The 60,948-nt window shown below is 33.1% G+C and overlaps 4 protein-coding genes and 1 pseudogene across 4 annotated transcripts; 2 read left to right on the top strand and 3 right to left on the bottom strand.

Moving 5' to 3' along the window:
- The first annotated feature begins 2,108 nt into the window (after positions 1-2,108).
- Positions 2,109-3,431, top strand: LOC132953591 (WAS/WASL-interacting protein family member 3-like). The gene has a single exon (XM_061025973.1). The coding sequence runs from the start codon at positions 2,109-2,111 to the stop codon at positions 3,429-3,431; it is 1,323 nt and encodes a 440-aa protein (XP_060881956.1).
- A 17,541-nt stretch (positions 3,432-20,972) lies between these two features.
- LOC132953590 (uncharacterized) lies at positions 20,973-24,858 on the bottom strand. The gene is made up of 4 exons (XM_061025972.1): positions 24,795-24,858; positions 21,718-21,909; positions 21,404-21,654; positions 20,973-21,338 (listed from the first exon to the last, which is right to left on the bottom strand). Exons 1-4 carry the CDS (start codon positions 24,856-24,858, stop codon positions 20,973-20,975), a joined length of 873 nt encoding a protein of 290 aa, XP_060881955.1.
- A 637-nt stretch (positions 24,859-25,495) lies between these two features.
- Positions 25,496-34,620, top strand: LOC132933969 (33 kDa inner dynein arm light chain, axonemal-like). The gene is made up of 5 exons (XM_061000243.1): positions 25,496-25,594; positions 26,341-26,620; positions 32,779-32,924; positions 33,794-33,991; positions 34,582-34,620. Exons 1-5 carry the CDS (start codon positions 25,496-25,498, stop codon positions 34,618-34,620), a joined length of 762 nt encoding a protein of 253 aa, XP_060856226.1.
- A 6,169-nt stretch (positions 34,621-40,789) lies between these two features.
- Positions 40,790-42,735, bottom strand: LOC132935773 (E3 ubiquitin-protein ligase RING1-like; annotated as a pseudogene).
- Positions 42,736-46,623: 3,888 nt separating this feature from the next.
- Positions 46,624-50,235, bottom strand: LOC132937013 (uncharacterized). The gene is made up of 3 exons (XM_061003838.1): positions 50,124-50,235; positions 49,641-49,854; positions 46,624-47,100 (listed from the first exon to the last, which is right to left on the bottom strand). Exons 1-3 carry the CDS (start codon positions 50,218-50,220, stop codon positions 46,776-46,778), a joined length of 636 nt encoding a protein of 211 aa, XP_060859821.1. The 5' UTR covers positions 50,221-50,235; the 3' UTR covers positions 46,624-46,775.
- Between the last annotated feature and the right edge of the window lie 10,713 nt (positions 50,236-60,948).

Here is a 60,948-nt window from a genome sequence, read left to right as displayed (position 1 = left end):
GTTTATTTATACAGTTTATTAATAATTATATAAGTTAAAACTATTACTAAATGTCTAAATAACAATGTGTTATGTTTAAAATTTTAAAATTAAAACAATTATGGTATAAACATGTACGATGTACCTATGTTTTTATTTTATTTTACGTCACATTAAAAAGGAACGAGGAAAGGAACTAGTTCCTTTCTTCAAGGCAGGGACGTTAAAGGATTTTGTTCCTTTTTAATAAGTGGAACGTAAACGTGAACTAGTTCCTTTTTTAAAGGAACTTTCCAACCACTATTCTTAACTTTTAAATCCATCTGATCCTGGCGTAAATATGTCTAAAATCATTTTTCTGGGGGGGGGGGGGAGGGCTAGATAAATAAATTGATATATAAAGGTGCGGTGGTATACCCCACGACCTACCATAAGTTAATCTTAGGTTTGGTTGGAAATTTTTTTTTGAGCTTATGTGCTAAGCTAGAAAAAAATTACCAATAGATCACTGCATACAATATAATATTATAGTATATTAGATTAATTGAAGAATTCTGTTCGAAAACATATTTTTGAGTTCGACCCAGCTCTATAATATATTACACATATTATAATATTATAATTTATAGTGCTGGTGCTAACTTGAAAAATCCAATAATTTTATTATAGTATACGATTTATCCTATGATATTATTTTTCAAATTATGTGGATATTTAATTTCTAAAAATCATGTTTGCTAAAAATACTTAAATATAATATCGAAATGAATACAATTATTTATGACAGAAGAATTACCAGTGACTGATCGTTATGTTCTGCTGTACTGCTACATATTATAGTGTTTATAGTTACCAGTATACAATGCCAGCTTATTTAGTTATATGCAATTATCAATAGGTTCGAAATGAATACCTCGCCATTTAAGTAATATTTATTTCAGAATGTTACTTTTATTCCATAACAAAGTTCTATACAAACTGAATGATAATGTGGTTTCGTGTTGTTTCGTATTTGCTGATTTTCAATGGACACAATATGCAAATGTGTTTTATGATAAGTACTGTAAACTCGAATACAAAGTTTAACTGCATGTGCACATTTGCAGTGGCGTAACTAGAACTTCGATTGCCCGTGGCAAAATAATCCAGTGGGCCCTTGGTCATACAATTTTGTAATATGAAGAGTACCTTTGCACTTACTCACACAATTTATATTTAGATACACCCCTGTTAAAATATTTAGTAAAAAATTAAAAACTTATTTATTAAACAATTATGAATAATATGGTCACTTTTTATGACACATTATAATATGTATCTCATTTTTTAAAAATAATATAGGTAAATAAGGTAATAGTAAAATATTTAAAATAGTTAATTTTATTTTCAAGAGGAACATCACTAAAAAAAACAACTTATTTTAGGCAGTTTTGATAGATTTACTTGTTCTTCTATTTTTTTACGCTTTTCATAGCTATACTATATAGGTACTTTTTTCGACATGATCACAATATTTATTTCGATCTGACAACAGAATATCTAATGACAAAATAACTACGGCTGTTTCAATAATGGTGATCTGTTTTTTTGATTCACCACATTTTTTGAAGGGCCCTCCCTCCCTCTGGGCCCGTGGCACTTGCCCACTATGCCACCCTATCGGTACGCCACTGCACATTTGGGATATGCATTCATGCAATTTATTATTTAAAGTGCACATTTAATCACGCTCAATGCATATTCGTGCATACCTGCTCTTTTTTTATATTAGTAAACAAATCGTTCAGAATATACAACACGCCCGCGGTCGTGACGGTGGTGTGGCGATGGACGGATGACGATGACAATGGTGGCAGCTGTGGTAGAAGTATAATAATATTATATACCTCTGGACAAACAGTGGCGTATATGTTTTGTAATTTTCCGTATACGGTTTATTTTTTTATTATTTCTTTTACGACATCTCCATGGAGACGTTAGACCAAAATCGGAAATCGTAAGCGTGCTGGCAAACGAAGGACGACCAAACAAATTAAAATACAAAACAGTTGTGGTTTTTTATTGTTTTAAATTTGAGGGTTCCCGAGTCTCAGTTTTTATCTTTTAAATGTACTTTGATGGTAATTCCAATGGGAGCTTCAGGGCCCCATACTACCAGTCGGCCGACTACCAGACTAGGTACCCCGGCGTACCTGAGGCCTGTTGCGGCGCCGCTTCCCGTCACGATCAATTCACATAACGCGTTATATCCGAAATGGTATGGTGTACGAAAAATGGCAACCAACGGGTACCGATCGGATGTGACAAAGCCCATTGGTTTCTCAGACTCCGTCGTTCTTAAACCCGAGGCTACGACTGCAGTGACTTCAAAAAAACGGAAATCCGCCAGGAAACAGCGGCGGCGATCTCGAAAGGTCACGGTGGCGGATGGCTTAGATCACGAGTCCCCTTCGCCCGTCGATGACCATCATTCGCTTCGAGATATTACACCTACATCACTTTATCTTGCTTCTTCTAGTCCTTCTGCTGAAAATCATTTGCTTCAAGATATTACACCTCCACCGCCTTCTCTTGCTTCTCATAGTCCTTCTGATGAAGATCATTCGCTTCAAGATATTACATCAACGCCGGTTTCTCTTGCTTCTCGTAGTCCTTCTGCTGATAATCATTCCCTTCGAGATATAACTACACCCCTTTCTCTTATACCTCATAGTCCTCCTGCTGAAGAATATAACGCGCACTCTTATCACACTCTTATGACGCACATATCTAATCCTCCTTCTATTTCTGAATCTCGTCCTTCTTCTCCTTCTCGTCTTCCTTCAACTCCTCCAACGGATCAAACTATTCACACTAATATGTCTCTCCAACGTCGTCGGGCTGGCGAAGAAGACTACCCACTTCAATATCTCAAGAATTCGTCGATTGTTCCTCCACCACCTCCACCACCACCTCCACCACCACCTCCAGCTGATGAAGAAGATTTCCCGCCCCGAGGTTTCACGCCTACGAACATTTATTTTCAAACACAACTACCTCCACCGCCGGCCGATGAAGAAGATAACGCGAGCATAAATATCAAACTGCCGTCGCCTCGTGCGTCCGGAGACAGTCCACTTCACCCGGTAGAACTGCTTAAACGGACGGCAAAGCGGTTTAAACTCGAGTGTGAACGTCGACGCAAAACAACAGTGATTCAGAACGAAAAGGCCCAGGCCCGAAATATCGCCGAACAGGCTAAACACGTTGTTATGGCGGCCAAACGTGGTTGGTCGTACGACGGAGACCATCCCAAAGGAGTTACGTGGACGGACGACGAAGAGCCATCCGCTATCATCCGGTTACCTGAGTACGCGGAACTTGAACGACTTGGCTTAGGCAAATACGACAGCGATGGCTGTTGGGTTCCCAGCTCGACTAGGCTCAAGAAAAGGTTTCTCAGTTTACGGTAAACGGACACTACGCTGTGGTCGTCATAAATTAATAAATGTATTTAAAATAAATTGCCTTATTGTATCAAAATTGAAATAAATCAAAATCAAAATAATTATCACTAAGGCCGTCGTTCATAATTAAACAAACTCGAGGTTAGGTACCTAAAGAATTGGATGGTCTGCCAATATTGTTCGCGTACATTTTTGATTTTAAGAGAACGCCACACCCACATGTGTCGTCTCCGTCTTACAAACGTATACAACATACCAATTTCACGATTAATATAACAGATTTTGTGTTATTAGCTTAAATAGTGAATTGAAAATTATTATTAAACTTGAAAGTAAGAACATTATAATTATGTTTTCTCTTGTGGGTTTTAGATAATGTGCTTATAAGGTATACCTTTACAAGCTTGATAATAGTTAAATTCACCTTAATATTTAGGCTCACAAAATTGGTCATGCTGAACTTAGATCTTAGACGGAGACACCACATGGTATGGTGTCCTCTTTACCTGAAATGTGTTTGAGCATATATTTTTAAAAAGCACTTGCAGTAAGTAAAGCAGAAACGACGAATTCTGATACGTAATTATTACAATAACTTATATAATTTATTACTTTTTATTAAAAAAAGTCATGAGTACATCTCGATTGGTTCTAGTACATTATAATATTATATTGGGTGCAATCCAATGGGTGGTATACGTCATATTCACAGTTATTTAAAGACTAAAACGTTCAGTATAGTCTGGTTGTGCTTTGTATGTCGACCTATTGAATTTTGGTTTCCGTCAAAATAATATTACCGCTACCGTTAACGCTAAAAATTAACAAGGCTCAATTCTCGTTCCCCCCAAAAAAAGTTTAGAAACCTTGAATTTTAATTTTAGATTCTGAGCGGAGCAAGAGATTTATTGGTTTTACAATGGCAATTTTATTTTATCCTGTATACAAAATTTTTACCAGAAGGAGTTCTTCGATTTTAACATAATATAGTATCATATATTTTAGGAAATTGGATCAAGATGGTACTTTAGAGTAAAACAGGAATAACCACCGATTAATTACAAAAAACCGTTAAAAATGGAATTTTTTAATTTCTATACTTTGTTTATCCCCATGGAAACGAATAATAATAAAAATAATGATTTTAGTTATTTTGTTGTAATTTATAATATTAATTCAACTTACAGGCTGTACTAAAATATAATAACAATATAAAATATCCAGACTGACAAACCGTCTCCGTTCAGAATCGATTTTCTTATACAATGATATGATATCACTGAATTCAAATTTAATACAATCCATTATACAGTGACTAACTTGTAACCTACTGCAGTGGCGGATATTCTTAAAAATATAGGTGTAGCGAAACATAAGAAGTAACCACCCTCAACAATAATCATCCATATAACATCCCATCTACTGAATAGTTTAAATAGTTTAATCAACATGTTAAAAAATAAAATTTTACTAAATAAATGCCCTAACATCATATTACCTCATGAATATGTTTGCATTAAGAACCTTGGAATTTTCAAATGTTGTATACATTAAAGACATGGCAATACTAAACATAGTTATCTTTAACCTAACCCAATACATAAAATTACATTCAACTATTCTGTAATAGAATTATATATAATTGTATAGTCTCTCTCTAATTACAAATATAACATTATAATATTTTAAAAAAAGGTGGACAAGTAGGTCTCGCTCTGATGTACAGTAGGTTACAGGTGGGTCACTGTAAATTTGAATTCAATGATATAATATCATTGTATAAGAAAGACGATTCTGAGCTAAGACGGTCAGTCAGCCTATGATATTATACTAAGTATATTTTGATGATATAATAGTGAATAATGTAATTTATATATATAGCCTATTTTCGTGGAACCCTGTTTTAAATTTTCAATCATTAGCTATAAAAGTTGAACATTTTATAAAGTTTTAATAATTATTAAATTTTGTCAAAATCCAAACTTTAAGTACTTATTCAAAATTTCATGAAATTTATTTTCTTGAAATATTTCATTTCCATAAAAATAAAATATAGTCGTCAACTTCCAAGTGAACATTTGTAAAAGTTGGTTTAGTGTACCTATGTAACAAAAAAATATTAACATATTCACTATAATTTATAAGTTGTTTAACAAATCTATAATATAACACATTTAAACATTGCCTTTTAACTCTTAAGTTACAAACTCATAAACCAACTCAACATCATAACATATTGTTTAGAGCCATGGCTCTGCGAATGCATATTATATTATACTATATTATAATTATAATATTATATCATATTCACAATATATAGACTTAAACCACTCTTAATAGTCGTAAATCGTGACCTTTTACAATTTACAAAATATGATCTAAGTAAAAGATAATAAAAGAGTACCTTCACACCACTCAGCCACATACACACACATTACACATATATGACTTTTGTACACTTTATAATTACTGAAAATACACTATTATTTCATTCACTGTTGAAATTGACATCAACTTAATGGTTTTAAATAATTCAAACCATTATCTTTTGGATCGCTGACGCATACAAAACTCATATAAAAAATGTTTTTACTCTCAAAATAATGCGAGGAATATTTTTCAGAACTACATAGAGAATATACAAATATGAAATAATAAATCAACAAAAATAATAATATGTTTTTCTTTACTTCTAAGTGTGTAATCAATATATTATTTCTAATCATCTATAACCAAACACGTTCAAAAGAAAAAAAAATATTTTTCATTATTTCATTGAAATATTTTAAGAAGAGTGGAATTTCAAATTCAGAACCCTATGTATAGAAAATGAAAATATAAACACATTTAGTGAAATTTTCATGTATGTTAATGTTTCGTTATTGAATTACAACATAATAAGAAAATCGTTCAATGAGAAATCGAGTGAATATGCAATGTTGTAAAAATATGAACATCAAACGCTGATAAAAATTTAATTTGCCCTTCTTGAAGACATTTTTTTTTTTTAATAAAGGTAGACCAACTTATGAGGAATCTTGTATTACATTTTCAAATCTTAAATAGAAATAGAAAATTTTTATCAATTTCTAGCTCAAAATATTTTCACATTTTCGTAATTTGTCAATATTTGAACTTTAAATCCTTATAAAAAAAAATTGTGACTAAATTTTTAATATTTTTCAAATTTCATTGTAACAATTTATTAGGATTCTTGTATTGAATTTTCAAGATTTTTTACACAACAAATAACATTTTATTGACATTCATAGAAATAAAAACTAAAACAATTGAAACTGAAAATGACTGTAAACAGGTCGAAACAAATCAATTTTTTTTTTAAATTTTACAATCCTAGGTACTATTTAATTATTGTACATTTATAAATTCATTTGACTTTTAATATTTTTATAAAACTCATTTAATATTAAAATTATATTATCGATTAGGGATTTTTTTTAAAACATTAATATTTAGGAAGGTATTTTAGTACTTGTATGACATATTTGTATGAAATGCAACTGTATACAGAAACATACTAATTACTATAATATTTAATATTTGTACCTACTCAGTGTGCATTGGATGTTTCAACACATCCCAATAACCAAAATTTTATGTTATACAATCAACGTTACTTTGTAATATAATAGTTTATACTCTAATAATTAACACTCAAACGTGATAAATTATTTTTTAAATCCATTCATTATTTATTATATAAAATAAATATATTTTTGTTCTGTTTATTCTGATATAATGTGATGTATAGTATAAGCATGACATATAATATATATTATATTATGCACCTATCAATCATAATATTATATTGTTCTTTGAATGAGGTATGTTCAAATTGATCTAATTTGCATTCATTTGTGCTACATTGAATACAATTTAATTTTAAATAAAGCTCATAAAGCTTTGTCAATATACCTACATTTAGGAGAATAGATTTTAGAGTAATTATAATTACGTCACTGCAAGTTGTTAAAAATATGGATATTGAATTGTCTTGTTCCTATCAGCCTGTCGATTATTTGCATAAATTAAAAGATAGTTAGATGGTCAGATGGTTTTATATTTTTTTATTTAACTGATTTTCTGTTTTTCTTATTGACTTTCAAAATAAAAATAACAATTTTGTAAAATTAAATTATGTTTAAATTGTCTTGAAACAATATTTGGAGAAATCGATATGTCATTCCCTCAAAAATATTATTCTCCATCCTTTTTGTGATTAGTGATTTTACTCTAAGATTACTTAAAAGCATAGTAAAAAACGATTCTGCGCAAATGCATTTTGTCTATGTTGCGCGTGGGCTAGAGAGAGAAAACAAATAGTGCGCTGACATCCTCTTAAGGTACGTTGATTTCATTTTTGTCGAAAACATTGCATTTATAAGTATTATTAATATTTAATGACTATGATAATGTGTATTATATATACCATATTATATTATTGTTATTAACTTTTAAGCCAATACCACCTTACCGTTAAACTGTGTGAATAAGTTCAAGGTATAAATAGGTAGGTAATATCTTAAAATTATTCTACTTATTTTGAAAATTTCATTGCGTATACTAAAATTCATTACACTACGTTAGGTTAGGTCCCCAAAAATAATGTTTTTAATTTAAACAAAAATAATGACCATCGTATTCATAGTTTGAATTAGTTTAAATTAGTTAAACAAACTCGTGGAATTCAAAAGGTTATAACTTATAAATCAAGTCCGGCTGATAAATTCTGATTGAAAAATACTCAAAGTTGCTGGGAGCTAAACTGCATTTATGCCACAAAATAGTAGTTATACCTTACATTTTAAGAAATAACTTTTTTTAGAGAAGGGGGGGGGCAAAATATGGTGTCTTGAAAACGGGAAAAGGACAAAGCTACAAAATTGAAGACAGCTCTCCGGCATTTTTATGGGGTAAAATATAGGCAATACCTATACAATACATTCCGGAGAAATACGGCTTTTAATTTTTGGATTCCGGCAATATTATAGTCTGGCTTTTATTTTTTGGATTCCGGTGATACACGGTCCGGATAAATACGTCCCGGAATTATATACGTTCCGGGAATATACTGTTTTCGAATTACGATCACCTAATACTGTTAGGATGATTACGGTTTTTTATTCCTAATATAAACGGTCCAAATAAATACGTTCGTAATTATACGGTCCAGGCATATACTTTCCGGATTATTATAGCCCTCCATTTCTACTAAATTCTACTATTACCAACCTGGCAACCGTTTATATTATTTATACCCGGTAAGTTCATCAATCGAGAACGGATGGCCGGGTTGTCTCATGTTTTCCTAAAAAATGTTTGTAATATACCGACTGAGAAAAGTTACGTAAAGAAAAATTGGAAATGTTTTCCGGAAAATTGGAGATTATGGGAAAAGATAAAAAGGCTTTTTTCCAATAGGATTTTTCTATAATACTACACAAATTCTACTTAACACAAATTCTTAAAGTTTTCAAAATTCAAACTTTTTTCATTTCAATTACCATTCTTACTTGATTAAAAATCAAGAAAGTAATTCATTGTTTGCACTATTATTATAAGTAGGTATTCTAAAATGCCTTAATATTCACATATCACATTTTATTATAAGGTTATAAAGAACATATTTATAATTATTATACATTTATGAGGTAAAGTAGGTAAGTACCTACTGAATACTGATTCAGATTAAAATCCTGTGAAATTTTAACATGCTTTCCAATATACTATCTAGTATCTACTGGAGTCCACAACCGCAGAGATCTAGCCTAAGAAAATATAGTATGTATACTCTGTCCCACGAGAGAACATGCCTATTCTGCGCATCCCCCTGCGTCATCCCCCTGCGTCATGATATTTAGTTTTCAAAACAAAATCTTTAGCTGGAGTATCACAGCAGAACACGTCTAGTACAATCTCCTTCTTAATTAATTTACCATTTGTAGTCTTTATAAATATACAATTTAAAATCAGTTGCTTCATTTCTTTAAAAAATTCTGCCAAGAATATATTGGAATCATGTGGTTTATTATTTCCCCAGAAAATACCGATAGGAAATACAATGTTGTTATTTGGACTTATGTAGCATAAAATTGGCCAAAATACACTATTCAAACTTTTAGTTAATTGTAAACCGTCAATACCAAAAACTAATTTTATGACCGGATCTGGATTGGAAGTGTTATAATAGTTCTTAATACCATTTTCAATATCAAAGTGGTAATAATGGCCAGGAGGAACACTATTAAATGAAAAAAGTGTATTTGAAATATTTGTTTTCATAAGAGTACGGACATCAATAGGCAATTCATTTTTAAAACATGAGTGTCCATTTAACATTTTAAGTAAATCTGAAATAGCATTTTGTGTTATATTATGTTTTACTGCCCACTGTGCTAGTTCATGTTTAATAGAATGGATATTCTTATCATTATTATCAACTAAATCCACATTTGAACTGGAATCTTGCTTTTCAAAATTATTTTCTGAGTCTGAAATAGAACTGTGCCAGTTTTCACTCATATCAGAGCACTCTGAACCACTTTCATCTCCGTCAGATATAATTTTGATGCCCAGAAAATGTTCTGCTATCTAAATAAAATGTTTAATTTAATTTTAAAACCAATAATTTATAAGTATACTTATTTCTTTATATGAAAAATGTAAATTTCAGGACATAATATTATAATGTATATTAATATATTAGATATCTTAAAGGTTAGGTTAGGTTAGGTTAGGTTAGGTTAGGTTAGGTTAGGTTAGGTTAGGTTAGGTTAGGTTAGGTTAGGTTAGGTTAGGTTAGGTCTCGCGGAAGTAATGCGAAAGCTGTCCCCGCGACGCCGTCGGTTCAAACAGGAAAAAAAAAAAAGGTTAGGTTAGGTTAGGTTAGGTTGGTCGGCAGAGTCCTACCCCCACCTCCACGTGGTGCCGACTGGAAACGGAATTCCAGTTCTGGCCAACGGGGGAGGCACAGAAGGCAAACTGTATAAAACCGAACACCGGCGGGTCAACACCAGCGACCAAAGAGGGCCAACATCGCCCTCCAACCACCGACAACAGACCGGAGGCTCGATGCGAAGACAACCGGGAAGGTTAGACGGGGACCCAGGGGCTAGTAAACTCAGCGCCCCAGTATCATCATCCGAAACTGCCCTGCAGCGCAGGCGTGCGCCGGGGCATTAGTAGGACGCCCGTAGCACGATTCGTCACCGTCCGGGCGATCGCGATTGATGAGAAAGGGCGCTAGTCAGAACGCCTCAAGAAACCACCGACCGGTCAGTCGACGCACCGAGCAGCACGCAGCAATACTAGACACGGAGGAAACAGAAGGAAAACTGTATAAAACCGAACACCGGCGGGTCAACACCAGCGACCAGAGAGGGCCAACATCGCCCTCCAACCACCAGGCCGAAGGCTCGAAGAACAGACGACCGGGAAGGTTAGACGGGGACCCAGTGGCTAGTAAACTCAGCGCCCCAGTATCATCATCCGAAACTGCCCTGCAGCGCAGGCGTGCGCCGGGGCATTAGTAGGACGCCCGTAGTATGATTCGTCACGGTCCGGGCGATCGCGATTGATGAGAAAGGGCGCTAGTCAGAACGCCTCAAGAAACCGCCGACCGGTCAGTCGACGCACCGAGCAGCACGCAGCAATACTAGACACGGAGGGAACAGAAGGAAAACTGTATAAACCCAAACACCGGCAGTCATCAACCGACCACACAGGGCCAACATCGCCACCGATAGAACACCAGCCGAAGACGGAACTCCGGGAGACTAGCAGCAAGCGGCACCACAATCGCGCGTGGTCTATTCCCAGCGCTACCGCCGGTTGATTGGACAAAGATCGCACTCGTAGTAGGTGAATCCTCAGAGCTTGTTCCGTTGGAGGACGAGGCAGTCCCGCCGTTCACAAGGGAAGAGCTGAAACTAGCAGCTGGGAAACTTCCTTCGGGGAAGGCACCCGGACCTGATCAGGTCCAAAATGAGTTAATTAAGATGGCAGCACTTGGACAACTGGAACTATTCCTCAGCGCCTATAACGCGTGCATCCGGTCGGGTGTCTTCCCGGATCGTTGGAAGCGCGCCTCGCTAGTCCTTCTCCACAAGGGCCAATCCAAGCCCCCCAACCAGCCGTCGAGCTACAGGCCCATAAGTCTCCTTGACGGTGCAGGAAAACTATTGGAGAGACTTCTCCTCGGAAGGCTTGAGAAGCACATCGACACAGTCAGCGGACTCAGCGATTCCCAGTTCGGCTTCAGGAAATCCAGATCAACGACAGACGCTATCGCTAGAGTCCTGGAGATGGCTAGGGCAGCCGGCTCCGGGGCAGTTCAGGACAGGGATCTATGTGCTGTCGTCACCTTAGACGTCAGAAATGCATTCAATTCGGCACCCTGGAAGTTGATAGACGCTGCGCTGCAGAGGTGCAACACTCCAGAGTACCTGATTAACGTCATCCGATCGTACATGTCAAACCGTTCAGTCCTCATTGGCAGTGACCCCAACACGGACGTAGCGCACCTGCCTGTGACGTGTGGCGTTCCACAAGGGTCAGTCTTGGGCCCCACCCTTTGGAACATCTTCTATGATGGGATCCTAAGACTTGGGGCTCCTAGCCCATCCAAGCTCATCGCGTTCGCCGACGATGTGGCTGTTGTTGCAGTGGGCCACAATGCGGAGCTATTGGAGCAGGCCATGAACCTAACACTCTCGGCCGTCAGCACCTGGCTGTCCGATAATGGACTATCTCTAGCCCTGGAGAAGTCGGAGAGCATCGTCCTGACGAAAAAGCACGCGTATCGCCCACCAGTGTTTGTTGTGAACGACTGCCCGGTCCCTGTTAAGCGGTCAATCCGTTACCTTGGTGTCCACCTCGACACCAGACTATCCTTCGTGGAGCATTCGCGCATTGTAGCAGCTGGAGCTAAGAAAGCAGCAACGGCCCTAGGTAGACTGATGCCTAACGTCGGAGGTCCGACCCAGTCAAAGCGCCAACTACTGATGAGCGTTGTACATAGCAGGTTGCTGTACGGGGCCCAGGTCTGGGCGGACGACGTTTCTGGTACCGAGAAGGCCAAAAGTCTAATGACCCAAGCGCAGAGGTGTGCTGCCTTGAGAGTAGCTCGTTGTTACCGCACGGTCCCGGACATGGCAGCATTGGTATTGGCCCGAATGCCTCCAGCCCCACATTTGGCACACGAACGCAAGAGTTTTGCGGAGTTGAGGAGAGCAGGATTTCCCAGCGTCAAACCTGAGCTGCGCAAGGAGGTCATCCGTCAGTGGCAGTCCACGTGGGACGCCACAACCAAGGGCTCTTGGACCAAAAGACTGATCCCGGATTTAGCCAGATGGTGGTACCACGGACCCAAGACAGTCACATACCATATGTCCCAGGCCTTGTCAGGTCACGGCTGCTTCCAGGCATACTTAACGGAGAGGTCTAGGGCACACAGCCCTGCTTGCGTGCACTGTACTGCACCCCACGACGATGCCGAACACACAATTTTCTCCTGCCCCTTCTGGGATGATGCCCGAGGGGATCTCACGCGGTCTCTCGGCAGACCGCCTCAGCCCGAGGATGTCGCCGACCTGCTGTGCAATCCTGGGTTGGACGATGTTCCAACGGAGAAACAACTGCGGGCCAGAGTGATAGCTGCAGCAATGAGAAACTCCATCCTCTTCAACGAGATGGTAGAGGCAATCCTGGGCCAAAAGGAGATCCTGGAGAAGACCCGTCAGAAAGCTGTGGTTGCAGTTCCCGATGCTTGAAGCAAAATCATACCTAGTTAAGATTTACTCCATTGTAGGCCGAAGGCCCCACACAGGGTGGTTAGAGGCCCCCGTAATTTTGATTGTTTAAACATTTTAATGTAATTATAATGTAATAATATTTTATTTTCTTCAATAAACGATGTGACTAGGGAGGCTGCAATGGGAGAATCATATTTCCCTCCCTGGCCACGATTCCAAACAGAAAAAAAAAAAAAAAAGGTTAGGTTAGGTTAGGTTAGGTTAGGTTCGAACGCCTCAAGTCTCCGCCGAACGGGGACTCAACGCACCGAGCAGCACGCAGCAAGAGACACGGAGGAAACAGAAGGAAAACTGTATAAAACCGAACACCGGCGGGCCAACACTAGCGACCAGAGAGGGCCAACATCGCCCTCCAACCACCGACAACAACACAGGCTGAAGGCTCGAAGCACAGACGACCGGGGAGGTTAGACGGGGACCCAGGGGCTAGTAAACTCAGCGCCCCAGTACCATCATCCGAAACTGCCCCGCAGCGGCAAGCGTGCCCCGGGGCATTAGTAGGACACCCACGGCACGGCTTGGTTACCGTCCGGGTGATCGCGATTGATGTGGAAGGGCGCTCGGGCCGAACGCCTCAAGAAACCGCTGACCGGTCACTCGACGCACTGAGCAGAACAAACGAACAAACGAACGGAGGAAACAGAAGGAAAACTGGCAAACCAACACCGGGGAGACGCGAACTCCAGCACAACGGAAGGAGAATTGCGAGGCACGAGACTCGAGGCCGACTGGCTAACAAGCCGGGCCGGGAAGACCACGAACGTGACTTCAAGACTGGCGGGCAGCAAAGCTTGGTCGAGAAGTCAACAAACGCTACCAGCGGGCCTAAAGCCAACAATGTCATTTCTTAATAAAATGTAAAAATTAACTTCAATGTGCGCCCACTAAGGGACAAAACAAAACAAAAGGTGTAAATATTAAATTTATAAAATGTTACATTTATCTAATTCAAGAAACGATGGCGGTGTCGCGGAAGTAATGCGAAAGCAGTTCCCGCGGCGCCGTCGGTTAAACCTGAAAAAAAAAAAAAGGTTAGGTTAGGTTAGGTTAGGTTCTCCCCCAACGGAACCCACCTTGTCGTGGTGGGGGGGGGGGCTCACAGGCCTACGGCCCGTGCTAAGAGGTTACACCCGAGCGCCGGCCCTGACGTTCTGTTTGGGTCGGCAGGTCTGGTCCACCTGCTAGCAGCAGCAAACGGACCCAGAAGGAAACTGTAAACCAGAGCCAGCCCAGACCCAACACGTTGGGGCTGGCAGGACTGGTCCCCCTGCTACCTACAGCAAACGGACCCAGATGGTAACTGTAAATCCCCCAGAAGGCAACTGTAAATTCCCCTCCTGGCTGCAGGGCTAAAACGCAGGCTAGAATTTGCCTAAAAAAATCAAACATGGATAAAGATACCGGAATTTTACCCTCGACCAAGGGCCCCACGGATTTGAGGGGGGGCCCGTCCATAACTGGAAAAAACAATGGAAACCTGGAAACTGGAAATAATGATAAAGAAGGACACGGAACCACAGAATTGCCAACCTGTCAATTGGCGAGCGGGAGTCAACAGCCCGTGAATGTTGACAACACACTGAATTTTAAGAATTCCATTAAACAACTGGGGACACAGCTTATAAATCAAGAGGGAGGTTTTAAACTCCTGGCCGAGCGCGCTGACCATCTTCAAGTGGCTTCAAAGAAGACCCACAGCCCAACAGTTAGCACGGCCATCGAAGATCTACTGGCCGTCGTCAAGGGCCTTCAGGCTAGCAGGAGGGAGGTGACTTCGGCGTTCAACATGGTGATGCAGCTGACAAGGACGCTGTCAAAAGGCGGTACAGTTACACCGCCAAAGGCAGAAGTCACTAGTAAGTACATGCAGACTGACGCTGAGTCGGCAGTGTCTTCCAGTGAAGCAGGGACGGATACGCCGTGCTGGTGGGAAGCCCCGCCCCCTCGACGACAGCCACCGGAGAAGCAGTCTCGCAGCGAGCAGTCAGTGCTACATGTGCCGAGCGAACAGTGGAAGCCGGCTGCAAGAAGAAGAAAGAAAAAGGGAGTGAAAGAAGAACCCCCGACCAAGAACTTGGAGGTTAGCAGACAGCAGGTTGTTGTCAAGCTAAGACGGCCTCCAAGCACTCAGGAAGTAGTATTGGAAAAACCATCAAACACCTCATACGCTGATTTCGTCAAGGAGGTGAAACAAGTCGCTAAGGACGCATCACTGACGTTCGACATCACGACCAGAAGGGCTAAGTCAGGCAACCTGGTCCTGGTGACAAGGGACAAGGAACAAGCCGATAACCTCGCCGCGACCCTTAGGAGCCGCTTTGCGGAAACAAGGGGAATCAGGCACCCATCACCCAGCATTGCACTGTTGCTTATCGGCATCGAAGACTCGATAGACGAAAGCGAGCTCAATGACATCCTCGTGGCACACGACGCCGCGGCCGGCCTGAAGCCTATGAACAACGTCAAGATCAGGGAAGGCACCAACGGAAATAGGACAGCTATCATTAGGGTTCCCCTCACGCCGGGTCTTAAGCTAGCCCGTCTCAAGAAGCTCAAGATCGGATGGGCCTTCTGCCGCATCAAAGAATTGGTCTCCAAAAGCCAAGGCTGTTCGAAGTGCCTCGCCGCCGGGCACACCACCGCCGACTGCACCGGCCAAGAGAAGAGGAAGTGCTTCAGATGTAGGGAAGTCGGGCATCTCGTAGCTTCCTGCCAAGTACCCCCCGTCAACGCCAACGCTAACCTCGGAGGTGGAAAGAGGCTAGCAATCGTTGCCCAGGCGACCAACCCCTCCACGTCAAAATGATTAAGGTTATTCAAATGAACCTTAACCACTGCTGGACTGCCCAGCAGTTACTCATGCAAACCATCTCGGAGCGCGGCATCGATGTCACCATCATTAGCGACTACTACAAGGAAGTTGGGGACGACCAACAATGGGCGTCTAGCGCAGACAGCAAATGTGCCATATACATCCCAACCAGATCAGCAGCGTCGATATCCGACCGCGGCTCCGGGAACGGCTTCGCCTGGACCAAAGTCGTAGGGATCCTGTACTACAGCTGCTACATTACTCCGAACTGTACGCTTCAAGAATTTGATTAGTTCCTTGTCGGACTTGAAGCCTCGATCCGCGGTCAATCCGGCCCAGAAGCGGACCTCATCGTGGCAGGGGACTTCAACAGTCACTCGGCCGAGTGGGGCTCCACCACTGATGATGCGCGAGGATCGCTACTCTCCGACTTCGCATCGGCGCTGGGCCTCGATGTGTGCAACGAGGGACTCACGCCCACCTACAGGAGAGTCAACGCCGCCTCGGTAATAGATGTGACCTTTGCACGTCCCCTGCAAGGGAGACGCCATCTGGTTCACAACTGGTCAGTCTTTGCCGATCAGCACACAGCAAGTGATCACGATTACATCGAATTCACTGTAACTCAATCGGGCACACCACGACCCCGCACTTCTACTCGCTCAACGCAGAGTCACGGCTGGTCAGTGAAGAAACTTTCGATAGAAAAGATCCAAGAACATTGGAATCAAGCCAGCCTCCCGCGCTTCCACGACAATGCGACGGCAAAGGAACATGCGGAACGGCTCACCGGCTACCTGGAAACGGCCTGTAACGCAGCCATGCCCCGCAGAACCAAATTTGACAACAAGAAGTCAGTGCACTGGTGGAGCGAAGAAATCGCTGCCCTGCGGAGAAGCGCCATAGCTGCCCGTAGGCGTTACCAGCGAGCAGGCCGAAGAGCGGGCATGGAGGGCAGAGGCGATGCCTTCGAGGAATACAACAACGCGAGGGAGAGGTTGAGACTCACTATCCGTCGAGAACAAGAGACCAGCTGGCGAGAGTTGTGCAAGTCCGTCGACGACGATCCCTGGGGTGTACCCTACAAGCTGGTCACGAAGAGGCTAGGACGCCGGACACCAGCCATGGATGAGCACGAGGAGACAGAGATCGCTCGCAGCCTATTCCCAGCACTGCCGCCCGTCAACTGGGACGAAGTCGCCTTAGGGAAGATCGTTCCATTCCTGGACACATTTAACGCCTGCCTCACCAGCAGCGAATTTCCGTCCAGCTGGAAACGCGCAAAATTAGTTTTGCTGCACAAGAGCCAAGGCAAACCACCAGGCCAACCCTCCAGCTATAGGCCCATCAGCTTGCTAGACGGTGCCGGCAAAGTCCTCGAGAGACTTATCCTCAATCGTCTGGACCAGCACATCGCAGCAGCCGAAGCCCTCAGCGACCTTCAGTTCGGTTTCAGGCGCTCCAGGTCCACCATCGATGCCATGGAAGAAGTCCTGAAGGTGGCACGTGCAGCAGGTAGCGGGCCGGTACAGAACAGGCACCTCTGCATAGTCGTGACTCTTGATGTCAAGAATGCGTTCAACACAGCCCCGTGGATGCTTATCGACGCAGCACTACAAAGATCTGCGGTTCCAGGATACCTGATCCGGATCATGCGGTCATACATGACGGACCGCAAGCTGCTGATTGGGAACGAACGCATCCCGGACGGAGCAGGTCTATCAGTGACCTGCGGCGTGCCGCAGGGGTCAGTCCTGGGACCCACCCTGTGGAACCTCTTCTATGACGGCATCCTGCGCATTCCAATCCACCAGGACGCAAAACTCATAGCCTTTGCAGATGACGTGGCGCTGGTAGCTGTGGCCCACAACGCTGAACTAATCGAACACATAGTGAATCCGATTCTCTCCGACATAGCGGATTGGATGACGGCTAACGGTCTGGCCCTGGCCCCGCACAAGTCTGAATGCGTAGTCCTCACAAACAAACATTCATTCCGTTCACCGCAGATATTTGTACAAGGCTTCCAGGTTCCGGTCAAGGGAAATATTAGATATCTTGGGGTGCAACTGGACACACGACTGTCCTTCGTAGCGCACGCCAGCACAGTTGCAGCTGGGGCAAAAAGATCTGCAGTCGCCCTCGGGAGGTTGATGCCCAACGTTGGGGGACCATCACAGTGCAAACGACAACTCCTCATGAGCGTCATGCACAGCCGGCTGTTGTACGGGGCCCAAGTCTGGGCGGACAGTGTCGTTGGAGTCAAGAAATCCGAGGGACTGCTCCAGCAAGCGCAGGAGTTGCAGCCCTGAGGATCGCTAGATGCTACAGAACAGTCTCCGACATGTCGTCACTGGTGCTGGCTAGGCTCCCCCCAGCTCCCCTTCTGGCACTCGAACGCAGAAGAGCATCTGAGCTCAGGAAGACGGGTGTAAGGTTCACCTCCGCCGAGCTACGCAGCGTGACAATCCAGCTTTGGCAGGCTGAATGGGGCGAATGGCGAGATGGCCGAGGATAGTTAAAGCCATGAAGGACAAAGGAATGCCCCACTATCTTGTCGGTATAATAGAGAGCTACCTAAGTGATCGGACGGTGGTACACGGAGGTAACTCAATACCTACCACGTGCGGTGTCCCACAAGGGTCGGTGCTTGGGCCACTCTTGTGGAACATTATGTATAACGAGCTGTTAAAAGTGGACACAGGAGGAAATACAGTCGGAATGTTGTCCACGGGACTGGTGGCCTTCGCAGACGACGTGGCTGTTGTAGCAACTGGCCACACTACATGGATATTAGAGACGGTAACAAACCAGGCTCTGAAGAAAGTCGCCGAGTGGATGATTGGTGCTGGTCTATCTCTGTCGGTGAGGAAGACTGAGGCAGTCGTCCTGACGACGAAGAGGGGATACAGCCAACCGAACTTTTCAATCCTAGGCAGCTATATCGAAGTAAAAGAATTCATAACGTATCTAGGAGTCAAACTCCACAGGGTACTAGGCTTTAGGGCGCACGTGGCAGCGGCGGCGGCCAGTGCACAGACCACGTCAACTGCCCTATCCAGACTGATGCCAAACATTGGAGGCCCGAGGAAAAAGAAGAGAGCACTCCTGGCAACGGTAGTGACAAACAAGTTGCTGTACGCAGCGCCAATATGGGGTGCGGCGATGGCGTTTAATTGCAACGTCGCAACGTTAGATAGACCCCAGAGGGCCATCGCTATATGGACCATAATGGCATATAGAACCGTATCCACTGCAGCGGTGATGGTGATCGCCGGAATGATACCAGCTCACTTTCTATCCTGGGAGAGGTGTGAGAAGTACAAACGGCGGCACGAACCAGACGCAGCAAAGATGACATCGGAGATCCGCGCCGAAACCATAAGGAAATGGCAGGCAGAGTGGGCTAATGAAAGCAACGGAGGATGGACAAGGAGGTTGATCCAAGACATCAACGCATGGAGGGGCAGGAAGCATGGATCCGTGGACTTCCACCTTATCCAGCTACTGTCCAACCACGGATGTTTTGGAGAATACCTCCACAGGATTGGATGAGGCAACATGTGCTGATTGCCAGGAACCTATCGACGACGCAGAACACGTCTTCTTCGTTTGCGGTAGATGGTGGAAGCAACGTCGAGCGCTGGAGGTGGAGCTGGAAGAATATTTGTCCCCAGACAACATTGTTTGCAGCATGCTGAAGAAAAAGAGCAACTGGGAAGCAGTCAGCAGGTACGTCAACCTCGTGCAGTCCACAAAGGAGCAGGAAGAAAGGGTGCGACAGCTGCTATAACTTAGTTAAGAAATAAACTGTGCGCCGAAGGTGGAATTTAGAGGAGTAGAGTCCTCTCTTTTAGTAGAGCAACGCTCATAAAATTGTTTATGATTATGATTATTTGGATATTTTATAATTATTATTTGTTTTTAATAAATGATACGGATACAGGGAGAAGGACGGCCCTCACGGGTGAAGTACCTCCTAGTAGCGCCGTGATTCAAACACAAAAAAAAAAAAGGTTAGGTTAGGTTAGGTTAGGTTAAAGGAAAATATATTCTTAAAATAGGTAAGTTTTATTAATCAGTCAAGCATTAATACATGGGTTGCTAACTTGCGATTAACCGTTGCCGAACTATATCAGTTTGTAATCGGATGAAGACTTTTGAAACACTCTGTAAAATTACCTAACCACGATTCATTATTACGATTTAAGATATATCTTAAATCGTGGTGTATATACATACGTACGTATACAGATATTTTCAGGGGTATATTTAGAAATGTATTATTGGTGGAGGGGGGGACACAAACAACAAGTTAAAATTATACATACACACTACACAACTATAACTTATCTCACATTTGTTATCATGAAATCTTGTCACTTTATCAGTTATACTTTTAGATCATGTACAAATTATGTTACTTATGTAAATAGTTAATACTTTCAACATGTCCAAAAGTTTTAAGTGAACGGTTTTTTTTAAAAACAGGTAAGGTATCAACAACTCATCTAAATGTAAATTATGTGTGGCATTAGTCAAAACTTCCAGAAATTCTACAAATCTAATATAAACCATTTACAAAAACATATCCTTCCATTAGTACCAGTAATAGGCGCAATTTCAACTTTTGACTTTGGGGGGGCTGAATATATTAAGGGCAAGCAGACCCGTGGGTGGCAATGCCCCCACACCCCCCACCGACACCATTCATATTATCTTACCTTATAATATTACTTCATAATCCAATAAAATTTTTTTTTTTTTCATTATTACGGTCGATCTACCTCAATTTTCAAGTGGAGGTGTGACTTATAATAACATGATTTTAATAACGTAGTAATACATTTATTAATTAATTTCAATATACCTATATATCAATCAACATATACAAACAACAAATTATAATTGTAATCTTTTATTGGTCTTAGCATACTCAATTAGTATATCCTCAGCTTTAAGCTGATTTGATACTTCTCTTTCAATGTTTATTATTGCCAAACTGGAAAATCGCTCCTGGTCCATCGATGTACGCAGCCAATTTTTAATTCTTCTCATAGTGGAAAAAGAACGCTCACACCTGGCTGAACTAACAGGAATGAAAAGAGCCACTTTCAACAAAGTGTATAAATTTGGATAAATTTCAGATTGTACCATTTCTTTTATTTTATCAAAATCAATCTGTGATTCTATGCTTGATCGAAGGACACAATTTTTTACCACCATCATTTCACTTTTCAGAGCATTTAGGTCATAATTGAACAACTCCTATAAGAAAAGAAATTATTTTTATATTAAATTGAATACATCTCATGTTAATAATTTATCCTTACTTTATAATTGTCAATGAAAAAAGTGCTATCATCATAATTTAACTTCATAAAATTATCAACTGCTGTTGCCATTTTTAGGCTTTCAGTGGAAAATCTTTTTTTTAGGTTTGTAACAATAGTATCAATTAATTTGAAATAAATTATTCGCCAGTGTTTTTCATTTTCATTAGTTTGTTCAGTGCTTGTGGTTGATGATAAATGGAAATCCTTCAAATGATTTGGTTCTCTTTTTAATCTCTTAGCAGTACAATCTGAAATCAATTTTAAATAATATACTTCATAGGTATCAATAATTTAAATATTTTTATACTAACCTTTTATAGGTGTTTCAATGCCATGAGTTTCAGCAAACATTTCAACAGTAGACCATACTTCAGAAAAACACTTATCTGAACGTTTCTCTTCAAACGTTTTTATTACACCTTCAATAACTAGGCCAGCTTTGCCTAGTGTAGCTGTTTTTTGTTGTAACTGAGTGCTAAGAATATTGATAACTTGTAATATATCTTCCAAGACAATGAGGTTAAAAATAAATGAAACCGTATTCATTATAGATAAAATTCCTATTACAAAATTATTACCATAATAATATGTAACCAAAATATAAATTCATTCAAAATTAAGATAAACGCACTAAATGGTCGCAGGGAAAGACCTAGTTCGCCGAATTTAAAACAATAAAAATAAACATTTAATATAATATAGAATAAACTATATATAAACACGTCATGTCAAATATTATGCGGGCTTATCGCCTGTTACTAGCATCGTGCGTTTAGTAAAGAGTATCTTATATAATTATTTATTATGAAGTAGGTACCTAAATATACATTTAGTATAATATACAATCGCGATCATGACGTAATAGCAATAATAAAACAATATAATAATAATTCCTTATAATATAGAATAAAAATAATATTAAAAGATCGGTGATAATTTTTATTTTTCAATTAATATAAATAATATATAATATTATTTAAATATCTAAGAGATTAACTAATGGCCTTTTCTGCCGAGTTATATATAAAGATCAATAAAAAAAAAACTGTACACATTTATAATATTATAGCATTATAAACTTGTAGATTTTTTGGGGGCTACGGCTAAGTTTGGGGGGCTCAGCCCCCCAAGCCCCCCCCCAATTTGCGCCTATGGTAATAAAAGTGAACATAGTTCGGTATCAAATAGACCAAGTGTCCGTACCATACCCTAGGCTCGCACTTAGAGTTCACCTCACGCCATAGATGATAGTGCCAAGCCAACACATTAATATTATATTATATGACTTAAATGCTATCTTTTTCTAAAAATATTATTACTTCTGTTGTCAAATATTTCTCTCTCGTTTTTAATTTGTACCAGGTAGGTACATGAAAAACAAATTTGATTATAGTAAATAGTTAGATAATTGTTGACGTACAATTTATATTTAGTTGTGTCAAACAATGTGTTTAGTATAGAGAGTACCTACTAATATTAATTAGTTATATAATATTAGTTGTACCAACTTATTTTATAGTAATTTCAGTTGATAATCTAGAACCTTAAAATTAACCATATAAATCGGTTGATGTACAAATATTGAATAGTCACAGCAACTATAATCAATATTAAAACAATTTTAACGATATAAATAAAATATAATATACCTACTAATGTTAACTATACAATTTAGTACAGCGTAGTCTCAGAACCAAAAGATGCTAACTTGATTTTTTTGAAAATCCACATTCTGATACACACGTGACATGGGCTTATTAATTATTTATTAATGCTCTATAATCCAAGCTCATATCCAACCTTGTAGGTTTATTATTTAATCAGTTACCCTAAACTAAAAGAGGCTAACACATTTGTTATTGGAAAGCGATATATAAATAGCACCTCTTGGTTCTAATATTTTTTAAATTTATTTTGTTAACAGCATTCCTTTAATTAATTAGTGAGGTACATTAACACCTTTGCATGACTCCAATGACTCCAAGGTACCTGAGGTGTTAACTCAATGAAATCTGGTGACCGTCTATGCTGAGCTGGGGAGTGGTGTAAGTCTTTTGGTAAGCCAGCTGAAGGCCACACCTCGTCATCCACTTATCGATGCTCACGAGGACAGCGTTGACTAATTCATCGAGAAGTTGCCCCGATTTAGTGACACCGACCAGAGCGATGTCGTCGTCGAATCCCACCAGGTGAGCACCAGGTGAGCACCAGGGGGCACCTCTCTTGTGAGCAGCTCATCATAAGTGACATTCAACAGAGTCGATTCTAAGACCGAACCCTGATGAACGCTGAAATGTGACGGCCTCGCATGTTCTTTGCTCACCCGCAAGGAGTCCCCTATCAGAGAGCCAGGATCGTATCATTAGCACTAGGTATTCAGGTGTCCCCTTCCTCCTGAGCGCTTCATCGATCACAGGCTACTGAAGGGAGTTTAAGGCGTTTTTAACGTCAAGTGTCACCAACTCACACAGTTTTTTGTGCCACCAATAACCCTCGGCTGCTCAGGCAGCGAGCTTAGTGATATCCTCGACTGCAGTCCCTTCAGAATCCAAATTGGTTTGTAGCACGACGTTCTTCATCATTAGCGTCGAGGTGGGCCTCTAACCTTTGTGACCTCCAGTCAAGAAGATAGATCGGACAGAAACTGGATGGTGAGTCAACCGGCTTTCCAGCTCCTTTGTGAGGTAAGCTCTCTTTTATATAGATGGTAGCATCAGGGAGTTCAGGTAGTCGTTGTAGATCCTCAAGGTGCCATGGGGATGGAAGAGAGAGATTCGTTTCAGGATCTCGTTTGGGATTCCGAAGGGACTAATAAGTTCAAATTGTATGGTGTATAGAAAATGAAAATATAAACATTCAGTGAAATTTTTATGTATTTACAGTTATTCGTTTTTGAATTACAACAAAATAACAAAATTACTACATGAGAAATAGGATGAACGTCAATGTAAATTGGTATGATTATTCGCCTAAATATATAATTCTGTGATAATAATATAAAAATTATCTAGGTACCTCCTACCTATGTATTTATGTTGGTAAGGTAGGTAGGCACTACATATTTTTAATTATAGTTTCTATCATTGGTATTAATATTCTATAGTAAATAGTTTCTATGACATTGAGCATGTTATATTTTAATAACTAGGTATTTACTTGTTTATTAAAAATTATAAAGAACATAACGTTGATTTTACATAATATTAATTAGTACAGTTAAAAAAAAAACATTTTTGCTTAAATAATATAATATTCTATATATACCTAACTTTAACAAGTAAGATCAAGTTCAAATAATATAATCGATATCTATATTATAGAATTACCAAATATACCTATCATGATTACTATGTTGGGGTAAGAGTTCCGTTCATGGACTAAGATATACAGGACTGGAAACGAAACTTTATCATTTGATCAAGATCTGTTATGGAAAGTTTACGAGCGATCATAGCGATCGTGGCGACAAAATTGAGTAACTAAAATTTAGTCACTGTATATTATAGTAATAGAGCAGTGTAGGAAGCTGGTGAAAAAGATAGATACTAGGAGATAGCGCTACAATCGCTCTTTGACTTTCCGTAACAGATGTGGATCTTTTCATTATACAGTGTACTGTTGTTCTAAACTGTTTCCAGTCCTGTTAAACATAGCCCGTGGTTCCGCTAGATCAGGGATCGGCAACCTTTTGAGACGGAAGAGCCAAAAGTTACAATTTACAAATTTTCCAAGTTTTTAAAGAGCCACTAAAAATGTCGTTTCAATATTAAAGTACATAACATTATATTTGCTTATAGTATATATTTGATTTTCGATTTAAAATAAATGACTTAAAGTTTAAAAAAGAAATAATATTTATTTCTACAAAAACATCCAAATATTTTTTGCACAAAACATATTCAATATTTTTAACTTTAGATCGAAAGAGCCGCATGTGGCCCACGAGCTGCAGGTTGTCGACCCCTGCTCTAGATGCTTATCTATTTGTTCTTTATCTATATAACTATATTATGAATATTGTGATCACTACCTAGCGATAGTTATATCAAATAAATGTTATTAATTTTCTGGTTGTTGAAGGTATTTAAAATGAGTGCAGATGAAAAAGTATTATTAATTCGATCTAAAGTAAATTTGGTGCAATTTGAAAATCCAGTATTGATATCCAACAATAACCAGGCTAAACAAGTAAATACTAGTTTTTATCAGTTAGATTTAGATATCATGACCTGAAATTACTTGTAACAATATTCTAGAACTGCCAGTATCAGACCTTCAATTTACAAAAATGTTATAAATCTATTACATTTTTTCAATTCAAATAAAAACAATTACAAAATTACCTGGAAATAACTAAATTTCTTACTAAATTTCTTACTAAATTTCTTAAATAAAAAAAAATGTTATGTAATGTAATAATGTAATATAATACCTAGTTTTTGTAAATAATGAAAAATAATAATAAAGAAAAAAATTAAATATACTCATAGGTATATTAAACCTGTATGATGTAACTATATTTCTTTTTATAAATTCATTCAATTTGTTATTAAAATAAATATCTCTGAAACAACATGACTACAATTAAAAAATAATAGGTTTGTCATAACTCATATTATTTGCTAGTGGCAAACAAGTTAGAGTACTTTTTCGCCAACGGTTAGATCTAATACTCGAGTATTTTTTTGAAATTTAACATAATATTGTATGTAGGTACTAATGAATATTATTGTAGTATTTATAAAATACTTACATTAGTATACTGTTAATTGTATACACTACTTTTTTTAAATGGTAAACAAAACTAATTTAATTATTGTAGAAAAGATATAATTTCAGTTTGTTTTCCCATTTACCAGATATTTTTCCTGTAGATTTTGTATGTAGGTACGTATGGTGAGTATAGATTAAAACAATTCGAATAATTGTATCAGGATACAAATTCTGTTAAAACCAATGCTCACCCAATGGAATCTGGGGACGATGTGGACGAGTGCGAGCGACAGAGTTGTGATGACGTTTTGAACAGCATATTACCGCCAAGAGAATGGGAAAAGGACGGTAAAACATTTCGTCAATGTATATCCAATAAACCAGCTACCGAAATCAATGTTAAGAAACTCAATGAGAAGTTCGATACACTTTTGAAACAATATAATGCCAAGGAAGTTGGAATTTGCCCGATCAAGGAAGAATTATACAGGCAATGTTTCAGTAAGTTTGGAATATTTGTGATACGGTCTATATCTCGTATTATGGCTTTGGATGAGCCAGAAGGTGAAAGTGTTGGAATGGAATAACATGCATACTTACCTAAGTGCAATATAAATTGTTTTATTTTTGGGGGACGAGGGAGGGGCACAACAAATTAATAACAAAAAATTTACCACCTATATGCAGGGGCTGGAACCTTTTGAATTTATCGGTATCGGTTCCAGAACGGGTTCTCCAAAAATAAAATAACTGTTCCAGTAAGGTTCTGGTTTTTTAATAAAAAAAAAATAAAGGTATCGGTTCTAAATAATTTTGGTACCGGTTCCAGATAATTTAGGTAGGCACTGAAAAGTATAATCATTTTAAATACATATCCGGAATGCGGTTTTAATTAATAGCATGAGAAATATTAGAAAACTTATATGATCGTACATAGTTTATACACAAAACAGTAAATACCATTAATAATTATTAATTATGCAGATTAAAATAATAATAGTGTATTATATATTGGTTGCCATTGGTTAATCGAGCATGTTTGTTGATTTGTATTATTATTGTTTGCCAGTTTATATATTTATAAATGAATGTTTGTGTGTAGATTAGACCTCTGGAAAGAAGATAGACTAACTTAAAAAGGATTACATTTGGTTTTCTTTATTCATCTGCTTTTAGTACGGTTAGGTTAGGTTAAGATTTTGTATTAATTGATTATTTTAATCCACCGTAGGTGGAATTAAGTAAAAACGACAAACTTGGTATAACTTTGATACTTTAGAGTTAAATCATACACTTACGTACAAACAGCACGGGATCCACTAACTACCTGATAATATACTGCTGCGAATCAGAATTTTTATTCCGGGCAACAAAAAAGTTAAGATAACTAGAACATCATAAATCAAATCTTAAATAACGCATTGAAGAAAGTTTTAGTCATATACAGTTTGTACATTTAATGGGTAATAAAGTGCACAAGATCAGCTAATAAATAATTTAATACAAATTTTCTATATTAAGGTAAAAATTTGTAAAAAACCTTTTTGTGTAATTACATGAAAATACAAAAAATATTAGTTTCTGCACTGTTAATAAATAAAAAAAAAGTGGATGTCGCTCTGCTGTATAGTAGGTTACAAGTGGGTCACTGTAAAGGATGGTATTAAATTTTAATTCAATGATAATATCATTGTATAAGAAAAACGATTCTGAGCGAAAACGGTCAGTTAGCCTATGATACTACCAAGTATATTTGATGATATTATTGTAAATAAAGTGATTTATATATAACCAACTTACATGGAGCCTTTTTTTAAATTTTCAATCCTTAGCTATAAAAGTTGAACATTTTATAAATTTTTAACTACAAAATAATTATTAAATTTCACGCTTTTTTACACAACAAATAAAATGTTATTGATATTTATAGAAAAAAAAACTAAAAAAATTGAAAACTGACAAGTAAACAGCTCAAAAAGAGTCAAATTATTTTCAAAATTTTATCGTGTATATAAAATGCTAATATAAACATTCGGTGAAATTTTCAAGTATCTACAGTCATACGTTTTTTAGTTACAACAAAATAAGAAAATCTTTACATAAGAAATCGAGTGAATATCAAATGTTGTAAAAATATGAATTTCTAACGCTCATAAAAATTTTATTTGACTTTCTTGTATTATATACATAAATATTTTATGTTATATATTTTCTATTAAATTTTTAAGCTTTTTTACTTGACATCTAATAAAGTTTGATAAGTTTTATTGACATCCATAGAAAAAAAAAAAGTTCAAAACAAATCAAAATATTTTTAAAATGTTATGGTGTATAGGAAATGCAATTATAAACATTCAGTGAAAATTTCATGTAGGTATATACGTTTTCTCGAAAACAGATTTTGCGTAAAAATCCCCGTTTTTCCTTAATTTTTCTTTTGTTTTTCACGTCGATTTTGAAAACTACTGAGAAATTTGACCCCAAAAGTACCAACTAGATTCACTTTCCTATCAGAAAAGTTATTGTTGAAAAAAATCCAAGCATTTTTACTGTCCTAAAAGGCGATGACAGACACACAAAAAAAAAATTTTAAAAATTAAAAAAAAAAAAAAAAACACATCATTATAAAATCAATATATTCATCGCTTCGCTCAAAATCTAAAATTTAGGCAACGTTGGTACTGTACTACACCGACTAGCATGTATATTTTTTCGAATTCTACATAAATCTTGAGCATGGTTTCAATGTCGCATGTAGCCAACTCACAGCGAATAATTTTTGCTTTTCGTTCATGCAATACTTCCATAACTTTTCGTTTTGAACTATTGCTTAATTTCTGCCTGTTAAGTGTTTTATCGTTTTCTTTTTGATGGTTATGTATTATATTTTTATCGACAATTGTATGTGTTTGCGCCGCCGCCGATACTCGCGTTATCTCAAATTAAAGCTAGACCGTATTCACGGGCTTCGCAGGCCGACACACACACACACTTACAAACATGCACATTTTTGTCATCACCTTTTAGGACAGTAAAAGTGCTTGGATTTTCTTCAATAGTAACTTTTCTGATAGGAAAGTGAATCTAGTTGGTACTTTGGGGGGTCAAAAGTAAACATTTCCCAGTAGTTTTCACAAGCGACGTGAAAAACAAAAGAAAAATTAAGGAAAAACGGGAATTTTCACGCAAAATCGGTTTTCGAGAAAATCGATTTTGGTTTTTGGTGTAACTCTAAAACAAATGACCGTAGGGACATGCAATTTTGACTGAATGTTTATATTAGCATTTTCTATACACCATAAAATTTACAAAATATTTTGACTCTTTTTGAGCTGTTTACGGACATTGTCAGTTTTCAATTTTTTTAGTTTTTTTTTCTATAAATATCAATAAATTTTTATTTGTTGGGTAAAAGAGCGTGAAAATTTAATATAAGGCTCCTGATATATCGTTCTAATAGCAGTTAAAAAATATTAAAAATACATATGCACAATTTTTATTTATAAGCATTTAAAGTTCAAATTTTGACAACATGTATCAAATTTATAATTTATTAATTATTTTGTGGTTAAAAATGTATGAATTTTTAACTTTTATGGCTAAGGATTGAAAATTTAAAACAAGGCTCCACGTAAATAGGTTATATATAAATTACTTTATTCACAATAATATCATCAAATATACTTGGTAAAATCATAGGCTGACTGACCGTTTTCGCTCAGAATCGTTTTTCTTATACAATGATATTATATCATTGAATTCAAATTTAACACCATCCATTACAGTGACCCACTTGTAACCTACTGTACAGCAGAGCGACATACACTTATCCGCCTTTTTTTTCTTATCATTTCATACTTCATGTTTTTGAATTTTATTTATAAATTATAAATATATAATGAATAACCAGATAAAAGATTTTATTATAAAAAAAGGTATGTACAATATACTCATGATGGGTAGGTATTCAAATACAAATATTTTAACACATATTAAATATATATAAAACATAAAATAATTCTTATTAAATCTTATTAAAATTAACCTTGTAAACAAAAATCATAATAATATAAAACTAATATAACAATTACTTTGAAAAAAATTAACAGTTAAATTTGTATTCTACGTTCTTTTAAATTTGACCTTTGTTGTGCTAATTTGTTAATATTCAATTGGTCTACAATATCTTTCTCTATTCCTAATATTACTAAGGAATTTAACCGGTCATCATTCATTGTCGATCTAAGAAATGTCTTCACTAATTTTAATTTACTGAATGTCCTCTCATTTGAGGCAACAGTCACTGGAGAAATATTACTAAGGAATTTAACCGGTCATCATTCATTGTCGATCTAAGAAATGTCTTCACTAATTTTAATTTACTGAATGTCCTCTCATTTGAGGCAACAGTCACTGGAGAAGTTAACGCCAAACGACATAATAAATTAGCACACGGTAAAATATGTTTGACTTCTTCAGACTTTTCCATTAAGGATTCAAAATTTTTTGAATCATCTTGCAACATGTTAAATAAAATCTCTAGTTGAGTTTGGACTAAATCTAGATCTTTTAGATTAGAGCCTGTACTATCTATTTATAACATATTGTTATCGAGAATTGAGCAGCAAGCACATTCGCATGGAACGACAATATTTCATTGTCATTTTATTATTATTTTACTTATCAGTTAATACTGTTAATAGTTATTATTAAATTATGATATTCTTATAAAATTATTAATAAAGTAGTAATATTTATTTTCATAGGAGATTATTTTAACTCATAATTTGACTGTGCAATATTTTTTTTTTTCAAATACTTGAAATATTATTATAATATTATAATTATTGAATATTCTTAAAATTGCCAACTCAATGGATCGCTAAGCTATGTGCCAACTGGGCCCAACTAGATGAGTCGTGGGGGGGTGGTCCACCCCCTACACCCCCCCCCCCCCCTCGGGACGGCCCTGATCACACGTAGCTCGTCAGTATTTTCTCGGCAATCCCGTCCACTGCAGATCGAGCTATTTACACCACGGCTCACACATACACACAAATTCCGGTCGGCCTATTTAGTGTTATAATAGGTAATAGGTATGCTGTATACGCACACGAAGTATTGAGATAGCCAGGCTCGCGTCTTTTATTATTATCCGCTCCCGGCTCGTACAGTATGTATATTATTTAGTTGAGACTTATGATTTAGACTTACATTTTCTTCGGACACACGTCCAACGGTCAATGTAGTCTGTTAATTTTTAATTGAATCCAAATTTATAACCATCTAATATTATTAGATTGTATTTCGCCTTTTTCAAAAGTGTTTACACCTTTCCTCCACGCTAATATAAGTTCATATTACTATCGTACGGTGTTACATGCAGCTATATATATACGCTGCAGTGATCCGATCGTCATAATGTCGGTCACCAGAAACCAAGTAACTAACCATGGAGAATGGAACCAATTCGAATGTGTTCAATTTACCAAGAATATCGGAAACCAATTAGGATTTGGAGGCATAGATAAAGGTTCCAATTGGCCCATGAACTTGGCCCTAATTTATTTTGATCAGCCCCTGTATAATCTACAATTTCATTGGCAAAGGCTCTGATATTAAGTCACATGGTAGAAGGTAGTAAGGTACTTACATAATTTATAGTCTATATTGATAGATAGGCAGGTAGTAGAAGGTAACAAAATATTATTAATATATAGATAACATCAGTGGCGTGGCTTGGATTGTGAGTAGGTAAGTGTAAACAGTGGTACATACTAACTTACTTAATTATTTCATATTTGGCTTGATTTTATTAAAAAAAAACTTTCTTTTTTCTTTTTCAATTGTATGTAGTGCTTACCTTACATCATATACGCTACGCCCCTATGGCCTATACCATCATAATAAACTCACGGAAAATCGATCGAAAGGTGAAATACTGTAGTCTGTAACGTTCTGAATGGCTAAATACGGTATAGTAAAGCACATCTAGCGTTGTCACAGCATATATTTTATTTAGTTGAATATAATAGTATAATATTTATACCTAGGTACCCCACAAAATTGAAATTTTAAAAAACCCTCGAAAATTTTGTTTGGACGGTCATTGTTTACATTGTAATTTGTATTAGAAAAAGAAATCGTACCTTAATAACTATTCATCAATGTCCAACAGTAATATACCTACAATACTGTTGTCAAATGTCATAACTCAAAAGCATTAACTACCATACTATTATACTAATACTATACATTATTGATAAATATAATGTTATCGTTTGAATTTTAAATATAAAATAATGAAATATTTGAGATTTAAAAAACATTAAATAGAAACTACTTAAGTGTATGTGAATGTGTTTCTTTTACTGTTTTTAGTCATAAGGAATATTATTTAAGTTTCATTACATAATATTATATTATAATGTATTCACCGCAGCTCATACATGGAAATTTAAATATAAAAACTTTTTAGATCTGATTTGACATTTTTAGCCATTATTAACATTACCTACCATTTTGAGTGCAAAATAATTTAAAAAAATATTTTAGATTACAAAAATTGTCAATTACTATATGATTTTCAAATTGTGTTAATTTTTATTTCATACAAGTATATATAACTAAATATTTATTCAATCCATGCTTATATACAGATGAAGTCATTAGACAAGTAACGTTAAACTGTACGGAACGAGGTCACATGTTAATCCAGATTCGTGAAGAAATCCAGATGACCATCGATGCCTATAAAGAACTTTACGAAAGCGTATTAGCAAATGGGATTCGAAAGTTATTACGGGCAAGTATCATAATATTATATTTTGCGTATATACGAGTATTATTAAGTAAAATATTGTCGTAATAGACAATTCTGGGTCCACGCAATTATTGGCCATTATAAGGAATACTCCTCTTCATAAATCATAATTTATTGAGAAATCCTATTAACCAAGCAATATTATGTTTTTACCTAATGGGTTCTAAAAAAACTCTCTTAAAGACTTACGCAACTAAAACAAACGTTACAAATAGATATTTAAATATTATTTTAAGTTAAATCGTATACATAAATACATAATAAATAGGAAATATCTATAACTCATATGATCACAATATTATGACCTTAACAGCTATTAAACCTAGGTACTACATATAAACTATTATACTAAATACTAATATAATATTATGCTTACAATCGAATGAGACGCTATAGTAATTCAATCTAAAATCCTATGACTAGTTTTAATTACTCACATCTAGTTAAAAGCAATTAAAACGAAGACCACGATATTATCTATTCAAATATTCTCAGCATTTCACAATATCACATACCTATTACATCCATTTAGTGGACCCGCGTGTGTCCTTATGCAATTACATAGTTATCTAAATTAAATTGTAGTTAGAACTTAGAAGTAGGTACCTAGTGTCCTATAGGCTATAGTCTATACCGATTAAATCACATGATAAAGAATGTCCCGAAATTATTAGTCTATATGTACGACTAAATTTACAGCTGTTTTATTAATGTGCATCTATAATATTATAGATATTGCCTATAGTTTGATTATAGACTATAGTTGTATACTTGTATATATTTCGGGCACGTACTTATTGCAATCAAGTAACCTACTCAAATTTAGCAAATCATTTAGTTTTTGTTTTTAGAGGGAACACAAAAAATCCGATTTATCAATTAGAGCGAAACAGCTGACTTCCGAAAACGAAAATTTAGAGATCGAGCTAGCCGAAATTTATTTGATGACAGAAAAGCTTGAACGTGACGCGGCCGAACAGCGTGACGCGGCGATCAAACGCCAAGCCGAAGAGTTGACATCTCTGAAAAAATCCAATCAACTGATTAAAGTAATAGCGGATATAAGATAATAATATAAATTCATGTAGGAGAATTTAAATCTAACTATAAATAATCATGCATCGAAACACTAGATAGTAGTGTACACACAATGACCCTAATACATTGAATACATTCACATTTTCTGAAAACAATCTTATTGTACAGTTGTACTTACGTTTTTATACGGCGATTTCCATAACAGTACACGCTGCTTGTCACAATACTAATACGTAGGTAGTTATAGTTACCATACACAAAAATGCCACTTTACCGCCTATAAATTCATATTATAAACTCGCACATCGTAACCTGTCTTGACTCTTGGCTAGGTAAATTAAAATTACTTCTCTCCATGGATAAACTATTAGAAATTATTTGGTTCAAATCATAATAAATTATTTATACTGTATATTATTTATTAGTGAGTACCTAGGTACCTAATATGATAATAGTTATCAATATATATATGTGCAATTTATCCCATCGTGCATTTTTTGAACGTGTGTAGATAATTGGAAAACGACTGTTGACTTGTTATAATACATTACCTATATAATACCTATATATTATAAATATTATGTATATCATGTGTTTTTAGATTCAATTGGAGTCAATCATCTCCCCGAAAAGAGTATAAAATCAAAACAGCTGCCGAAAACATAATCTCCTATACCTAAATGTATGTATGGTGTGTAGAAGAACAGGATGATATGTGATTGCATCATATTGTTCATATTATTATAACCGCATAAATAATAAAATAAATTTTCTATGTGCATAATATATTATATACATACCAACCTCTAAAACTGTCGATTTTAATTGAATGAATGATTTAATGCAAATATGCAGTGATTATTATTTTTTTTATTTATTTAAGTAATAAACCTTGACGTCTCCATATTGTTAACAATGTCTTAAGGTACAGTATTTACATAAACAAATTATAAAATATTGATAAAATTGGTCTTAATTAAAAAGGTCATCGTGTGACTTATGTTATCTGGGTGGAGGGCTTCCGACATAATATTTTATACTCCAGCTTCTCGTTTGTCTGCTTCATAGGAACGGCATTCAGATACAATGTGTTTGATTAACAAGATTGTACCGCAACTGGTGCATATGGGTGGCCCACCCAAAGAAGGCTCTTCTTTCTTCATCGAGGACTGATGTGTAAGCAACGTGTGTCCTATACGCGTTCTGTTTATTGCGGTTGTCATCTTCCTTGAGAATTCCGGTGGAGAGGGCCATGTGTGGATGGTATTTTTGATTTCATTGAGTTTTGAGGTGCCTTGTTTCCATGTCCGAAGCCATATGTTCGTGATTGTTTTTGCTATGGATTTAGCAATTAAGTCTAATAGCATCGGGGAAGGTTATAGCTTGACGAGTTTTTTTGTCAGCTCTTTCATTTTCTGTGATTTGGTTGTGGCTAAGAATCCAAATCAAGATGATTGAATAGCCAGATTGAGTAAGGTCGTTGAGTTGGTTAAGTATTTTCCTGGTGATCTCGCTTGGGCTGAAGAGGTTTTCAATACTCCTCAATGTACTTAGTGAGTCGCTTAGACTTACTGCTTTGTGTATAAGTCTTGATTTCATGAGGTCCAGGGCAAATGAAATTGCCACTGCCTAGTCGGTAAACCTTACATTTAAAGTCTCACCTACCGGCTACTTTAAATGTCATAAGTTGAATTTCGGTAACTGTAAATAAAATATTATATAAACATGATAACATATAGGTATTATAATATACTACATAGGTACATAATAATATTTAGACATTATTAGTAAGTAGTAACACAGTATACGTTAGGTATAGTACATTGAATTCATTTCATGCCGAAAAATGTCTGTTAAGGGGGCTGGAGCGTAATCAATTCTAAGGAGTAAAAACTAGGCATTTTATATTTCAGTTTATATAGGTCTTGTGAAAGCGTTGAAAGTAAATGAACATTGGTGTGTGTAATTCATACTACTGATCACGTTTTAGGGGCATCATAGTGACCGGATATGTACGTTTGTAATTTTACGTACGCGCATGCACATGTTACCACATATTACTTTATAAAATTACAAATATTTTTTTGAAAAAACTGCCAGCGACTTCAATCACTACGATCAGTAGGATGTTCCGATTTAAATGTTGAAAGCACATTTGAATTCTTTTCTAAATTTTCTATGTAAAACATATACATAGAACATTTTTCATATTCTATATCAATGTATTTAAATTTGAATTGTGAATATGTTCTATTTTTTCTCTTTTTGTTAATAAATTTCGAAGTAAAAAAAAAATAAAAATCAGAAAAATAAAATTGTCAAAGCATAGATAATTTAGTGACAAATTCAAATCTACTTTCAAAATTAATATCAGAACATTATATTGGGCGTAGTGATTTAAGTCGTTAGCTATGTTTTTGATCGAAAATGAATCACGCTCCAGCCCCCTTAGCAAAAATGTGTTTATATTTTTTTTTTTTAGATATTATGGTTACAAAATGAACTACCTACAACCTACGAGAAACCATTTTTTATATTCTGTAATGAGTTAAAAATATGATGTAAAATGAATATGAGACGAATAATGAATTAATTAAATAGTATGTGATAAGGTTATATTTTAGAATTATTAATGCATCTGCATGAGAATGTCGTTAAATATTATTTTTTTGCTAATATATCTTTGACTTATTACTTAAATGTTATCACTTAATATGATACTTTATAGAGGGGGTGAGTACGAGAATTTTTCTTTTAGTTTAAATTTAGGTTTAGCAATAGGTACGCGAAGAGTATTGAATACTTTTGTTACTTACCTTTCGTAGAACTTGCGATTCAGGATTATCTTGGACGATTTTATTTGACAAATACTGATATAAAAATGTACAATTTAGTTAAATGAGATTGAGCGAGTGACTGAGCGCCGTTGTGTGTCGTATGGGTTTTTATAGATGATGATGTGCGACTGTGTGATATGCCGCCTTTGACCGTAATCGAATTGTAGATTGCGGAATTCCTCTTTCATGTGTGTGTGTGTCGTATGTCATTATAATTTTAGGATAATGTATATATGTATTGGTAATTTGTATTTATACAGCAGATGATAATATTGTAATATTGTACTATTTAGTTACTTTTCTTAAATCTAAATATAATCTAATAAAATAATGATATACGTGTATATCATTACAATTCTCAATCCTTATAGCTATAAAAAAAATAAATTTTTAGTTCCAATATAATTTGAAAATGTTCATGATTTGCAAATTCATCGAGAAATTTGTTAAAAATTTGAACTTTAAATACTTATAAATAATATCATTCATATTATGTATCTTTAATATTTTTTAACTCTTCTTATATATATTTTTTTGGTTTTTCACAATGCTTTTAAAGAGTATTAAGAATTTTCAATTTTAACCTCGCAAAAGTACCAACATTTTCACTCCAGAAAAGTGTTAATTTTTTGAAGATAAAAATTTAAGATTTATTTCTAATAGAAAAAATGTTTACAAAAAGAAAAAAACACATCATTGTAAAAACAATAATATATTATTCATCGTTCAACTTTTTGATTGTATGGGAATTTACGACTATATCGATTTTGGTTTTTGATGTAACTTTAAAACAAATGAGTGTGGATACATGAAATGTTCACTGAATGTTTACATATCACTATACCAGCATTTTCAAAACACCATCAAATTTAAAAAATATTTTGACTTGTTTTGAGCTATTTATGGACATTTACAGTTTTCAATTTTTTTTCCTATAAAATAAATGTCAATCAAATTGTATTCGTTAGGTTGATAATTTAATACAAGGCTCCTAATATTTTGTTACAATCGCAGTTAAAAAATATTAAAAATGCAGTCACAGTTTTTTTTATAAGCATTTAAAGTTCGAAGATTGACAAAATACGTAATAAACAATAAACGAGAAAATGCGCAAATTATTTTGAGTTAGAAATTCGTAAAAATTGTCTTTAATGAACTTTTATACCTTTATCAAAAAAAAATATATCCACCGGAAAGTGAAATTAAATTTACAACATTGGTTATTCACTTGATTTCTCATGCAGCAGTTTTCTTATTTTGTTGTAACTCAAAAACGAATAACTGTAGATTCTTCAAATTTACAAAATATTATGTTTCTTTTATCATTTCAAAAATATTTTGTCTTGATTTGAGCAATTTACGGAATTTTTACTTTTTAATATTATTTTTTTTTTCTGTAAATTAAATTTTCTTTATCTGTTGGGTAAAAAAGATTTAAAATGTAATACAAGGCCTCTGATATTATATTGTTACAATAACTTATTTATGACTTATTTATTAGGTCATGGGTCTTATTATGAGGCTGTATCAAAAGTCGGCTAACTGTTTTATATATTATCTACTAGCTGATTCCGTGCACTTCGTTCCCGGCAACCAATAATTATTATTATTGTAGCTTCAAAACACATGGCAACCATTTATAAACAAACATTTCCATTGGAAATCTCAAAATCTTTGTTTGAGCCCCTCCCGGGGTTGGTCCTCTCCTTTTTTAAATTTGCCTATCTTCTGCTGGTCCAATTTATCTGTGTACCAAATGATCCCGTGCACTTTGTTTCCCGGCAACCAAAAATAGTTACTATAATGGCAAACATGTCATCCAAAGGATACACACATAGACAGACAAACATTCATTTTTATATATATAGATCTATGGATTTGATTGACACGTCGTAGCTGTGAATGCACCTTAGATGACCTTCACATATAATATATATTTTGTAGTAATGAGTACAATAATTAAATGCATGTTATAATACTTAATACTTTACGTCTTTACCTAATATATACCTTTTGTTACGCAATTAATCCAATCCTTTGAATCATTTGTTTCAGTTTGATTGATGAACTCTAGATATTTATGTTATATATTATATAATTGATCTAACTATTAGGTACATTTTAGTTTTCCATGGACTCTTATAATTTATAACCACTTGTATGCTAATTCTAATAAAGAATGTCAATTTTAAAATATTTAGAATTTAAAAAGATCACAAATTAATTTCCCAATACAACTAATTAAAATTTTATATACAACAAATATACATTTAATCTGATTATTAATAAACACAATAGAATGATATAGTTGATAAATGATAATATAATAAGTCACTGACATTTTTGAAATGATAAGCTAACAGGTTATTCCTTAACTCAGGTGTACCTATTGTATTACATTTTCAAATTTTATTAAGTTAAAATGTCTTATTTTCAATTTACTCATAGCATAACACATCATTGATAGGCTACTACTATACTATTGACTGTCTACTACTATATTATGATATTGTTGATGCTAATGGGTAATGTTAAAGGGCTATAATACCCACTATTAAAAATATATCTATTAATTAATTGTTATATCTTAATCTTAATGTTTAATAAAAAATTTAAAAGATTTTTTAAATCGCCAAGTCTTAATAGATTATTTTTAAATAATGTTTATTTATTTATACTGTAAACTAGGTACAAGGCTAAAATTATTGAACTAAATGAAAAGAGAAATGTAATAACTAACAAAATTAAATTATGGAAGGTATTGTAAATTGTTTGTTTTTTTATTGATATTTGTTAAAAAGTAATTAAAAATATATTATAATAATAAACTTAATTACTTAATTACTTAATTTTTTCATAAGCTATCAACAATTTGTCTAATAAATCTCTAATAGCTTCATAATTTAATCAAATATACGACGTATACATAACATACAGTAATAACAGTAATATTTTTTTAAATAAATGTTAATAATTGACAAAAAATAAATAAATAAACAAATACTTAAGTACTTCCCTATGCGAACAATAAAAAAACTATAAATTTGTCTTTAATTATTAAAGAAGTATACATTTTGAAATAAAAACTCGAAATAATTTATTTAAAAATTACTTAATTATTTTCAAATAATATTTTTATATTCATACTATTTAAGTATAAACTACATTAGGTACTTAAACTATTACACTTATCGAAAAGAGACATGCCATTACTTATTACCAAGTAAATTACATAACCTATGTAAGGTATTATTCATTTTTATTTTTATTTATATATGTCAATAAATAAAACTATATTATAAACAAAAAACTAGTTATAAGGCACTAAAGAAATTAATAATATATTATTTTATAAGCCATAAACAATTTGTCTAATAAATCTACAGCTTCTTAATTTAATCAAATATATAACAAATAAGTACATAACATGTATTTGTGTAAATCAGTACAATTTAGTAAAATAACTATTGAATCGAAATCAACAAATATAAAATAATAGTATTAAGTTATACAATATTGTCGATTACTATATCCATGAATGTACTTAACTTTTTAATAATTAATTGAACACATATCTCTTACTATTTCTTAATTAATTTTTATATCTTCATACAAAATATATAGTAAGTAATAACAATACATTCACTATATATTAAAAATAAATGTTAATAATTGACAAAAAATAAATAAATAAATAAATACTTAAGTACTTACCTATACAAATAATAAAAAAACTAATAATTAGCCTTTAATTATTAAAGAAGTATACATTTTGATATAAAAACTAGAAATATTTATTTAAAAACTATTTAAAATATTAATTACTATTAAAATATAAGCTACATTAGTTACTAAAACTATTGAATTTATCGAAAAGAGACATGTCATTATTAAGTAAAATATATAACCTATATAAGGTATTATTCATTTTTATTTACATATGTTAATAAATAAAAATATATTATAAACAAAAAACTTGTTATAAGAAACTAAAAAAAAACAATAATAAATAATTTATGTGAAAGAGTAAAACATTTCCAGTGGCTTGTTAACTTTCCGATCCTGTAAGGTTTGAAGTGTATGATTGCCTTTGAGAGGTATAAATTGATTTGCAATAGGTGCGACATAGAAAAAAAAATTGAGAACTCGTTCCGGAATCTCCGAGTCAAGATCTACCATCAATCGCATAGCCAAGTACTTACTTAAATGATCAACTAGAAAAAAAAAATCATGTGTATATTATAATTGTTTCAAAAATTTGAGTTTTGCTGTTATATTACACTTAACATTTTTGGTTGTATTATTCAAAATTTAATTCTACACATTTCAAATTCAAAATCACAACCATTTATAAATAATAAACGATTTTAAATGTTATTAAAGTATGTACTATTTATATTTTATATATTTTATTGGTCCTGTACTATACATAAAAAAGTGTTAATCCGTGAACAATTGCTTTACACTTTAGACCATTAGTTCTTAAACTTTTGGTGAACACGGACCCCTGATGGATAACTTGGAATTCGGTGACCCTCTACCAAATTTCTGTCGATAATCTTTTTTTTTTACAAAATATCTCATGTTATTATAATTAATATTTTAATACTTACTACTTTACTACTTTTAAAAATTACATAAGTAAGTACATAAAAACATACACATTTATAATTATTTTTATCAAGCACAACTTTTCATAATAAAGTAATATTTGATTTTTAGATAGAGCCGCTGAGAGCCCCTGAAGGCTACAGACCACAGTTTAAGAACACATAATATAAACAATGACGATAGAGTTGTATTTAGAATTTCAAAGGACATTTCATTTTGTTCTGTTTATTTGTGAAAAAAGTAAATTAATTTATAAGGATTACCTGTTGCATTAGCTGTTGTTTTTATATAACGTACAGAGTTTTCTTTCAAAACTCTGATACATGGATCATCACTGGCCATTACTGTAGGATGAGGTTTTAACATTATTTATATTTCATCTACTGGTACACTTTTTAATGTGCCACCACATTCTGTTGTATCCAATGTGTCAACTGTTAAAGTGAATCCTTCTTTTTCTGAGATTATAACAGACTTTATCTTTTTTACCACTTTTGTTTGTACCATTGTTCTTATTACATTATCTTGATTAAAACTATTTAAAGGTTTTGAAGTAGTTAATAAGCTACTTACTTTCATTTAGTTCTTAACGTTGGTTCTTTTTGTTTCGTTGTTGTCGATTTTGAGTTTGCAATTTAATACCTTTGCTTATTGACTGAACTAAATTGGCCTGACTGTGACTATTATTTAACTTTTCCAAGACTCTAGTTTGATGTGCTTTGTATTCATCACGGTTAGGATATATCTTAGAAATGATAAAATCAAAGTTTCGATCAGGACGTAAAGACCGTTTAGATACTAGTTTCTTACGACAAGTAGGGCATTCTTTATTGCCTGAACGAAGAGCAGTCACAATACACTCTGAACAGAATCTAAAAAAAAAAATGTATTAATTTATTAATTATAATATTTTATAAATTATAATAAAATATGTAATATAATTACCTATGAAGACATTCTTTAGCAGTCATTGATTTTTTCAAAACGTCCAAACATATTGGACACATAAGTTCATTTTGTATACTCCGTGGCGATACTGCAATTTCGGTGTTGTCTGTAATAGGTTCTTGGAGAGATCTATACAATTCGTACATTGAAAGTTCCCACATTTTGATAAGATCAGTCGGATCTGCTGAACCCATGTCAAAAACGATTTTTATTTTTCTACAAACAGATACAAATATATAATTTATGTATTAGTATTACTGAATTACAACACGTTTATAATGTTAAATAAAAATACTAAAAAATATTAAAATGTATTAATTAACTTAACTATATAAATAAGTATTATAACGTCAAGTCAAATATTATAATGACCAAAAGAATAAAATAATCGACCATGCTTTATGCTTTGCATTGACAAATGACTCAGAAGTTAGTAGTGGATATTGTTTACAAACAATTGGCTAAGATAGTTAGATGAAAATATGGTGAAATGGCTGATATTATAGTGATATTGAATGTTTTATCAATGAGAACCAATGTTTTCGCGGACAGGTTCACATTCACAACATTTCAACGCCATCTCTGAATAAATAACAATTATAATTACAGAAATATTAGTTTACAGATATTATTATATTAACTACCTATTATGTTTAAATTTGTTGGTTCACTATTAGTAGAACATAGTACATGTAGTTGTATGGTAGTATGGTACCATATGAATGATACTAATAAAAGGATCAAACTATTATTTTTCCGTGGTCAACGGTGACTGCTCTGCATAGGTATTTTGTTCCGCATGTCTCCACATATCAGTCGTTACTTCAGTATTCGTTCCATATAGTAACGAGTACACTTAGTCTGGTTTTAGGTATCATAGTAATAAAAAGGCATAGTATAGTATTTATCTACTATTTAACGATTTAACAATATAATTAAAAGTCTTCTATAAGTAAAGTTGTAAGCCAATAAATTCAATTTTTCATACCTCTTAACCACCTTGACACTTTTTGAATAGATTCATTGTAATCCATTTCTTCTGTGTTTTTAGTTTGACCACATACGGCCATTTTAATGGTTCTCGAGTTGAACATTTTAATTAAGTTGTTACAAATAAAACATTAATATTGTACATACAAGTATTGGTACCTAATTAAGACAATGAACTTTACTGTGTATGTACCTACTCGTGTCTCGCATAGTAATTAGTAGGTGAAGTATATTATCATAATACCATGATAGTAATCATAGTAATCACAGTAATCATAATGTCATAGACACTTTTGGAGCGAAAAGTTTGTGATTAAACATTCAGCGCCAAAACGAATACTGAATTTTATCAGTTGCACCAACTAGTAAATAAAATAAAATAACAGAGTCCCATATTATATCACCATTAAATAACTAAAGCAAAACCAATATTAAAATTGAAATGTCAACAACATCTTTTACACTTGGAAATAGTACGTTTTGCAAATAATTGATTTAGTATAGCTACATTTTAACATGAGAAATAGTACGTTTTGATGTAATTTGGAGATAATTCTTTTTGACAAGATTTTAGCAATGGAAATGGTGCGTTATGTAGAAATTATGAAACTTTATGATCAGATATACACTGGAAATAGTACGTTTTGGCCAAATCTGACCACGAAATTCGATTCCGCGCGGTTTTTACTATCAGAAATGATATATAACTCAATTTGAATATTTTTGGCAATAGTACGTTTGCATTGTCGCCCCTTCAAATTATTTGGTTTCTATTTTGGAAGATCTCATTAATATTATCGTATCTAACTGCATTGATTTTAATAAATCCAAAAAATTTAAATATGATGGTAGGTTGATGAATAATTCAACCTTATTAAATCCAAACTTAAATCTATCCCAAATTAAAATTGTTTTGCCTTTTTCACTAATAACGTTTTTTTTTTATAAAATTATGTGCGTATATAAAAATGTTATTTATGGTAATTGTTGCGCAAACGAAACTCACTATGATGAACTGGTGATGTGGACTAATATTTAACTGATAATCAGTGATCGACAAGATTATTGCATTCAATAAATTAATCTGTCTGGCAAATACTGTAGGTACCTATATAAATTAATTTTTTAAATTTTTTTTTTGTGTCTGTCATCACCTTTTAGGACAGTAAAAATGCTTGGATTTTCTTCAACAGTAACTTTTCTGATAGGAAATAAATCTAGTTGGTACTTTTGGGGTCAAATGTCTCAGTAGTTTTCAAAAGTGACGTGAAAAACAAAAGAAAAATTAAGGAAAAACGGGGGATTTTTACGCAAAATCTGTTTTCGAGAAAACGTATATACATGAAATTTTCACTGAATGTTTATAATTGCATTTCCTATACACCATAACATTTTCCAAATATTTTGACTTATTTTGAGCTGTTTGCGGACATTTTCAGTTTCCAATTTTATTAGTATTTTTTTGTATGGATGTCAATAAAACTTTATTTGTTGGGTAAAAAAGTTTGAAAATTTAATACAAGGCTCCTACTATATTGTTACTATGATATTTGAAAAATATTAAAAATCCTTAGTCACAGTTTTTATTAATAAGCATTTAAAGTTCAAATCTTGACAAAATACCGAAAAATCATGAAAATTAGCAAATTATTTTGAGTTGAGAATTCATAAAAATTTTTCTTTTTAAATCTAAGATTCGAAAATGTAATACAAGATTATCCATAAGTATGTCTACCTTTATCAAAAAAAAAATGTCTACAAGAAAGTCAAATTAAATTTTTATGAGCGTTAGAAATTCATATTTTTACAACATTTGATATTCACTCGATTTCTCGTGTAAAGATTTTCTTATTTTGTTGTAACTAAAAAACGTATGACTGTAGATACTTGAAAATTTCACCGAATGTTTATATTAGCATTTTATATACACGATAAAATTTTGAAAATAATTTGACCCTTTTTTAGCTGTTTACTTGTCAGTTTTCAATTTTCTTAGTTTTTTTTTTCTATAAATATCAATAACATTTTATTTGTTGTGTAAAAAGCGTAAAAAAATAATATAAGGCTCCTGATATATCGTTCTAATAGCAGTTGAAAAATAATAAAATATATAGGCACAATTTTTTTTTATAAGCATTTAAAGTTCAAATTTTGACAAAATTTATCAAATTTATAATTTAATAATTATTTTGTAATTAAAAATTTATAAAATGTTCAACTTATTAATATTATAGGCTGACCGACCGTTTTCGCTCAGAATCGTTTTTCTAATATAATGATATTATATCATTGAATTCAAATTTAACACCATCCATTACAGTTACCCACTTGTAACCTACTGTACAGCATAGCGACATCCACTTACCTACCTTTTTTAAAATGAATTTCCAACTGTCAAGGAAGTAATGATTCTTATGCATAATACAACAATTACATTTAGTCGGCACCAGTAGGTCAGTTATTCAGTAAATCAGTAAAACAAATTTTAACACCAAGACTCATGTATCACACATGAGACGTATCAAATGTTGTAGATCAAAGTTTAATGTATAAAATGTATCATTTGTTTAGAGTTACATCAAAAACCAAAATCGATTTTGTCGAATACCGATTTTGAGTAAAAATTCCGGTTTTCCTTAATTTTTATTTTGTTTTTCCTGCACTTTTGAAAACTATTAGGACTTATATTTTTTACATTTGAACCCCCTAGTACCAACTAGATTATTCACTTTCCTATCAGAATAGACACTGTTGAAAAAAACATAAGCATTTTTACTGTCCTATAAGTTGATGACACAAAAAAAAAATAATAAAAAAACACATTGTAAAATCAATACATTTAATGCTCCGCTAGTCCGAGAATTTCAGAATCTAAAATTATTTCCTTTCATGTCACAACTACGTTAGTGAGGGGTATACCATATACATTATGTTACTTTTCTTTTTTATTTTCTGATAAACTGTAATTTAATAAGAATTGTATAGTGTAAATAGTAAGAAATTAATACAATTTTTTTCCGATACATTTTTATGTGTGACCCGCATAGTAAACTGTTCAACATAATGTTTGGCTCAGTTAATAAGTACTTTGAGTTTGACATGCCCGGCGTACCATCCGACAATAACTTCTCATGTTCAGAAAATGGTAAGACATGGTAAGACACTGATTATGACTGGTAAGACATCAATAAATTCGTACTAGGCGAAAATAATATACTATTATTTATTAGAATAATAATATTATAATTATGGAATCTTATATTTTATAATGAATATAATAAGAGTGGGTACCTACTATTTAGCTTTTGTATAACATTTATATAAGAAGATGTATTGTTTAATTTATATAAGGAATAATATTAAAAATACCCAATTTATTTATAATAATCTGATATTTGTAAAATAAATTTCAAGAATAATAAATTTCTTGTTCGTCGCTTTGATAATAATCTTTGTTTGGAACGATCAAAAGGTACGGCGAAGTAAGATACATCAATAACATAATAAGAAGACGTTGATTATTGGACAACTTTGGTGGTCCATCACTGACAAGCGCCGGATATACCTCCACTGTAGTGTTTTTATTGGAAGATGTCCCTGGTATTGAGGCCGATCGACGACTTCTGTTTCTTATCATGGATCTTAACGGAGAACTGGATCCGGTGAAGAGTGACATGACCGAATCAGGTTCATCATCTGAACCTTTGGACTTAACTACAGCTTGTTGTCGTTCCCTTTTCATATAAAAAAAAATTATCTTTATTAATAGAAACAAAAAAGCAACCAATGTTTTTTTCATTGGTCACCGCTTTAAAATGGTTTTAGGTCACTTTGTACGGTTGAACATTGAATGTGGGAAACGCGAACACTTTGTACTGTCAGGTAAAAATGTTCATTTCAGAACACGGACACTTTGTACTATTATATACATAAAGCATATATTGTAAATATAAGTTATATACCTAAGTAGTAAGTATATTAGTATATATAATTAAGAAATAGTTATACTTAGTAAAGTAAATTAAAAATATTTTAAAATATATAGTATAATATAAACAAATTTAGTCGAAATAATCAAAGTTTTTAATTAATTGGTTAGATAACAGCCAAGTATCACTTGGTGCTATAATATAATATTTATAAACTAATTTATGAACTTGATGACTTAAAAATCTTGAAATTATCAAAATAATCAAATATGATTACCTATAAATTATAGTTGTATTATATTATTATTAAAAATTATGTTAAAAAGTAAATTAAAAATGTGTACAATATAAATACCTATGTCAAAATGACAAATAAAATTATTTTTGATAGGTAATAACCCACACATTATAGAACACTGATATTATTTCTATAATCATTTTGGAATTGTATCTTGATTATCTTATATTTTCCCCCAATGCAAAATGTTTAAAACGTTGTAGTATATTAAGGATAAAACTAATATTTATTGCTTCGGATCTAATTTATTAATCGATAATGAAAATCGATAAAACTGGGTTCAACTCAACGCTCGCGACTCGTTTAAGTTTGGTATCATAATTATTGGTGTAAAATAATTACAAAAATTTCGGCCACGTGAATGTGGCAATTTCGCATAAAATATTTTATGCTCAACAGTGGCAAAACTAGGCCTAAAATGTTGTGGGAGGGGGGCTATAGCCACACTTGATATTACACGGAAAGTAACCCTTAGGGGGGGGGGGGCGATACATTTATTCACTTAAAAATGTAAAAGAATCATACAAAATAACCAAATATTTATTTACTCAAGTTTAACTTTTCACAATAATAATATACTGTCTGCGGTAATCAGAATAAAAATCCCCAGACTACAATATTAGTTTATATTACTCACAACCACATGAACATTATTAAGTAGAGTAAATATTTTTGAAAAGCTAATTAGTTTAATTATCATATTATTAGGTTAGGTTAGGTTTAATTTTAAATATACACTTATAGCATAGGTAATAGGTATACATATCTATGATATATCGTTAGAAAAATTAAGAATTAAGTTGGGAGGTATTAAAGAAACATTAAATTAAAAAAAACAATCTATGTTCAAAGTTTAAAATATATAATTAGGTACCTACCATATATATACAGTTTAACTTATTTTTTAATATTTATACTTTAATTTTCAAACAATAACAATAATATTCTGTTTTTTATTATATACTATATATCCATGAAGTAAAATATTACGTTTCCTAATAATATTTTCACGATAATGTAAATAATAATAATAATTATTATCATTATTAAGAGTAGTTTTTAGAAGTTTTACTTATAGATACAGTGTTTTAAAGATTATAAAATAAAACATAAAACTATTTCGAATGATCGATACTTGGGTCAAATAATACAAATAATTATCAAACAAATAGTTAATGAATGTAGGTGCCTAATACATTAAAAGAATCATTAAAATATGTCGTTTCAAATCGTGATTTAAAACAAAATAATATTATTGTTAACATTTTGAATACTATTCATTATATAGGTATTCATTTTTTTAATGAAAAGTATACCTATATTATATAAGTATATATTTGTAATTAAATATTAATAATGTGATAATTATCCTAATTAGCTTTTAAAAAATATTTTATCAATCAATTTCATCTGGTTATCAGTAATATTGTAGTCTGGGCGTTATTTTTTCTAGAGTCAGGAATTTTTTTCGGGTATTGTTCTTTTATAATATAATTTTATTCCACAATTCACAGTATCTATATTCAGTGCATATATATTATATACTGTACAATTATGTAGAGTTATCTTACCAATATACCGACATAAATAGTTTCCTTAAAATAAATACAAGCGTAACGCTAATGATGTTTACCATATTTATCATAGGCAATATAAAATAATTATAAAGTTTAAAGAAAAATTAAATAATTAAATTTTTTCCAAATAAAAACAATATTAAATACAGTCGAATTTTTAAGGGTTTATTAATATTTTAGGAAAATATTGAATAATTTATATTTTGGGGGGCTAAGCTCCCTTAGCCCCCTCCTAGTTTCACTTATGAGTGATGATGCTCAATTGTGTTGCTAAAAATGTATATGTTATCGTATTATGCACAATCGTGCTTTACCGCTTGCGATAACGTAAATCTCCCTGTAGTTAGTTAAATTTGTTGTTATTATGTATTTGTTTTTAATAATTGATAATATTATGTAGTAGTGACTAGTAGGATAAATGGCTATCGTCGGTTGCATAACAAAAACATGTAAAAAATAGGATGCATTACCTCCGGATTCCATGCTTGCTGTCGATGGTCATGATGTCAATAGACTCGCGCTTTGGTCGTATGCCACTGCCTAACGGATTAATAATACTTCTATCGGTAGTAATGCAGCCAAGAAAGCCAATAATTCCATTACATTTTCTCTCCAATCTCTCGAAAGAGGGAACCAGGTTCGTGGACTCCAGTGTATCTAACAATTCACGATTGGAAACCCGAGCTGAAATTATGATGGTATGAATTATTAATAAATAACAAAAACAAATTAGACATTAATAAATAAACACATGAAACTACAAACATGAAATGTAAAGCAAATAAACAAAAATATCAAATGAGCAAAAGTCCTAATTCCAAAAAAAATTTTTCAGCTGCAAAAATGTGTTTTATTAATAAGAAAATAAAATACCAATGATAGTATTAATTATTACCAATGAAGTTCCTACTAATAACGAAAATAAAAAAATAATAATTAAGGTAGGTACTCACAGCTGGAAAGATCCGTATCGTTACTCGAGTTGAGTGCCTCCCCGCTGATGGCAATGATTCCGATGATCAAAATGAAGATTTCGGTAATAGACGTCATGATGTTGTAGGCAATCTGAACTACTGAATGCTAATGGTCAGAAGCCCTCTGCGTGCTATTTTATAAGCAACCTCGGCGGCGGCGGTAATGAATGGTTTTTTTCATAGCTAAGAAGGGGTCTCTAGGTGCGCACCTACCGGACAACTAATAAACCGGATACGGGCATAGGTATTATATGATATATTATTATATTTTAATACTATATAATATTCATGACTTATGGCATTTGATTACCCGGCAAAACCCTACTCGTCGGTGGTCCATTACTCTTTAGTATTCACATACATACTTCCCATGACTTTTTTTTTTTTAAATACCTACCTATTATTCAATATTGTGACAAGAACAATGGTATTTCACATTTTTAAATGTGAAACTGTAATCTATAAAATACATACAATTGTATTGGAAATTGGCTACAGTTTTAATAGGTAGATAGGTAAGTATATTGCATGCATGTTTTAAAATATTTGTCATAACAATTTTTCCAACACCAAAACTACAATCCACCTGGCAACTTGTATAATATAACCTATATATTTGTAATTAAATATTATTATGTAGTAATTAGTGTTTTAAAATTTATATGAACTTTCAAGTATCCACGAATAGTATTTTTAAATTACACAAAAATAACTAAAATCGTATTTCTTCGTTATATACTTATATACAGTGGCATCATTTGGGGGGGGGGGGCATTTGCACCCCTTGTCATAAGCGGGCCGCTGTTGGGCCGGGTATGGGCTAGTTTTGGGCCTTCATATATAACTATATATACTTATATATAAGTATCCCTTTATATATGTATTAATTATTTAGTTATGGTTATCTCTCAAAAAAATGGGTTACTTATGCTTATGATAGTAAACTAGTAAATATAAAATTATGTAAGAAGGCTATTTGTATTGAGTAAAAATGCAATTGTAATGTAATGTAATTGTTAGCGAGTGGTGTTTTTTCAGTTTTATTTTGGGCCGGTTAAAATTGTTGCCATCCCTTCTCAAAAACTGAAATGACGCCACTGGTTATATAGCATATAATTTCGCTCAATTTGAACGTAAAATAACTAAAAACACTGAGTATTTATATTTGTTTAAATTTTTTGGTTACAGAATTTACTACTTACGTGGAACCTTGTTTTACATTTATAATCCTTAGATATAAAAGCTAAACATTTTATAAATTTTTACTGCAAAATAAATTGTAAAATTGAACTTTAAATGCTAATAAAAAAAATCTTGATTATGTATTTTAAATATTTTTTTACTGATATTCTAACATTGTGCGAGGCGCTTTGTATTACATTTTAACGTATTTTGATCCAAACAATTAAATTTTATCGACATATATAGGAAAAAAAAACTAAAAAAATTGAAAATTGATAATGTCCGTAAACAAAACCAGGCAAAATATTTTGAGCATTTTATCAAGTATAGAAAATGATAAAATAAACATATAATGTAAATTTAAAGTATCTACGGTTATTCGTTTTTTAATTACAACAAATAAGAAAATAGCTCCATAAAAAGTCTAGTAAATATCTAATATTGTAAAAATTTGAACTTCAAACGCTCATAAAAATTTAATTTGACTTTCTAAAAGATCTTTTTCTTTTTAATAAAGATAGACAAACTTATGATGAATCTTGCAGTATTAAATTTTAAAATCTTAGATACAAAATGAAAATTTTTATGAATTTCTTACTCGAAATAATTTTTGATTTTTCGTGATTTTTACGAATTCTATTAAAAATCAAACTTAAGACAATCATAAAAAATTATTCTGGATTTAAATTTTTTTTTTAATTTCCACTAACAGCAACTAATGAGAAACTATATTGTATAACATTTTAAAGTTTTTTAATCCCAAGCAATTTTTTTTATCATATCACAATGATTTTAGAAAACTTAAAATAATCGAAAATTATTAAATGACTCAAAATTTTTTACGACTTAATGTTAAATTTATTTATGAGGACTTAATATTGAAAGTTGTAATATTATACCAATATATATACCAATGCTACTTTTCAATGATAAAGATGTGTCGATACATCGGTCGTTAATGGGTATTTATGTTTAGGATCGTGTTGTTAAAGTATTGTGGAAATACGAAAATAAGAAGTCCAATTCGTAGTGATGTGATGTACCTACCAGACAGCTGGTATATTTTTATCATCGTGGACGACGCTGTCGAATTTATCCACCCAAACACTACTATTATAGTATTTCCTGTGACCTTATATTTAATATAGGTACAGTAAAATCTTTCTAAAACGGATCGCTTGGGACCAACAAATTTTTCCGTTATAAAGAGTTTTGCGTTATAGGGAGACTAAAATATACGGTACATATAGCTTTATCGGGAACGTTGTTATTTTCCTTTCTAGAGAGATTCCCGTCTTATAGGGTTCCGTTATAAGGATGTTTTACTGCATATAATATTGCAAGTTACAATTGTCAACTACCAAATAATATCTATTATATTTTTCCCGTACACATAATCATGTTTTTCCCTCTGGAATGTAAGAAATTCCGTAACGACCCGGAATTCTTGGACTATAAGGTACCTATATTTTTTGGTTCCACAACAAAATATCCCAGTAAAAATATCCCCGAAAAAATATCCCAAAACCAAAATATTACATGACAAAATATCCCGCGTAAATATTAATTCAAAATTTAACCTTCATTATAAAAGTTGTGATTAGATTAGAAGTACCTACTAATCGCATAACAATAATCGCACTTTACCTATATAATTTCATTGTCTATCATTCGTTATTTTGTTAATGGTTTAGTGTGACGTTTGACGTTTTATATCAATATCTACAATTACCTATAATGCGTGTCGTGAGCTATATATAGTCTTAAATTATATTATTAACTAACTGTTTTATAATTTTAAAATAAAAAATGCTAGAATTTAATAAATAAATTACTAATAGTTGGAGGCTGATAATTCAGTGTACACCAAAAAAGTGAAGAAAGATAAATATTTTTAGTATTTATTTAAATATTTTTAAATGTTTTAGATTCTGTGTGGAGCGAGGAAGCTAGTGATTTTACAATGGTGTTTAACTTTATATTTATTTTTTTTTATCCTATTAAAAATTTTCTACCATATAGTAAAAGGTACATATAGTACCTTATCTTTTAGAAAATTGGATCAAAATGGACTTTAGAGAGGTCATTTTTCGATTTTTTCAATAATTATTTAATGCCACGGGAAAAACTACCGACAAATTACGAAAAACCGCTAAAAATGGGATTTTAATTTCTAACTTTTTTTTAACACTATACCAACGAATAAAAAATAATAATTTATATTATAATATTAATTCAACATACAGGCTACCTATAATAAATAATAATATTAAACATTTAGACTGACAAACCGTCTCCGCTCAGAATCGTTTTTCTTATAGAATGATATTATATCATTGAATTCAAGTTTAATACAGTCCATTATACATTGACCCACTTGTAACCTACTGTACAGCAGAGTGACATCCACTAACCTGCTTTTTTTTGTGTTCTATAAATGTAAATAATAAATGTATTGTATTAATATTTATGCAACTCTTTTAAAAAAGGTTAACATTTTGAATTATTATTTGTGATATTTTGTCATGGAATATTTTTGCGGTGATATTTTGGTTTCGGGATATTTTGTCGGGTCACCAAATTTTCTATATAGGTACGTTTCGGGAGTGGGGTTGTTGTCGGCGGGGGTGCTCGTCGGACGGACCATAGCCGTGTTGCAATGCGATTGTCGTATAAAAGATGTATGTTACCTACCTACTGACCGTTTTCATATAATAACATTCCATTATACCTTGTATTCTAATATATTATATATAATACAAATAAATATAATACATTTGTATATAAATGTACTGCTCTGCAGGTGCTCTCCTTATACCCATGGTGGCAACATTTCCACGCCAAGACGTGTCACCACGAAAACACAATGCCTACGGAATTTTGAACGTCGACTATTGCTATAAAATATACACTATACACAAAGACTCAGGGGTGGCCTTGTGGCCAAACGGTGGATCGTGACGAGTCGATCACAGACGATTTTAATGTTGATTTGTATATTTGTTAGAACTTATTATATTATTATACATTTAGTATACAGTCACATATACCTACGTTAAAAGTTCCAAGTACCCACAAATAATATATTTAAATTCCTATCAAATATTTAAATAAATAGATAAATCGTATTCTTCATTATTCATATCTATTTTCATTCAAATTTTAACTTAAAATGTCTATAAAAAAGCCATATTTATATCAGGGACTAGAACTTTTTGAATTTATCGGTATCGGTTCAGTTACTGGTTCCTCAAAAATAAAATAACTGTTCCGGTTCGGTTCTGCATAAAACAATGTAGGTATCAGTTCCAAATAATTTCGGTACCAGTTACAGATAATTTAGGTAGGTACCAAAAAGTATAATAATTTTAAATACCTATCCAGAATGCGGGTTCAGTTAATTGTATGACAAATATTAGAAAACGCATGATCATACATAGTTAATTCACAAAACAGTAATACCATTAAATTATGATAAATAAAATAGTTTTATTTTTGAACCTAAAAGACAATACCTATTTAATTTAAAAATTCCAGTTCGGTTCCGGTACTTTATTTATTAAAATAAAAGTTTCGGTTCCGGCTCTTAATTTCTTAAAGGTTCCGGTTTGAGAACCGGTTCTTTTAGGTTCAGTTTCAGACCCTGGTTTATATATTTTTAAATTTTTTAGTCACTGTATGAACTACTTCTGAAGAAACTTGTACTACATCTCAAATCTTTAGCTATAAATATAAAAATATTTAACAATAAAATAATTCACCAACTGTCGTGATTTTCATGAATTTTATAAAAATTTGAACTTCAAAAGCTTATGAGAAAAAATTGGGTGTACGTATCATTAGTGTTTTTCAATATCTATAACAGTGATTCCCAACGTAGGTGGTACCGCCCGTTTGTGGGTTTTTTTTTATTTTGAGGGGGGCGTTAAATTTAATAATTTAGTACATTAAAATACGGGGAAGGGGGACATTTTTGAAAATCTAAAAGTGGCGTTGAGTAAAAAAAAGGCTGGGAACCACTGATCTATAATAACAACTTATAAGAAACCTTATATTCAATAATACATGATGTTTTTAACCTAGCAATAATTTTTTTTATCAGAATTTATTAAAAAAAAAAACTTTATTTGAAATTTGAAAATATCTATTAATAGTTTAAAATGAGTTAAATTATTAAAAAAATTATACCGTATTGTGTATGAAATGATATAATAAGCATTTGGTGAAAGTATTGTTTCAAGTAATATAATATTATAGGTACTCTTATAGGTTCCTACGGTGATTCGAGCCTGAACTACCCCATATGAGAAAATAATTTGATGATGATGAAGTTGAAATAAAAATCAAGCATAATGACAATATTATTGATTCTCATTTCTCATATATTTTAGACAATATAACACATAAGAAATAAACAAAAAGTAAATTAAAAACCATCCACGATAACAAGTTTGCGGCGGTCAATGAATGACGCGTCAATGCAATTATACTTATAGGTAGGTACGCGAAATAAAAAAAAAAACAACAAAAATATGAACGGTGAGATATATATCATCTATAGTAAAACGATAAACGCTACTCATTTTCCAATTCCACCCACACACTGTTATTAAAATATTAGTTTTTTAAAATATAGAAATAAATATATATAATATAAAATTCAAATTTGAAAAATAAATATTTTATTTAAAGTATTCGTCAGTATTCGGTGTATTCTAATGGGGAAGACGATGTCGCATTGTCTCTTATGACGCTTCTCCACTGTGTAAATAAAAAAAAATTAACGCGTGTCTTATGTTTCGGAGAATCGTTTAATATGCTGTTTTTGTGTATCATAATTGTGAGAAATATGCACGATTAAAATTTAAATATCGAACATTGAACGGAAAGTTTAATGTTTTTAAATTTATATTATTTAATATTTAGATAAGAACGAAAATAAAGTTCGCTTCCAATCCATCTTCCTACGAGTGATAACATCCTCTCCTTGGTACTTTACAAACAACAATCTTCACAAAGACCTAAAGATCCCTACACTCAATCAATTATCAAAATTATATTACTTTAAATTTTTACACCAACTTAACCTCTCACAGTAACCCATTAATAAATCAACTTTCTTCCACCTCACTTCCTGGTAATGTATGTAGAAGACTCAAAGCACACTGGCTTAGAGACCTACTAAAAAAAAAACCCCTTGATACTTAATATGTACCGGGCCTAGGGGCGCTGCTGAGTGCTTGTCCATTAATGTTAAATTTTTCCTGTCACTTACCATTAAATTATCAAATTTGCTTATTGTACTTAATATTGTATAGACTGTAAATATTTCAAATATAAAAATAATAAAAAAAAACATAAGAACCAAGAGGATTGAAGTGATGAGTTAATAATATATTATATTATACCGGGAGCATTTGTTCAAACTTTAAACGCTTTATAATATTTGATACACTATATTATGTATAATGGATCAATGTTTTAAGTAAGGTATTTAGTATGTTATTTCATGTACCACCGAACGTCTTAGTATAAAAAAATAAAAGATTTGTATACAGTACCGTTATACTATAGGAATGCGACAAGTCGTGTTTTCTTAAAATATGTGTGTTCAATGTTAATGGACCGTATGTATGGTGTTTAGAAATTAGAAATCGACCTTGAGCGAGGCGTCGATAAGTTGTTTCCTCCGTATTTTTCTCGAGGGTGAACGACAAAGAGGCGCCAACTCTTAAACTATCACCGGGTATCAGGAACACACAAACGGTTTTATGGTACCGGGTGCGTATTATATATTAGGTATTAAGTAGGTAATGTATAGTGCACGTGCAGCTGTATCGAACGCATGGATGACCAGAGTATTAAACAAGTTATACTAGGGATAGTGGGCAGTCCAAACTCGAAAATATACTGTCGTGTATTATGATCAACATTAATATAATAACCTTACTCCCATTGTGAATAATTATCCGACGGTGAAGCGACACAGAAAGAAAGTGGTACCCAAGTTATTTAGGAAAATAGCTTAGGAAAATATATTGGACCATAATTCATTATGATACGTTTGAAGTTTCTAATGATAAATAGATCTTATTTTTCGACTGTAAGGGCCATTAATTGTTTCAATTATATATCTACTTTATGATATAGTTATTACATTGGATGAAATATTAAAGACTATATTCAACAATTTGGGGAATTATGCAATGAGTCTAATACAACGTTCGTGTGAAAATCAGTCTAATAAACCCAATGATATAATTAATAAGACCATTGATTAATATTTGTAATCTATGATAAAACTCGTATAAAAAAAGCAATTAGTAAAAAAATTAATGACCTGGATGAGAATATGTGTATCAACCAAATTATAAAAAGTCGATACCTATATGTATAAAATATAAATATAAATAATTAAAAAAAAATTCGTGTTAATATTGGTAATATAAATAAATTAATACCATTGTATATCTAGAAATAAGTGAACTTTTAACGGTATAAGACATTTTATATATTATTACTAACGCAATACCAAATACGAGCTTAGTTCAGTCGGTACACGTATCAGCTCTTAATATTATTATTGTTATTATTGTGCTATAATTGAATTATGTTGAAATAAAAGAAATAAATAAAATACCTAGGTATACATCGTCTATCGTATGATTTCACAGAGCGTGCATAGTGTTCTATATAGATTCTCTAATGCTACAATATTCTCACATTCAACTGGTGATTTATATGAATTATGGATGATCGTTTTATTCATAATATGAAACACATGGTAGGTATATTTTTATAAAAACAATTATTAGTAAATTGCTGGACCACCACGTAATGAAATAATGCGTATATGTTTACGGTAATAGGTACCTATACTCGTTATGGGTAACTCGGTGACTAACTAGGTACTATACGCCTATACCCAACCGAAAATTAAAATAACTTGACAAAGCAAACAGAGCTTTAGTTAATAATTGTCGCGGTTGTAAATTATTTATATTATTGACTATTAAAATAAATCGAGCTTTATAAAAAAACTTTAAGTAGATATATGAATGAATGTATCCAAACTAGAAATGCAAATTACACTTAATAAGGTATTGAATAATAATAAAACATATCTGTGCAATTTTTTTTTAATACAATTTTTTATTTGTTAAATATTTGCAAATATTTTAATAATTGATTATAAATACATAAAATAATTTGTTTTCTAATATGTGATATCAAAACACGCGCATTATCATATTCAATAAATAAATTTAAAACGTTTCAAATCAGTGTGTTTAGTTTTCTTCCATGATATCAATTATTGATAAAATCCTGATTGTACGGGGTTGCCCCACATATGGTAATACCCCGCTTTCCCCTATTATAAATTATTAACTACATCCAAATACGGACATCAGCATATCTGAAATCAATTCTATAGGAATTCTGTACTGTACAGACACTAAGATGTTAATCTTTGTCGGTCTGGTCGTATATTAGATAAATGTATAGGTAGATGCATTATAACTAAGGCAGATTTAATATCTACAGGACATCGGCCGGTACCTACGTCGGTACCTATACCTATAGGTATATTAATATATAGTATTATTATTAATATTATTATTATCATACTATAGATATTATAATGTGTTTTAAACAGGCCACATTCCTTCTATGCTCACCATACGACCAGCCAACGGTGTAGTTAATGCACAAAGTAACCGATTAGGCTTAGCACGTTTATCGCGTGTACAATAAACATATAAAATATACCTAAAGCCACAAGGTGCGATCCGAATGAAGCGATCCGAACCGTCATATAAACTAATGGGTAAAGAATTGTTTTGTCGAATTAGGTACTTCGGTAATGTTGGGGAAGGGGGGGGGGGGTTACCATTAGTGATTAGTCCTCAGTGGTAGGTTCAGTTTCAATTATTTTATTTTCGGTACCGTACGACATTAAACTATATTGTTATATAGGTTAGGTTAGGTTAGTGTGTGTGTTTTGGAATGTCTTATACTCTTATGAAATGGTATACAATAGATAATATCATAAAAGCACTATATTCATCGATGAATACTAGTGTCAGACATGTTCTGTAAGAGATCACGAAAATGCGTTGTTTTTATATTATTACCGTGTGATAAATAATATATCCCATATTATATTATATAGGTATATTTATTAACTATAACTCTTCAAGAATTTAAGAAGATAATGGTCCCCACTGAACATTATTCGTGTGTGAGCTCATGAGTGCACAATTATAGATTGTTAATAATTACTATATTTATCTAAACTTTTCCCCAACATTACTCAAATATCAATAAAATAAAATAAATAATACAATATAAAGCTATAAAACTAAAATCATCAATAATTATTAAAACCATAGTTTATGTACCTATATTACCTACCAATAGTCTATGTCCTACATACATTTGTTATAACAATTTTTTTTTTTATTATCTTGAAAGGGGCGCATTCTAGTTGCCTCCCGAAGTAAAAATGCATCAACAATACATTCTTATATTGTTAAATAACACAGTTGAACTATTATTACCATTACCATTACACTGCAATTATAATTGCGAAGACTTTGGGCTTATTTTTTCTCCCACCAAAAGTAACTGCTGACTTTGAAAGGACTATACTTAATGGAGTTTCTGAAATATGGTCGCAAACTAATATTTCAGGATATCGGTAACCCAATCTTGGTACGATAAAATACAAGAAATTGGTAAATGGTTACATAATATATTTGGCTTATTTATTATTTCTAAATCCAGAATACCTAAATGATTGTTTCGTCGACGACTTAATGAGCAAATGTCCGATTGATGAAGATTTGCCGACTATTTTGTAGAAACATATATTTCTGAAGATTGTATTTATCTTCCAAAACTTTTGGGCACTTGCATCTTCAGAACTTACACGCACAACAAATGTCTGTGAGTAATTTCATGCACATTTTAAAAATAGTTTTTATCGACATTCACCATCAATTAAAATGGTTAAATGTTTTAAACGAAGAAATTCAAATTGATGTTTAATGCAAATTAAGAAGCGTCGGTGAACCAAAAACACCGCAAAAACCAAATTTTAAAGCGACAAAAAAGTTAGATTTTTGCAAAGAAGCAACTGTTTAAATTATCAATATAAAAGGGGAGAAATATGCAGATATATGTTTGTAAAAGCCATAGTGTATAACTATAAAAAATAATAACACACACACACACACACACACACACACATTACACATACCTATATAACAATATAGTTTAATATCGTACGGGTGCCGAAATCACCCATATTATCTGTACTGACCCAACTATAATTTTGAATATCACGTGTTTAACATATTATAGTACATATTATATATACAGATTAAATAAATCTGTTTTTTTATTAGACTCACAGAGGCAAGGATTACACATACTCTGTTTTTTAGCTTATTTAAATGTTTTGGTAAAAAAGTTAAAAAAGTTATTTTATTTTTAAAACAATTGAAGATAGATAGATTTTATAGAGTTTATTTTTGTGAACATTTTGACTTTTCAACATTTTATTTTCATAAATCTCATGGTTTTTAATATTTTTTTCGGTTTATAGGTAAAGCGGCAA

The sequence above is a fragment of the Metopolophium dirhodum genome, chromosome 1 (assembly GCF_019925205.1).
Source record: "Metopolophium dirhodum isolate CAU chromosome 1, ASM1992520v1, whole genome shotgun sequence".
Lineage (NCBI taxonomy): Eukaryota > Metazoa > Arthropoda > Insecta > Hemiptera > Aphididae > Metopolophium > Metopolophium dirhodum.
The sequence above is the reverse complement of the archived record's forward strand: the minus strand, read 5'-3'. Positions and strand labels throughout refer to the sequence as shown.

Bases quoted from the DNA above. Each gene is read 5' to 3' on its own strand.
- LOC132933969 (XM_061000243.1), top strand. From the start codon at position 25,496: ATGAGTGCAGATGAAAAAGTATTATTAATTCGATCTAAAGTAAATTTG. The intron at 25,595-26,340 runs GTAAATACTAGT...TAATTGTATCAG, and splicing joins ACAATAACCAGGCTAAACAA to GATACAAATTCTGTTAAAAC. The intron at 33,992-34,581 runs GTAATAGCGGAT...ATGTGTTTTTAG, and splicing joins AATCCAATCAACTGATTAAA to ATTCAATTGGAGTCAATCAT.
- LOC132953591 (XM_061025973.1), top strand. From the start codon at position 2,109: ATGGGAGCTTCAGGGCCCCATACTACCAGTCGGCCGACTACCAGACTA.
- LOC132937013 (XM_061003838.1), bottom strand. From the start codon at position 50,220: ATGACGTCTATTACCGAAATCTTCATTTTGATCATCGGAATCATTGCC. The intron at 49,855-50,123 runs GTGAGTACCTAC...TCATAATTTCAG, and splicing joins CGATACGGATCTTTCCAGCT to CTCGGGTTTCCAATCGTGAA. The intron at 47,101-49,640 runs GTAATGCATCCT...TTATATGAAAAG, and splicing joins AGCAAGCATGGAATCCGGAG to GGAACGACAACAAGCTGTAG.
- LOC132953590 (XM_061025972.1), bottom strand. From the start codon at position 24,858: ATGATCGCTCGTAAACTTTCCATAACAGATCTTGATCAAATGATAAAG. The intron at 21,910-24,794 runs GTATATCTTAGT...TTGTCTTGGAAG, and splicing joins AAAGTTTCGTTTCCAGTCCT to ATATATTACAAGTTATCAAT. The intron at 21,655-21,717 runs GTTAGTATAAAA...AATTGATTTCAG, and splicing joins CATTGAAACACCTATAAAAG to ATTGTACTGCTAAGAGATTA.